We start from the raw sequence: 60,948 nt of genomic DNA, 5'->3' as shown, positions 1-60,948 counted from the left end.
ATAATAATAATTTTAATCTCTATGCAGTCTGCTTTTATCCTCTGAGATGACGGTTGGTAAGTGGGGAGAGGATTAAGGCTCTCTCTCTACTCTTCACGTACTGCACGTTATTAACTGGGCCATAGCAGTGATGCAGACAGAAGAAGAAAAAAATCATTCATACAGAAATTCAGCATAATTAGATTTCTCTAAGCATAGCCAACGATGTGCGTAGAACCAAGCTACGTCCCCCTTTTAAAGAAAGAACAAAACTGAAAAAAGAAACAGTCCTGATGGAGGTCTGACCTACTTTCAGAGTCTGAGACGGGAGTGTGTATGAGCGTGCCCTTTTTTATACAGATTGAGTATACAGTATTAACAAAAGAAACCAATTGAGAGACCTCATTAACGGACAGAGAAGAGACAACACAACACGTATGATGCGTTTTACAGCAGGGAATGGACAATAATATCAAGCACTGGTTCTAAACAGGAGGGTTCACAGATCTAAGCCCACGGTGCGTAATTGCAGTTTTTCTGCTGTGAAAAACATCCCACAGTTTATACACCACAGTGTGACTGGATCATAATATTCTATCACTTCATAATTTTATATACATTCATCATTTTAAGATTAGTTTCCTGGTGAGGCGTTGTATTTGTATTTTTTTTTTACTGAGTGCTTTGCTTAAAGGGAGTGACAGTGCTGTCTCTCCTGGGGTTCAGTCCCATGGTCTCCATGGTGCCGTGGTGCACAACGCCACGCAGAAAGCATGGCTGTAAACACATATCACACTAGAGCGTCCAATGCCAAGCTGCCACTGGATGATATGCATCCATCCTAAATAAATTATTTTTTTTAACAACTTGGAGGAAAACAGAAAAATTAGGTCAGTACAGCTCATCCTTGACAGAAAACAAACAACAGTTTCCTGAAGGCAAAGACCATCCCAGAGGTGGAATTTTGGAGAAAAAAAAATATATATATATAGACGATGTTGCCAAATAAGTTTTTTTGTGAGGTTTTATCATTTCAGTAATCTTAAATCTTTAGAAAATATCCGGACTTGTATCTTGTGCGTCCTTTGCTTATTGGAAAAGTGAAATCAGGTCTGCTTGTTTTGTAAAAATAAATAAATAAATGAATGAATGAATCTTTCGGCCAACAATGAACTATCGGGCTTTATAATCGACGGGCTTGAAATGACTGAAACAACAATTCTCCGGACAGATTATCAATTTTTCTCGAAAATAAATCATATTTGATACATCAAGCAAACCGATACACAGTATAATAATCGTAAACAGCGGTGCTTCGCGCATTAGTGAACTGGTGAAATTAAAAGGCCACAACACATTACCATTTGCATGCAAATAGTTGCCTAAATCATACAGAAACTAAAAAGTTTTTTTGGCAGAAACTGAGTTGCTGTGATCCTCTCTGTGTCAATCAATTGCAAATTCAAATAATCCGAATAGTTTTTTGTTGTGTAAAAAAAGAAGAAAAAGAAAAGTTATTTGGATTTATGAATTCAAAAGCAATTTTAAGAATAGTTCAACCTCAAAGGTACACGCACACACTCACTATAAGTGAACGGAGTGGTGGGGTTCTACAAGTTACATACAAATAGGCTACACGGCAACAAACAGGCTTCATAGTCTGCTATTATTCAATGAGCCTTTAATGAAAACAGTAATCGTGTGCGTTAGGATAATAAACCTGTGGCAGACTATACTCCTGTGTTTTATGCGACTAAATTTAACATTCATTCATCTTTGACATTGAAATCCCCTCCCCGTACGAACATCCCCGTGCAAGAGGAGTCTGCGGAACGGTCCGTCGTGTACCGTTACGCTGTTACTATGCATTTCTGTAAAACATAACTAAATAGTAAATAAAAAGCAAATAAAAAAGTTTTCTTTTTAATTAGCAAAAGCACCGCAAGTTGGCCCATTGTTTTTAATTTCTTTTTTCTTTTCTTTTTTTTTGTGGTAGACTATTTTTCGTTATACTGTAGTCAAACACTAATTCAATATGAAAAGTTAGTGGCCAGTTTATTAGATTAAGCAACGTTGCCTTTATGGTATATAAATATAGCCTACTAGTCTTCCCCAGAGATGCAGCTTGTCACTAAATTCATGTGACACGTGATGGCAACGTGAAGAATGTAATAGCGCAGACACTCCAAACCCATTCAACCCATCTCCGCAAAAACTGCCCTAATTTTTTTTCCTGCACCACAACCGCGCGATTTAATCGGATTACAACAGACATCGGAAATTCAAGACCGACGCGGAAGATCACGGTTACCCGTGGAGGCACTTCGCGAGTACTGTGACCAACGTAGACGGCACGATGCAGGACACGGAGTTCTTCACGCAATGAATCCGGCGAATGGGACTGACACTGAGGCGGAAACAGATGTCTACATTTTCGGCGCTGGCACTTACAAACTTCTTGCCTTCACTATCGGGACCATCGGGGTATTTGGTTTCTGCAACAACATCCTTGTCATTGCGCTGTACTACAGATTTAAGAGACTCCAGACGCCCACGAATTTGTTATTGGTCAACATAAGTATAAGCGACTTGCTAGTGTCTCTTTTTGGGATTAACTTTACCTTGGTTTCGTGCATCAAAGGAGGGTGGATATGGAATTCAGCAACATGCGTCTGGGATGGCTTCAGCAACAGTTTCTTCGGTTAGTATACCAGTTTTAGCTTTTAGTACCAATTAAGTTTTTGGCCATTCCTTGGTTCTTAGAATATTGTACATAGTTTATTCCGAAGGACACATGTTTAAGGGTGGCTGAATATTGTCATTTAATAGGCCACACGGTCGTCCTTAAATATTAAATTTTAGATTGTTTCTAAATGGCCTCTGTATGGTTTGTCTTCATAAACATGCAATTATACATGGATCTGATCTGACCACTTGACTTACCATATGGCACTGTAGTACAGACGGGCAGCCGCGAAGCCAGTCACTTTGTGTGCATCGTTCACCCTGTTCCCACTGTTCTACACAGTTTAAGTAGAGAATAACCTGTTTGGGTGTTTTATTATCTCGATGTACTGGTGAAGGTTATATACAAGTTATCAGCTGGGGCAGTAGGCAGCCGCCTCTAGGCGCCACAAAACGTGTGCGTAATTGGATCCGCTGGACCTTAAACAATTAGCCCCGTGGTTACCGAAACGCCAGGTGTTCTGTTTTCTCCAATCGCGCCTAGTATTAAAGGCACTGCCCTTCTGAATGACATCGGGCATTTACAAAAAAAAAAAAAAAAAAACTACTAAGGAGTGAAAAGAAAAGACTTATCGATAGGTAAAAGCAGTACTTTAGATCACTTAACCTGCACCTGCAAGTGTGTTGCGGGTAATTAGAACTGGACATAAGCACGGTTGTCATGGAGAAAATTTCCGCTTTTGTAGACAGAAAACATTTGGGATACGGGCTTGGGGTTATCCAGTTATGTCATGTATCTAGTATCTGGGCACTCGAACAAAATAAGTGTTGACTTTTTCAGTTGGTTACCTGAATACTTTGGATACAAAATTAATGTCATGAAGATGCTTTAACTCTGTATTTTTCTCAAAAATATTATTTAAAAATATGTGGGAAAATGGCCTGCTGACCACTATACTGCATGAGTCAAGCTTATCTTATTTCCATCTTTGAAGCAGTTTGAACAGGCTCTACTCTTTAACATAGGGGTGTCCAATCTTATCCGAAAAGGGCTGGTGTAGGTGCAGGATTTTGTTTTAGCCCAGCACTATAACTGATTTAACTGCTGGACTAATCTAGGTCTTCAATCAAGACCTTGATAAGTAGATTCAAGGGGTTTTAGCGCTGGGCTAAACAAAAACCTGCACCCAGACTGGTCCTTTTCGGGTAAGGCTGGACGCCCCTGGTTTGGCAGATAAATCATTTAACGCAGGGGTGCTTAATCCTGTTCCTGGAGGTCTGTCATTCTGTAGGTTTTCATGTCAACCATAGTTTTGCACACCTGATTCCACTAATTAGCAGCTCATTAAGATCTCGTACTCTGAGGTGGGCAATGAGGGCTGAATCTGTTCCTCATTTTCATGCCAGCTTCTGGTCTTAATTACATAAAATCCCTAAAATTTATGCCGTTTGACATTTTAGCTACATAGGCACATGAATGACGACCAAAGACTGTTCTTGTGTCCCTATGCAAAACGTTTTACTGTGATCTAATTTTTGAGTGGACCAGTGTATCCAGCCAGGGTAACTGGGGGAAACAAAAACCTGCATACACACTGGTCCCCCAGGACCAGAATTGCCCACATCTGCTTTAACCGTTGAATGAGGTGTGCTTTGTTAGGGCTGGAGTGAAAACCTGCAGGACAGTGGGTTTCTAAGAACAGGATTGGGCAGCCCTGATTTAATGCAATGATATTTAAATAAGTGATTCCGTTCAAGTTAAAAAGGTATTGTGAATCTGTGAAATATCCACTTTGTCCTTTTAAGAAGATTTTAGAGTTCTGTGGCTATACGTAGATGCAGTTATGTTTAACTCCTGTTCTGGGAACTGACCGGATTATTTAAAAAATGACCATATTGCTTTGTGCAGTAGGCTTCCAAACACACATGGTTAATTAATCAGTGATTATTGTACCAATGCACAATAGGGGTAGTATCTGCATGCTGCCTGTCAGTCTCCCTTTTACACTGTAGACTTGTTACCAGTGCATGAAAGAACTAATGAGCCCTATGAAAGTGGTTCTTAAACTCCGTTCTGGGTACCCCTGCGCATGCTGGTTTTCAGTCCAACCGCAATTTCAGCCCCAGGCTGGTATCAAGCTGTTCATTTTTCTTAATTAGAAGCATTTCAAGTTTTGAAGGATAATTTACCCTCTTAAAACCACTTTATGCCAGAAATAGCTATGCATACTATGAAGAATAAATAAAGACTCTTTAATCCCCCCCCCCCCCACCCCCCACCAGTGAACAGAGTATCGGGTGAGGGAAACAGTGCTACAGGTATTATGTAGAAATCCGAGATTACAGTGACAATGAACGTGGTGACCCAGAGGCTTGTCCTTAAATCTCAATCAAGCTTCTTTCAGAGATTTCTGCCCCTGCTTTGTTAATGGCACTCAGAGAAGTTCTTCTTTTAATCAGGCGACTCCATCTATGGGTGGATTTGAGGGGATGGCTGCATACTGATGCAAGCTCATTATTTATTTATTTGACAGAGTGCACTGTGTGTGTGTGTGTGTGTGTGTGCGCGCGCGTGTGGAGGAGGGACTCCTTTCAGCGAGGAGTAATTTAATCGCACTGGTGGTAGTCACTGAACCACAAATTGGACAGGCACTGAATAGCCTCTGTCTGATGGTTATCCTGAACCCGTCTGAGATTTCTTTAGCTCAATTAAGAAACTTATCTTCTTTGAATAAGGAACCCCAATTAGTGGCTGGTTCGTTATAGTTTCACTGTTGCTGAAGCTGTAGTTTTAGTTCATTTTGGTTTTAAGTATATACAAAACATTATCTGAAGATCAAAAGTAATTTATAACCAATTTTGTTACATTTAAAATGATTAATTGTGGACACATCTCTTGGTAAAAATACAGTTGTTTTCTGATTATATTAAGCACACATATACAATGACAGTGAAAGTGGTCAGCTGCCTAGGAATGATCCTTACTAAAGCTGGCAAGCTTGTTAGTCACTAAATAACTGCCCAGTTCTCAGTCTTAAGGCAGGTTCTGTGCACATTGTCACATGATGTTGGTTAATATTCTGTCAGGCTGCAGTGAGTAATCTTTCAGCAGCTGATCTTTTAAGTTAAAATAGAATATTTCCCCTGGTGTGAAATGCTGAGTCAGTCGCACGTGTGATGAGCTCATATCCTGTCCTGTCCTTCATCAGTACTGACCTGGAGCACACACACACACACACACACACACACACACACACACTAGAACCTTCCCTTCAGTACCAGAGTCTCATTATTAAGTCCTGCAGTAGCCATTTATCATAAGTATTTGTGTCTATCTGATTTGGTTCACTTGCGCAGTTGCTGAATTTGACCAGCTTTGCATTAAATATGGAATCAGTGTAATCATCTGCTCAGTTCTGTTGCCTATGGGTCCCTATATTATTCTCGCTTGCTAAATGCATAATGGCCTCATTAAGGCATTTTGGACACATTCCTCTGTGTGACATCACTAGACAGGGGGAGGTGGCTAGTCTGGGCTGATTATGAAGAGCAGGGTCAGAAATGTGTTGCAGTCTACAGTGTATTAAGGTATAGTTTATGGTATAGCTGTGCTTGAAATATCCTGTAAAATAGTCTGGGTGAAGTGTAGTGAAAGTCTACAGCTCAACCAATAGTAGCAGTAGTCGTAGTAGTAGCAGTCCTGGTATCAGTAGTAATAGCAGTCGCAGTCATAGTACTGGCAGCAGTAGCGGCAATGGTGCAGTAGTGGTAATAGGGAGTAATAATTATCAATACCAATTTTGTAACACCTCTTGCCTTGTGTACCCGCCTTACACAAACGCAGGTATTGTGTCCATTATGACGCTGTCCGCGCTGGCCTACGAACGCTACATCAGGGTGGTGCACGCCAAGGTGGTGGACTTCCCCTGGGCCTGGAGGGCCATCACGCACATCTGGCTCTACTCGCTGGCCTGGACGGGGGCCCCGCTGCTCGGGTGGAACCGCTACACCCTGGAGATCCACCGGCTGGGCTGCTCGCTGGACTGGTCCTCCAAGGACCCCAACGACGCCTCCTTCATCCTCCTCTTCTTCATGGGCTGCTTCTTCGTGCCGGTGGGGATGATGGTCTATTGCTACGGCAACATCCTCTACACCGTGCGGATGGTGAGGAGACCCGCGTACTCGTTCCCTGTGTTCTGGTCCTCGTTTTCCTCTTCTGCTCACCTCTCTACTCCACCATTTCTCTTCTATTCATCTTTTTACTCCTCCCTTTCTCTTCTGCTCATCTTTACATTTTTACCTTATTTTTCAGGTTTATTCATCTCGCTGTCCTTTATCCTTCTTCATGTCCTCTTATTTCTCCTTCTTTCCTCTTCTTCCTTACTGTGTGCTCCTTTTTCTGCTCCCCCTGTATTTCATTTTTCCTTTCGTCCTCTGTTATCTCCTTTCCCTTCGGAGCTTCACAGCTCGCAGGTCACTTCCTGCGATGGTCCTCGGTGACGCGCACTGAGACAGAACGAGGCGTGCTGTCTCCAGAGCGTCCACAGCCAGTCAAACGGCGCCCTGCAAGACGCCGCACATACACAGCTTCCTCTTTACCGGGCTGCGCCTGCGCTTCTTACCCTATCGCCCCCTCTGCAGGGGCTGATGGGAGTGCGCTCCCATCGGTGGCCCGTGAAGGCGTTTCACTGCAGATTCACAGAGTAATTTCACACCCAGGTGGGAGGGTCATTCAGTGTTCAGGCAGGTGGAGGAGAGCTGTCCCAGAAACTCTCACCATGTGCATGCGGTTATAACTAAACTACCAACATTTAAATCCCCTGAACACGACACGGACACCATCCCTCCACACCAAGATACGTTCTTCCCCACCCAGTGTGATTGCTGGGTTTCAGACATCCACACGTAAAAAAAGTATTAAAAATGTTTTAACTTTTAGATACTAATTTGGAAGTTACATTATATTACATTACAGGCATTTAGCAGACACTCTTATCCAGAAAAACTTGCACAACTTTTTATATAGCATTTACATTGCTGCATGCATTTATACAGCTGGATATATACTGAAGCAAGGCAGGTTAAGTACCTTGCTCAAGGGTACAACAGCAGTGTCCTACCTGGGAATCGAACCTATGACCTATGACCTTTCGGTTACAAGACCAGTTCCTTACTCGCTATGCTACACTGCCACCTAGAAGTCAGATATTATGTCTGAGGAACTAAACCCTAACCGTACAACCACTGCCACACTAGTCTTCTGTCCACCACCTCTGTCCAGAAAACCCACTGATAAAAGACCTGGGGAGGTAAATTCATAAACTTTTTTTTTTTTGCTGTGAATTGTTTAAATAATGAGAGAAAGGGGTTGAAAAATGACAAGTTGCAGTGTACGTGTATTTTTACAGATTTCCCTAATAACAAAGGAAATATGTGTGAGCAGGCAGTGTACAGTTGTGCTGGAATATGTGCTGTGTCTACTGTCTGTATGAGTTTGGGTTAAAGATGGCAGAAAGAGCAGAAACAGAAAAGATAACATTAGAAGAGAAATGCTTTGACTGAGAAGGTTAGTGAGACACATCCGTAAGAACACATAGGGATTTACGGTTGACACTGCAGAAGAAAATGGAGAAAAAAAGACAGTGAGACAATAGCCAACGTTATCCATAATATCCTGCCAGCAAGCAGTTCTAAGCATAGGCAACGTAGGCGAGCACCTAGGACCTCATCATGCTTGGGTAGGTTACGACTCAAAAGAAGATTTAGCCTCGGACCTCCAGTAGTTTGTGGCCAGTCCTGCCTGCCGGAATGGAACAGTCTCATGGGCATGTGTTTCTGTTACAGCTGCTCCAAGTGATAATGCAAGGGTGGAGCAGCAGTCAGGATGCTTAGTTATGTAACCAGGTGGTGGACAGTTAGAATCCTAGAAGCAAAAATACTGAACTTCAGCGATGTACCCACTGTATCCCATTGGACCTCGGCCCTGGTCCTGCAGAGCTACAGGGATTTGCTGGTTTTTGTTTTCACCTTAACATCAGCAACTAATTCAGTTTTGTGTAAAAAATGAAATGGAGCATATCCTGTGGCCTCTACAGTGCCTTTTTTTCCATCACAGTTCGACACCAAGTCAAACATCTCTAAAAAAATGTGGGTCTTACCAGGCAATATCAGGAACGTGATGTAACTGTACAGTTATGCAACTGTCACACTTAGAACCTATCATACATCAAAAAATTAGGTGTTTTTTTTTCTTTTCTTCTTTTCTAAACGCAGCTTCGGTCGATCGAAGACCTCCAGACAGTGCAGATCATTAAGATCCTTCGCTATGAGAAAAAGGTGGCGGTCATGTTCCTGTTGATGATTTCCTGTTTCCTGGTGTGCTGGACCCCGTACGCCGTGGTGTCCATGCTCGAGGCCTTCAGCAAGAACCGCGTCGTCACGCCCATGGTCGCCATCATACCCTCTTTTTTCGCGAAGTCCAGCACGGCCTACAACCCCATAATCTACATATTTATGAGCAGAAAGGTCAGTTTGTTTGAGTTTGTCTGATCATGAACCATAACGGACAGGTATTTATGACTATGACTGGAGGATGCTGGGTGAAGTAGTCTATAGTATAACTCCCCTGCTAGAGCCACTACAGGGAAAAAAGGTCAGCAAATGTAGTCTCTGCTAAGATGAACAATGCCTGTTTGTCAAACTAATAAGGCTCATCATGATTGAAAATGTTGCATTTATTGTCAAGTAAAGCAGTAAATTGTAGATAGGTGTTCATGAGCAGGAATGTGGTAAGAATAAAGTGGTAAAATAAAGATGAGCATTTAATCAATATTTGTCCTTACCATTGCCTTACCATTTCCGTGTTCATTTAATTTCTCAGCAAACACACTTTGGTTAGTTTAGCCTTGTAATGAAAAACTTTAATTTATTTGTAAGGCAAAATTTTGGACGAACGTTGTTTGAGTCCAGGACTCGTACGCTTTGTTGGCTAATAATATTGTCATCCACCTCCGCTCCTTCCTCCTCCTCATCCTCATCTCATCCAGTTCCGTCGATGTGTCCTGCAGCTGCTGTGCATCCGTCTGTCCCGACTGCAGCACAGCATTAAGGACCGCCCCCTGACCAGCGTCGAGCGCCCCATCCGCCCCATCGTCATGTCCCAGCGAGGCGCAGGGGACCGGCCCAAGAAGAGGGTGACCTTCAGCTCCTCCTCCATCGTCTTCATCATCGCCAGCAATGACGCCGAGCACCTGGACGTCACCTCCATGAACGACGCGTCCGAAGTCAACGTCATCCAGGTGCGACCGCTGTGACGGCCGCCCTCGGGACGCTTCGCAGTCACAGCAGACCTCGTTTCAAAATCTCTACCAGCCAAAGCAGCCAGGACAGGTGACTCCCCTCTGGGTTCTAAGACTTATGCAGGACACCTCCCTGCACTACTCTCTCCCCCCCTCCCCCTTCTGCCCAGGAAAAGTGTTCAACCAACCGTGTCAGGTGACCTGCGCACGCAAACGATTACCCGAATGTGTTCTAGGCATGCAGAACTTAACACAGTTCATCGGTCCTGTCAGGAAGGACTGCTTATCGTGTTGTAGTGATGTAGATCGGTTAGATTTTTTAAAATGACATCAGTGTGAGGCTGAAAGGTGTACCCGTTGGCGCTTTACATTGCAAGGGGACTTGACCTCACATCCTGTCCTGATCATGGACAGTCGGGGATTTCTGGAGAAGGTGAGTCACTGAAGGACTGAACCTGAGGGTCACAGCCCGAGCACAACCTGGTCTACTTGGTTTAAAAGCCCAAAAAACTGTGACCCTTTGCCCTCCGTAATACCTCACAAATCTTGTACAGGAACAATTAAACATATTTTAAGGTATTTATGCACCATTTGTATGTGCCTTCTTTGATTTTTTTTTTTATTATACAATAGACATTTGGTAATCCTAAAGGCTAAATGGCATATAAATTAGGTGTTAAGTGTTAAGTATTTTATGGTTTTATAAAATATTTTATATATTCTGGATGGTGAAGTAAATACTGACTGTATGCACTTTAACCTCATATTCAGTGTTTCACTTCAGATCCAATATGCTGGAATACAGGGCTAAAATACTGTGTACAGTGTCACTGCCCGAATAACGTATGGACTGCATTGTAAATAGTCAGTTCATTGCACAAAACGAGAACTATATATTTGTCTTAGCTCTAAGGAAGTATTTGCTGAGAAAAAATACCTAAACAAATAATATTGACCTGGCCATTATAATTGTAATTATTTTATTAATTCAATTTCAGATTTTGTCATTAAGAAACATTACTGACATTTATTTCAAATGTACATTTAGATCTCCACTCACTGCCTCCACCCCCATGCTGTCCTTTCAGTAATACCATTGCAAATGTGACATTTACCCTACATTTGGAGTACTATTTACATGGTAAAAAATAAAACTTTATTTAAATCACATCAGAAAGCATTGCCTAAGCATTAGGCTTACTCCCACAAACTGGACAGGCACATTGGATTTATGTAGATGTGACCCACTTGATGCTTAGGTACTGAATACATCTATGGTAAACCTGAGTCCTTCCAAGGTCAAGGCTGGTAACACTGACCTTGGCTGAAATTATCTGTCAATCACTAACTGATTAAGGGAGGGCTGTGGGTCAGGGATTTGACATGACCCAGGCCCTCAGGCAATCAAAATTCAAATTTTTTTAAACCTGATACTAATTAATAACTTGCCAGCAAACCATTCTCTGTTCGGTAGCCGGGTCAAGTCGACAGGACTGTACTCTCGTGGACAGGATTTGTCCTGTTTTTTGTCATCCCCGGTAGCGGGAACAGTATCAGTACCATCTGAGAGTATGGACCCGGCTCCACAGCTGGTCCACGGTGAGACTGGGGTGGCTCAGGGCGAATCGAATGGCCAGGTAGGTTCCTCCAGCCATGGACGCTACGCCACACAGACTCAGGCCCCGATTGATCACCTGGCACAGGAGTAATCACTTCATGAGCACCTGCCATTGCCTATTGCATTTTAACACTGAAACTTCCCATCTAGTTTTCTATGCAATGAATTTAAGATGGTCAGAATAACAATAACACTACTACTACTACTACTACTACTAATAATAATAATAATAATAATAATAATAATAATAATAATAATAATTGCTTTCTTCCACTGGCAGTTTCTTAAGCTGGAATAGTTTAATCAGCTCCATCACAGTGTGTCTGGCCTTACTGACAGGACAGAAAACGTCCACCGAAGGCTCCCCTCATATGACATATGAACATATGTAGTGTCATATGGATATGATTTTGGTTATGGTAATAATATCATACAGCAGCATGCAACTAAAACCATGAAGGCAGATGAAAACACACACACAAACGTACGCACGCACGCACGCGCACACACGCATGCATGCACACACGCAGAAAAACTTTTCTCTTGCCTTGTTCTGCCAGTGCCAGCGTTTTACAGCTTCGTGATACCTAGTCCTGGTAAATGTTACCTGCGGGAAGGAGAAAGAGAGAGATGGGAAGATATGAGAAGACGGCAGGTGTGAACGCTAGCTCCTTACAATCGGAGCCGTTCCGAACTTCTCCGTGTGTCTCACACAAAACACTTACTGGGCCAGGATTGATCACAAACAGGTTAATATCACAGCACAGACCAGCGCGGGGTACAATTAATCATATAAACACCACAAAATGTGGGTGGTACTGAGAGCTACTGATGAGCCCTGTTGATGTGCCCAAAACTGGACACAACAAACAGGAGACATGGGCTGTGGTAAAAAACAGTGAAAAACGTGTGGTTTTCAAAAAAAGTTTCATTCCTCGGTTGTGAACAAAATCGAGCACTGACAAAAAATAGATATAAATAGTATATCCAATATTGCTTATGCATGAAATGCGACTTATTGCCGAATCACTGCTGACTGCTTGAAATGTAATACCTCTTCCAGGAATTTATCAGGAAATTGCCTTTTTTCTGGTGACACAAATGCAGAGATAGTCAATGTAATCTTATTTTCCAGACTCTAAATGTGGAAGGGAACCTAGAGTTGTGACTAGACCTATTAATGTCCCTGTCAATAGAAAAACCTGCTCGAGGTATTAAGTGGATCATAACACAAACAACATTTATTTTACAGTGATAACCAGGGGCATAACACCTTCAATAACATGCCTGAAAAAGCAGGCCTGGATATTAAACTACATCGAGAAAGAGCATTCCTGGCTCACAATCTGGCCCGCCATATGCTAAAAAGATACAATCATGAGAGGTCCTGAAGAAAGACAATAGCTTCACTACATAAATGACTTACCATAGTGTACAGCGGTATGATTGTGTTTGGCATTATAAAATGAAGAAAATTGTCCAAGTATTTCCGGAAAAGGAACCATTTTGAATTGACGTGCGACCGCATCTTTAAAAAAAGCATAAAAATAAATATAAATATAAATAAATGAAACTCGCAGAAGAGGTGTTGAATTGAAATACAATCTCTTACATTCGTACATTCACAGGCATGTTTACCGGAAACAGCAAACAGTAGCATTTACTTGTGCTGATATTTTTAATCATACTCAAGTATTTTCATGTCTATAAACAAAAGAAAGTGTCCATTAGACACCATAATGTAGCCCATATCTCAGTTTCGCTTGTATTTATGGGAGGATTGATTAACTTACAGTCACATAGCCAGGTGTTCTAATGAAGACTCAGCAGGGTGCTTAATGCCTGTCATTTGATTCATTTATGAATAGTGGCACTGGTGTTCAATTTCATAGGGCCCTCATGAAGCATCCTATATAGCACAACATTGTTACACACACACACACACGCACACACACACACAACACGCAAACACATACATACACGCGCACACACACAAACACACACACACACACACTGTCATCAACCTCAACGTAGTTGTACATGGCGAGGTCAGCAATGGCGTGGTCATCAGGCACACGCACTCTGGTATACTCTGGAAGCACAACACCTGAAGACAGAACACAGATTGTCACTACTCTGACAAGGGCACACAACCAGGGGGTGCTGTTGAGCCAATAAAGCCTTCCTGACCAAATAAAACCAAACAGAATCAGAAAAAAAAATTATTCCTTTGGGAAAAACAAAGCTATTCTATTCCATTCTAAAATGTAGTGCCCTGGTACACTGACATGGGTTTGGTGCTGCAGAAGGTGCTATCCTTTAGGTGATATAAGCCAAGGCCCTGTGGTCATAAAAACAAAATCATCCTCCCTACACCTGATATGCTTTACACAATCCCCTATATTCCCTTCCTTCAGTGATTCTTTAGATCACTGCAAATAGTATTAGTAAATAGCAGTGAATAATAGAGTTCTCAGATTGCCAACGTATTTAAGAAAGTCAAAGGGAAAACATACAGAACCAATCACCTTTCACACAAACACAGCTAATTGTACACTTACATTCAATCGATTGCTCTGACAGATAGCACAGGCCAGTTTCTGTGTGACTGTCACTGTTGTCACAACAGAGCTTTGTTTCAATAAAGAGACTCACTGAAATCTTCATTGAATTGTTCCATTACTTCATCAAAAACAAGGCAGTCTTCAAAGCCCTATGAAAAAGGACAAAAAAGTTCTGTTGATGTTTCTTAAATATGAGACAATTACCTGCGACATATCAAGCGTGAGACGAATCACATGGAACGTCCCTACTTTGTGCTCAACGACTAATACCTCTTACAAATTTCTCTATATCTTGATCAACACGTACATGAAAATGGTGACTGACTAAGAACAAGGTAGAAATGAAACACATTTCCTGCTACATGCACCACATTCAATTTAACCTGCAAGCTGGAGATGTCCAAAATGGAGTGTGGCTACATAACAGCTTTCTATCCCATGATTGGATCAATTTCACTGCTTTCCCTAACTCTGCGACTGAGTTCACTGAGAGATTGCAATTTTCATTTCTCTCTTTTACCCTCTTGCTTTCTCCCTTCTACCTTTTTCCCAATTTCTATATTTCTCCCACTGCCTCATTCCAGCTCCACCTTCCACCTCATCTATAGCGCATGTGTGTGCGTGAGTGTGGGAGTGCACGTGTGTGTGTGAGTTCCCTTACCATTATGCCTTCTCACTCTCTCTTCCTCTTTGTCGCTCCCTCTCTTTCTGTCTCTCTCCCACACACACACACACACACACCCTCTTCCTCTTTCCCTTTTATTTTCTCTCCCTTTAATCCGTTGCTTTGGATAAAAGCATCTGCCAAATAAATGTAATGTAATGTAATCCCCTTTCTATATCTCACTTTCCATGCCCCCTCTCTTACCCTTCCTCTTTGTTCTCATTACCCTTTACCTCCCTCCCTTCTATCTTCCCCTCTATCTATCAGATTTTTCTCTCTCTCCCTCCCTCCTGACACCTCTCCATCACTCTCAGTGGCCCTCTTCCTGTCTCTTTTTTCTCTCTCTCCCTCTCTCTCTCTCTCTCTCTCTCTGTATCTCTACCTGTCTTTGATTCCCTCGGTCCTAAGACTTTCTGTCACTCATTGGACTCACCGCATTCATTCCCTGGCCATAGAAGGGGACCACTGCATGGGCGGCATCCCCCATCATCACACATTTGTCCCCCATGTGATACGGGGAGCACTTGACGGACACCATGGCTTGGGCCGGCAGGCGGAAGTAGTCCCTCTTTATAGCGACCCTAAAAGGGGAGGGGGGAGGGGGTGTTAACACAACGCTTAATAATCTTATATTGTTAAATTATAATATCACATTTCTGACAAACGCTTGCTTTTAACAATCTTTATCTTTATCACTTGAAATGCAACTCTACTGACTGTTGTGTACAGTATGGCTTAGTATGAACAAACCAAGCCTCAAGTCACCTCACGCATCTCAACAGAACTTGGCTAGCAACAGCTCTTTGCCATATTCGATGAAAGCATCAGTGAATAAGCGTCACTACAGGATGCCTGCTGTTATTTATATTGCTGTTGTTTCGAATAAATGAACTGGAGAAGATAGATGGGCAGGGAACGTCAACCTCTTATCTCCCCGGTACCCCCGCTGTACTGTACGGTACAAATTAAAACAACATCACTCTTCTTCTCCTGTCCTGGATCCTGTAATTTCACACTTCATGGACAGTGACTCTTAATGATGTTACACTGAGCTCTCTTTTGTCTGTGTGTGTGTGTATGTGTGTGTGTTTTGGGGGTGGGGCTTCATGAAAAAAAGAGTGATGGAGAAAGAGATAAAAGGAGAGATTGAAAGCAGGAAGGTGGACAGAAAGATGGGGGTAGAAATGCGAGAATAAAGAGAGAGATGTAGTGACAGGTTGGGGCAGGGCAAAAGAGGGGAAATAAAGAGGGAAGGAGAAAGGAGAAAGTTTATAAAGAAGAGATGGAAGCTACAGAGGAAGAGGTAGGAGTAGGAGAAAGGGTGGAAGAAGGGAGGGCTAGTGAAGAACAGAGAGCTTACTCTCCGATGAGAGGGATAGAATCTGGGAAATAGGTCTGGAAGAAGCCCATGACTTCTTCTTCTGTGGTGATTTTCTCAAAATCTTCAAATGGCATGAATAGAGTGCAGGTGAAGGTCTTGTCCTACAACAGATAGTGAGAAAGACACACACACGTCTTTCAGTTTACACAGCAAACATCATGAACTGTTAGTGAACAGGTCCATTACAAGACCATTTAAATGTATTACAAAGACATGCATGAAAGACAAACAAAAGGACGGTTCATCAAACAAGCCTGGTATAATATTAAGAAAGTCTCATTTTAGAATTCTGAAATATCTGATATTAGGTAAATATTATAACGATACAATGGCACAGTGTAGGTCACTCTTCAATACCTCATGTGTAAATATCACATAAATCTGTTACAAAAACTTGTAAGCAAGGTCACTCAGTGATACAGATACTTTATATTTTATATTTTTTGTAATGCACACCCCTAAGGAAATGTTGTAACTGCTGGAGTTCCTTCTGTACTAAACAGTATTTCTGTAATACAATAATGTATGTGAGCTGATGCATGCATATGTGACGTGTGTGTGTGTGTGTGTGTGTGTGTGTGCGTGTGTGTAATAATATACTTTACTTCCCATAGTAAAGTATATTATCTATTGCATTTCCTATGATACCCTATGGAGTGTGTTTGATAGGTCAGGGTGCGATGAATCGCTCAGCTACCATTTGACGCAGTTTATCATTGCCGACACCTTTCTCGAGGTTGTGTTTCACGAGTCATTGACGAACTGTATCACTGTTTGCCATTTAAAGTGTGATGATGCCGACGTACCCTTGAGCAATACCCTCCGTGTGCATGTTGTTCTCGTTTTCTCTGTCTCTCTGTGTCTCTCTCAGACAAAATGAGCATTTGCAACAAAAATTATTCAAATGTGAGTGGCAGATATGGATAGGTGAGGGGCGCACCCAGACAGGTTACCACAGGAGACGGACACAGCCAGAAAAAAAAAAAAGAGAAAAACTCACCTGGTTCGGCAGGGCAATCATCATGAATGTGTTCCGGGGCCATATATGAAGGTAGTTGGGCTCCATGGCAAACTGAGGAAGGCAGAGGAGCACTTATCAATGCAGCGCATATGTACGAATATGTAGAAATCGTAATAACATCATGCCCCAGCACCAGCACTTTACGAGGAGCGCACGGAGGAGAGAATGATAAAAGGAGGTATCGGGGAGGGGGCGGGCGGGACGGCACGCACGTCTCCGTTGTGAGGGGGCATGGTGAGCTCCATGTAGCCGTGGGGGATGTAGGTCTGGCTGTAGTTGAAGCGACTCTGCCGGAGGAACTGCTTCCTGATGGCGGAGAACGCGCCATCGCAGCCCACGATCAGGTCAGCTTTGATCTGCTCCTTCGCGCCGTCCGGCCTGATCAGAAAAGCCAGGCAGTTTTTTTAATGAGGCACAAGATAGGCACTCTCTTCCCTCCATACACACAAACACACACGCATACACACACACACACACACACACAAACACACACGCATACACACATACACACACACACACGCACACGCACACACACACACACACACAAACACACACACACAAATATACACATACACACACATACACATACATGCATACACACACACACACACACGCACATACACACACACATACACGCACACACACACACACGCGCACACACACACACACATACATGCACACGCACACACACATACACAAACATACACGTAAAAGTGTATTCACACACACACACACACACAGCCCATATATTACTGATATATATACAGCACAATCTCGGCGTAACTCACTCTGACTCTGTTACAAAAGCATGAGCATGACTTTTAGAGCTGTTTACCTGAGGAAGGTCATTGCTCCCGACTCGATGCTCCAGTCCAAAAGTTTGTGTCCAAAGTTTAGCTGTGCGTTTGGGTAATGCTCGGCCGCTTCGAGAACAGAACAGAGCCGTGCATTGACACTTTCACAGCACCACAATTTACACAAGATCATATAATGTTCCTAGACGACATTACGTGACACCGCAGAAAACCATTACAAGAAGACCCACTCGCTAACACATTTAAACCACACATCGCCTCTGCCTGAGTCACTGGAAATTAACAGAACCTGTCAGATGAGGTTCCTTTTCAAGTCTTTGAAGCATGCATACAAGTTCCCAAATAAATTGAACAAGAGCGATGTTGACAGCAAAGGAAAAGAAAATGACTAAGAACTTAATTACAAAGTTCACTTTTTTTTTTTTAAGAGACTTCACAAATACCATGTGGTTTAAAATGATGATCTGTATAAGCTTCTAAACAGCTGACATTATGTCACAGTCCCAATACACTAGACTCAGATGGCTGTGTTCTCAATTTTAAATATACATAGTTGACTTCTCTGTATAGACAGTTTTCTCAGGAAACTTTATTTTAATTGGACTCTATCTAAAAAGTCTCTCCATCTAATTTGTGGGGAAATTTTGTTTGGAGTACTAAATTTGTTTGTTTAGATTTGGGTACAATCAACGCTGGACCTAGCCTCCCTGTATACATAAGCTAATAACCAATACTTGCTTTTTGTCGTGTAGAGCCAAACATATAAACAAATAACTGTTAACATTCACTGTTTGTGAATATGAATTTGGAACTATGTGAAGGATGGAAGGTGGTTGGCCACAGCTTGACTTGTGTAGACACACACACACACACACACACACACACACACACACGCGCGCGCACACACACATACAGTAAAACATATATAGCCTTGTTAGAGAGCGCATCTTATATAAAACATTTTTCTGAACTTAGTTTAAAATAACCTACTTAGCAAGTGTGACAGCCAATAACGTTTGAAATAAGGAAATTAGCTAACATAGCAACAAGTAAGCTGCCAATAGGAACCAAAGGGAGCTGTTCAAACCATTGTATAACCATATAGGAGTCTTAAAGTAAACATGTATCATTGTATCTTTGAGAGACCAAAACTAATTGATAGGTATGAACTGTGATTTCTCTGAGTACTGTCCCAGAGCATGGATCGCGTTAATTTTTTTCGATGTTACCTGTTAGAAGCTCCTTGTTCAGGTTGGCTCGGTCCACAGACAGAATGTACTGGAAAGAAAACAGAAAAACTGAACATTATATTGTCAGACCATATGTCATACTTTTCAGATGTCCAGACACTCTCCTGAAGACTCAGAAAACCTTCCACATTTCTGATTGTCTGTGCTGGAATGTGTACATAAGCTACAAAAATGGTATGGACTGAAATTACACTGGTGTACAAAAAGTGAACTTTTGCTAGCACTTGCACTCCAGAGAACAACACCAAGGAAGCCACCCTTCATCATAAGCATAGTAAGCTCTCTCTCTCTCTCTCTCTCTCTAATTCTCAATGAAGGGATTAACCTACTGTTAACTGCCTGTGTTGATGCTGACTTTTATGTATCCCTTCTTCTCTCCCTCAAAATGAATGCATTAATAAATAATGTGGCTGAAGTTTTTTGTCTTAGCGCAGCATTAGGACACCTGACTCAACTAATTGCCTAATCATGGTCTTCAATCAAGCCCTCGATAAGTAGAATCAGGTGTCTTAGTGCTGGGCTAAAACAAAACCCTGCATCCACACCAGCCCTTTTTGGATAAGACTGGACACCCCTGGTTTAGAGAAACAAAAATCAGCAGGAGGGGGAAGCAATCAGTGCTCTACACAGACAGCTATGGAGGCAGGCAAGCCACTTCAAATATCTTATCTAATCAGGGGGAAGACCTTGGCTTGGATTTTTACACGAGAATAAACTTTGACCTGGGGGATACATTGCCTGAGTGTAAGGTAGTGTAAGCTAGCATATGGTAGAGGGCAATTAAATATTGTGTTCTTTTCTTGTGATTTTCTTACGTCAAGGCAATTTGATTGCGTCAAAAGGGCAGGCACCCTGTTTTCATGCCTTCCAACTTCCCCCCGATGTCTCCAAAGCCCTGAAAGCCAATCCTTTGAAGCTGCTAACTTGGGCCTTGTTAGGGCTATGAGGCCATGTCTCATTTTGGTCGGCAGTGTAGCACAGTGGGTAAGGAACTGGGCTTGTAACCGAAAGGTTACCGGGTAGGGCACTGCCGTTGTACCCTTGAGCAAGGTACTTAACCTGCATTGCTTCAGTATGTGTCCAGCTGTATAAATGCATACAATGTAAAATGCTATATAAAAGTTGTGTAAGTCGCTCTGGATAAGAGCGTCTGCTAAATGCATGTAATGCAACGTAATTTTGTAGAGGCAGACGGGGTAAAGCTCCTCACTCAGCACGCGTGACATTAAACCAACAGCACCGGTACCTGCTGGGTGGCGACATGCTTGCATGTTTGCAATCAAGGGTTATATTGATTCAGGAGCCACACGTGCACTGTCTGCGTACAAGTGTGCGTACAAATGACTTTGTAAAAAAAAAACGTGTGGTCCCCTCTTTCTCTGAGCTCAGATGGGTGGTACCTGGCCCTTCTTCCCGTACGGGATGGGAGATCGGGTCCCATTCAGGGCATGGATCATCCGGGCACGCATGGGGATGCCCTTGGACACGATCTGCAACCAAAACATTCAGCATCAGAAAAAATCTAGTATTGTTTCATGCATTTTCAGTGGGTGTAAGAAGAAAAAGGAACTTGATGAAAATTATGTTTATTTACAGGAACTGCAGTTTTCAGAAACACAGGAAATGTACTCTAGATTCAGCGGAGTTAATCTGAACCCCATTAGCAGGACTGAATGTCTTTAAATACCTTTTTCATACAATGCTTTCTTGGGTGGGAAACAGAAATAATATATGAATAATATATAATATGTGAATAATTCAAAATAATGTGATTTGATTTCAGTGTCTAAATCAACCAGTCTGTCCGTCAATAGGGGGTCTGATGTCCCAGTTCCCTAGCCAGGAAACAGTTTGTTGTGATGCTAATCAAGTCTCCATATAATTCTTTTATACAATAATAATCTTGTCACCCACTCCCAGCCGCTATTGCTATAATTGATTACTATAGTAATTAATTACTATGCTGATCTGTAGCAACGAGTTGTCGCTTATGCTTATAACCTGCATTGTTTTAATGATAATTTCACCCAAACTATCTGGGCAGCAGACAATGTGATGTGCTAGTTTTTGACGCTTGATAATCTTACAGTGGGGGGACAACTATTATCTTCCCTTTCATCATACTTCTGCAATTCATTTCAGGAGTTACAGAATCTTAATCCGACAACCCTGAGAAATAGCACACAAAAAGACAGAGCCTTCATAAGGAGGGAGTGATTCCTCCCCTAAGCCACTGTGGCTGTCCTTGAAGGTTTGAAAAATCTGAAAAATTTTGTTCAGCAAGATTAGGTCCACTGAACTTTAAAACTCACAGGAGTGTAAAATATGCTATGTGACATGGGGACCATTGGGGGTCTGCTAAGAGTGTAGGCCCCCAAATTGAAGCTCATTTCTGAGCCCTGATTCCATTATAAACCCACTAAGGAGAGGCCATCTGGGGCCAGACTGAGCTGCCCAAAAGGGCTCGACCACACATTAAATATTTAAAAACGTGTGATAAACAAAAACAAAACTCAAGCTTGTCGTGTCGTGGTCAGAGTGTATTCTTGGATCTCAAATGCTTTTTATAGAAGAAGTGCGCAGTTTAGAAGCATTAAAAGATAAAAAAAACTTGCCGTTTCCTCCATTCCGACATGTTTCAAAGCCTGTCGGCCTCTGTGAGACAAAGCCAAGTTAATGCTTCTGCCACGCACAACTTTGGCTTGTCGGATATCTAAACAGAAACCACATACATAATCAAAAGTATTTCAGAGAGATGATGAGTTTGATAAGGAGTTTGTGTGCAGCCCAAGAAATTCACATTTTAAGGTAAAAAAAATAATAATAATAATGTTTAAAAAATATGCATTATTTTCATTTTTACCTTCACGAGATTCAAAGAGCTCAACTGCAAAACCTCTTTTTGCAAAGTAGCAGGCATTCAGAGCTCCTACCTAATGGGAGAGAGTGGGCATGTCACAAAAGCTGAGGCTCTTTACAGCCATACTGAGAAAAGAAGCCCTGTTAATTCAGACTGAGGGTGCATAGTACTGTCAACCATTCTATGATGTTGCAGTGCCATATGATGACCAGGTGCCTAGAAACACATAGAATGGTTAAAAATCAAACATGGCAGAAGAATCGATTATCAAGCCAGTTTGAGAAACTGTGATATACCAGCGATTTGTTCATTTTTAAAGATGGAAATTCAATTCACCGTTAGAACACCTCAGAGTGTCTTATAGCTATGTTGTAACTGGCTAACTTACTATGACTATGCCTCCACTCACTTGAAAAGTTGGCATGGGATTCAAAAACATATTCAAAATTTCATGTGCATGTCCGTTGCAACTTATGAAAGCCTGCAACAGTGAACTAACGATGATCAATTAACTTCAGGATAATCGTGGCTTAAAAAAAAATAGTTAAAAAACTATTTGTATAAGCACATTTAGCTTGATTGGAAAATAACAACTATCAATTTGTAAAATAATAATAACAATAACAATAATAATAATAATAATAAATTATTGCCAGCTAAAATAAATCCAACTGCCGGCGCGCTGTGAATTCTAATGTCCCAGCGACAACCGGTTTGTCTCATGATAAAGGACTTCCGACTTTGTTGTGCTAGTAATTTCCCTTCAAACCGAGGGCAACTGTGATTAACCACATAGACACTTTCGTAAACATGAAAAAATTGCAGTGAGTTGTCATACCCCTAATAAATACCCCATAATGTTCCTGTATTCAAAACAAAATGACCGGTAACAATTAAATACATTTTTGTTTATTTTAGTAGTTTATTTTACGAAGCGCTTCCCATGTGCTGGAAGCGTTGGCGTAGTGTGAAATTACACGTGTAAACTTTGTTGACATAATAGGTTTAAGTCATACATGTCTATACAAGGCGAAGCATAGACAGTGTTAAATGAACCGTCTTAAATGAACCGCTGCTTGTTTCTTTTGCATACAAAAAACTGAAAATAACTAAATTAGTTTCAGTCCACGTCATCTTGCGCAATGCCCACTGCTGCTATACGGTACACATGAATAGTATACAGTAAACTGCATGTTACCCATACAGACTGTGTAAGTCGCACTGGAATAGTGTCTGCCAAGCAAATGAAAAATAATGCACACTCAATTTCTTACCAAGCCTCCTCCAACTACTGCGATTACTTTGCGCTTGTCTGATCTGTTCTCGCTAGGTGTAGAGTCCATCGCGGATATTGCCCTGGAGCTCGCCACGATTTTATTTGTGTTAATTTTGGAGGGGCTGACCACTTTATTCAACCAATTAAATTGGCTGTCCCTGAGTAGCATTTTGTAGTCGTTCTGTTTAGGGAGGAGCGAAAGCCCCCCCCCCCCCCCCTCCACTATCCCTTTGGTTCCTTATTTTGTTAAACAAACCACAACGCTAACAACGACGTGAGGAATTTCCGAACTTTGAAAAGCCAGAAACACATGCTACTGTATGTGAAAGGGCAAGCTACCGTCCAATCCGCAGCCGATGTATACGTAGAGCAACATTTACAATAGATTCCCCTTTTTTATCCAGGAAACGTGAAATCAGATGTGTAGCCTACAATAATATACCATTCAACATAATTTAATTTAATATCATTGATATATATTCTTAATGTTCATAAAATGGCAAAATAACATAAAGCTGGACCAGGCCACACACACACACACACGCACGCACACACACACGTATATAATTAATTTTCAGTTTTTATCTTGCTTTGTGCTGCCCTCTTGTGTTCATATTGTGGCACTCACAGGAAGGTAATTTCAGTGATGTGACTTAACTGCAAAAAAAGAAAATTGGTTGTTTTATTACGATTTGTTTTTACAGTTGTGTTTTATTTAACCAGACTTTAACCAGATAAGCTCATTGAGAACTTATTCTGAGGCATGAAATGTACATTAGAATGTGTGTATTAATTAACACTGCGTGTACGCATTGCTAACATAATTAGATTTAATTATTTTATGACATAGACCACAATGTCGAATCATACTTCCCCCAGGACAGCCTTTGTCATTCCCAGTCAGCTGGTCTCTTTCGACTTTTGGATTAGGTCTAGTCCACCCTGGTTCACCAGTCAACACGACACACATTATGACGGGACTACCATAGAATCAGCCCAGTTTTCATAATTATACAGCAAGATACTGCCTCACTTCAAAGACACATTATGATACCCATTAGTCAGACTTCTGGTCATAACGTGCTTAGCCAAATTGTTGATTGCAGATAATATCCCTCCTACTGCTACTCTTTGTGTTCTATCCTGTAGCCTGTTCCGATTCCACTCTGAAATACGTCTCTTCCCTAGTAAAACGCTCAACAAAATGACTATTTACGGCATCAGCAATATCTTTATTCTTAGAAAGCAATGGTCCTTCTTCATTCCTGATCCACTTGATATCCTCTTTGATTTCCCTTTTCCTAAAACAGTATTGAAAGAAATGTTTAGGACTACTTTTTGCACCCAGGGCAATTTGCCTCACTCAGTTCCTGCAGATTTTTCAGCCACACATTCAGGCTCAATCCTCCCTTTCCACCTCATTCCAAATGCGCTCTATTGGATATTAAGTAGTCCATTAAGTAGCCCAATGCGTACCAGGAAAGCATTCCTTAACGAGCACTTGTACCTAATCAAGTGGCCACTGGGTGTTTATATATGCAATTGTCTACGTGTGCCGTGATACTAGACCCAACAGAATTAGTTTCCAGCAGCCAAACTGTTGTTTTAACGTCCGTTTACAAGCATAGAGTGAAATCAAATACAAGTTACAAGTAGTCCAGTTGGCGTAATTAGGCTACGTATTGCCATGGTTGGGAAAAGTTGTCCAGCCACAAGCACGCCGGCTCAGCTCAGTCAGTGTTGCGTAACGCCAGGAATAATGGAATCAGTACATTTAATCGAGTGACTCGATCATCGAATGACTTGACATCAAACTGTTAATGACATTCCAGGGTTAATGTAACTTTGATATATAGAAATACTATAAAATCGTCATTTTGAGAGCAATAGTATTGATAAAGGTTGATAACTTCAACACAATCTTGTGTTTGATGTTGAGTGCAAAGGGATGGATGAATCTGTTGCTTCTGTCTTATAAAATCATGGCGTTGCAGGTTTTTTTGTTGTCGGGGGCAGAAGTATGCAGCAATGTGTTAGCCGACCGGCCCAGTTTACCAGGTATCTCCCTATTATCAGACAAAGTGCGTATTTTCACCAAGGATTGGGGTAAGTGACCTACCAGTTAAAAGACGTTTTGCGATATTTCTTATTTTTACATTTAATTGTACCGTTTTAGGTTTTGTTGGATATTTCTGGAGTTGAACGGTAGTCTAACATTAGCTACCAAGCTAGCTAACGAACCCAGCCAGAGACGTGTAGGCTAACCGGGGTCAATATTACTGTATCAGTAGTGGTCGCTAACTAGCCATAGCCAACTCATATTGCACTCTACAGCTAGCTGGTTAACTACACTTTTATTTAAACCTGGGAGTACGCCGCTGTTCTTGTTTGTTTGACGTAGACTACTTAGTTGAATGATGCAAACAATGTGTGCATAAGTAGACTAGCTAACGTTAAGTTTTCAGACTTTATTTCAGCCTCCGTCTCGTTCGCTAGAAAGCCGGTCATTTATGTTGACTAAGTTAATTTTCCTAGCAGATAGCGTTAGGTAATTAAATTAGTTTACCAGCAGCTGCATTTCCATGTAAAGCTATGATCAGATAATCGATTAAACCTTACTGGTAGGATCCGCAAACTGCCGGTATCCGGGATTGGTACTGACAAGGCCTCTCTTGCAAGTTTCATTTCTTGACAGCGGCGTATTATTTGTCTCTATTAATACTAGCGTTTAGCCGCGAGCTTCAGCTCAATTTCTTTCATTTTTCACTTGTTAACTAGCGCTATGTGATTCAAATACGAGACTTGTCTTGTGGGATCATTTTGAAAGGCCCGGTTCTGATTAGCTAACGTTAGATGTCTGTCAACAAGCATTCACGCAACGTTATTTTACTAGATAGCTAGCTGGATGGCAAAGTATGATATACTTAGAGGGCTCGTTCTGCGTTTACAGTACCAATGCCCCTTGTAACTGTAGCGTCGTTGAGGTCACCTGGCTAACCACCAAACTGAATTTTCACATTTACGATCTTCACTGAAGGAGAGAATACTTTATAAAAACAAGTTTGAAAAAAGTGAAGCAAATTGCCGTCAGCCCTGTTAAATGAGACATGCTAAAGGTTTATATTCATATTATTGGCGGTAGCAGTTACTCGTGTTCTGTAACTTAACCTTAGTTGTGTCACTGGAGAGCGATTTTGTTAGCTAGCTAGTTAACTGGTACGTTTTATAGGCGACCTATTTTTACGTGTTTGTTTTGAGTATATACAGTCGCTAGTTAGCAACGTAGCGGAACAGGTGAAAAGTTCAACATAACGCATTATTGATTTTCTGTTGGCACATTTTACAGCCAGAAAGCTGAAATTGTAGTAGATTTTTTGTAACCTACTACTTCAGAGTGTATGGTCCGATGTTGCCATTGTTATAATCCGGTGCTGTTGTAATATGGCGAGCCAGTCTATATTTATATTTTAGGAACTGTAAAGTGTTAGAGCAATTCGTTGGGAAGGATTGACAATGCATTGTTGTGCTGAGCTATTTTCGAGGGAAGAATATGAAAGTACTAGAAATTGATTTTATCCTGAGATCTTTGGGCATCCCTGTCTTTGATGTGAGAAATCACATTTCAAAGGCTTTGTCAAGGCAAGGCGAAGGAATATGGGGCAGGTAGATGAATGCACAAGGACACGTGGGGAAGCTTAGCGGTGGAATGACTCTTGTCTGTTTTTAGACATGGGTCGGTGTATTTTTTTGGAATAGTGTTGATGTTAATCATTTGGTATGCTGACTGACCTTTGTAAGTATCTCTAAAGAGGCTTCTGATTCATGTAAGCAGGGTATGCAGGTAAATTACATTTTAGTGTTGGGAATGTATGTTTTTTTTTTTAGATTTACTGTAGGGAGTAAGATGCACAATATTGAGAAAACAATCTGCCAGTTTAGTGACCTTGTTCTGTACACTGTTGTATACTGTACAAATTATGTAATTTTATATTTTGCCACAGATTAAATTAAGTTGGGCTGTGTAAAATTTTGAGTCCTGTGTCAAATCATGAATCAGCAAACCACCAGTAAACTGTCATTCTTCTTAATATGTTCCCTCTGTGATGTCCAGAAAAGAGAGTAAAACACGAGGATGACTTTTGGTGTGGTATGAATTGTGGTTCCTATAGAATATGAAGGTAGAATGCACAGCTTATTTAAAATGTTGGCCTTGTAGACCAGGGATGTCAAACTCCAGTCCTGGAGGGCCTCGGTGTCTGCAGGTTTAACTCCAGTCCTGGAGGGCTGCAGTGTCTGCAGGTGTTTGTGGTTTCCTTTCAGTCAGCGGCCAATGAAGGCAGTGAGAACAAGGCATGCCGACGCTTTAGCCAATCAGTGACTTAAATTAATAAATTATGCAGAAACACACAAAATAACCAACAGACATCACAGCCCCCCCCCCCCCCCCCCAGGACTGGAATTTGACAACCATGTTGTAGTCTGCCATATTACATTGAAGGTGTGATTAGTGAGATCACTTGTAGCTGAATTGGTTTAGCGTGTAACTCACAAGTGAAACCTGAGGACAGCATCAGTTGGTTAGCACTGGTGTCTCCTTTCACCTTGGGCGTTGGAGGAAATCAGCATTATTATGTTATGAAAATAAGCATGTCATAAACCATGTCATGAACGGCAGTAAGACCAAAAGCAAAAGTTAATGTGAAGTCCAGACTTTGCATATATCATAAAGGTTGAAAATCATTGCATTTTAAATGCAGCATTCAGTTTATCACTTTGGATTGTCCTTTTATTACTTTTTAGACTCCTCTGCCTGGAATACTGTCAGACAGTTGGCCAAGGATAAAGTATTCCCCGGAGGAAAACTAGGCTATATGGTATCTTACCACTGTTCTACTTTCCATGTTTTATGTCCCTGTTTTTTAGAGCCAAAAGGCAGGCTTGGAAAAAGACTGTGGTCTTAAGTTAGCTGTTTGGCCAGGCCAGTGCAAGCCATGCTGAGCTGGCCTGGTTCAGTACAACAATAAAACAAAACAAAAAGAAAACCCCATAGAGGGAGAATGTGATGGCAAGATCATTCCCATAATTCCTCACTTGCCTACACGTCGTGAACTTTGTAGGGGGTATTTGCAGTGCAGCTCATGTGTACTCACTGTTGACGGCTGCTTGGACTCTGCGTTTGCCCGTCTTGGTACCCGGAGACCCGGATCGCCAGGGGGGCCTTGAGAGTGGCTTCTCTGGAAGTGGATTGCTGTTGACTTAAGGAGATTCTGTCATCCAGAATGGCAAACAGTGTCTCAGTGTAAGGGGGGTGGGGGTCTTAGTCTTATGGAGTGATCTTTTTAACTGGCTCACCCACTGGGTCATTATTTCACACTCTTCCTTTGCGATGACGGTGAAATGCGCTTAACAGAAGTGGCAAAGGTCAGAGGAGTGCGGTTAACACATCAGCGCATTTAACAGTTTATTGTCTGCGGCCCTTATTTTGATTTCAGGAAGCTGTCATGATGAGTGCCTCTCGTTTGAGTGGCTGTTCTCGGGGAGCGGTTACGGAACTGGCTCCAGAGCCCAGCATGCTGAAGACATGACTACTAGCTGTGCATAGCTGGTCATAAATTGCTCTCTCAGATACTTTCTGGTTTTTTGAAAATGGGTTTTTCATTCAGTGTGAATTTTGAACACTAATATTGTTGGCTAAGCTAAACTGCAAAGAAAAAATTTTTCTTTCGGGGAATGTGATTTAAGAGCCCTCGAAGTCATGTCTCACCTTGTTTTCAAAGGTTGTTTGCCCGCTTTGTTTGGTTATGACGCAAGGCTTCTGGCTGGGAGTCTGACGTTATGGCACGGAGCCAAGTATCTGACAGAGTACAGCACAGCTATTTCAGCTCTGCATTGTGTGCGGTACTGACGGCGGTAATGTAAGCCCTCTGCATAAGCTTGGCTTAGGGTGTCTGTTGGGTATCGCTGCCATTAAGGTGATTAGCTCTTTGGCCTGCCCGCTGTTTTCTGCTGACTGGGACTCTGACTCTGACTCTCGCGGTGTGTCGCAGACTCGCGACGGCCCGGCACCTCAGCATGACCGACCCCGCAGTGAAGAGGGTGGTGAGTGACATCATCCGCTCCCCGGAGGACAAGAGGCTGTACCGGGGGCTGGAGTTCACCAACGGCCTGAAGGCCGTCCTCGTCAGCGACCCGACCACGGACAAGTCCTCCGCAGCGCTCGACGTCCACATAGGTACACCCCCCCTCCTCCCCCACAGCATCGCCTGTTCCCTTTCTTCATGTTCTCTCTTCCCCCTCTTTTCTTCTCTGTACTCTGTGTTTTTTCTCTCTCCCATCTCCCCCCTCTCATGCTCTCTCTGCTCTTATCTCATTCCTTTTGGGCTCCACCCTCTTCAGTTTAATTTCAGTTCAGTATAACTTTATTAATCTCCCTGTGCGGAATTTGAACAGGACAGCGATGGGTAGGCCCAAACGCATGCTCGCACTGTTAACCCTTCGAGCCGCCTCACCGCTCTCCCCTTCCCTCCACTTGTCCCTTTCTCCTGTTCCCACTCGCTCCATCCATCTTCCTCTCACTGTCTCCTTCTCCTCCTCCTCCCTCTCTCTCCCCCAGCAGGCACTCAGCAGCGCCCTTTGCAGCTCAGGCTGTGGTAAATCTGCTAAAAAAAAAGATTTTTTAGTGCCGCACTGCAGAGGTTGGGACTTTAAATAATTTACTTTCTTTTTGGGCAAAAGCGAGAGATCCCTAAAGTGTAATGGGATCATAGAAGCCCTGGGCGTGTGCTCAATTTTATTTTGAGGGCAGACGGCCCCAGGGGGATGGCCTGGCTCTGCCGAATATGAGACTCAACGGTCCAAGGGAACGCAGGTCCTGCTGATACAGGCAGTGTTCAGTGGTGTGAGGTGGAACTCCGATAAAAATGTTTAATCTAAGATGTGCGGTGCCTTTCTGTGTCATGTTGGAATTGATTTTAGCTGAGCACTATCTTTATTTTTTTCTTTCTATCTTTCCCTGTCCTAACATTATATGCTGCAGTTTTCAAGCACTTGCATCAAACTTTGCCCCAGTTATGAATGGTCAGTGTAAATGCGGAAAAAAATATAACCTGATTTTATTGGGTACTGAGTGTCTGTAAATGATTACCAAGGCTGTTGAACGACTTGCTTTACATGTGAACGATGTAGCTGAAGCTGTAATGGTTCTTTCTGCTGCATGGTCAAATAGCATGTGCATAGCAGAGTGCTGTTTTTCATGACAGTCTTGTTCATCGCTGGATAAAAACACCCACCAAATAACGGTCTGTACAGAGGATCGTGATGCCGGTCGTGATTTCATCGCTGTCGATGGCAACGGCGATGACGCTGCTGACGCTCCTCCTCCTCCGTCGCTCAGGTTCCCTCTCGGACCCGCCGAACATCTCGGGCCTGGCGCACTTCTGCGAGCACATGCTGTTCCTGGGCACGGAGAAGTACCCGAAGGAGAACGAGTACAGCCAGTTCCTGAGCGAGCACGCGGGCAGCTCCAACGCCTTCACCAGCGGCGAGCACACCAACTACTACTTCGACGTGTCCCACGAGCACCTGCAGGGGGCGCTGGACAGGTCAGAGCGCCGCCGCCACGCACGACGTCCGCCGGGGGGAGCCGGTGTCAGTGTGGGGCCCGCTCGCCTCCGCGATTAGCTCAGCGTCTGTGCCTGTTTCTGTTGCACAGTAACGTATTGTGACATGACATGCTACACTTGTGGTCAGGTGTGGGCTGTACGTTCCCGGCCCAAGATGTTCAAAATACGCAGTCGCCTCTGAAAGCGAAAAGCACAGCACAAGTTCCGAGTCTTAGCAAATTTAAATACTGGACTGTGACCCCTATATCTGAGACATCAGGTACCCTCGTTCTCAATTGTGCAATATGATTTTCCCTATGGAGCGTGTGTCTTATTCTCTGTGATCTTAATGTGCAGTGCCAGTCACAATAAAAGTGTGCCTCTGATTGGGGGGCCTGGAATTTTCTGTACAGGTGGAATTGTGAGGACACTTAAGCTGTATGAGAGGTGTGGATTTCCATTTTGGGAGTAGTTCAGGTTTCACCTCTTCTAGTGTTTGCGGTGGAATAGAGTGCAGGTTTGTTTGCTCCCACACACGACAGAGAAGGTGTTGCATATTTCATCACTAACAGATGTGTCACATGGCCAATAGCATCGTGTGGACAGCCGATTGGTTAGAGGTATATTGACTAGGGGTGGAGTCACTCTATCTAGGGATGGAGATACTGTGCCTTGGGGCGGTGTTGGGTTGGCAACGGCTATTGTTTTTGCTCATTCACCATATATTCATGCAGGTAATTAGACTGTAACACTGTAACTGCGCATCTTGCTAGACTGGACTGGACAGGTAACCGAACCAGTGTGACCCGCTTGCCATCTGGATACAGTCCAGGTGGCCTACAGGAAGGCCTCAGTATGAATCGGGCCCCTGTGACTGCATGTTGGAGTCTGTTTGATATTTGCATTGCACTTGCCCGTATTTGAGACTATTCAAATGAGCCGTGTTTACCTCACTGTTTCGTGCATCTGACTTTGGATTGGTGTAATTGAGGTGAAGTGACTGACTCATCTGAACACCTGTCGTGTTTCCCTCAGGACTGTCTTTGAAATGATCAGTAATTTACCCAGTCAGTACAGAAATGTTATTGGGTAGACACACCAAGCCCACAAAGTAATTCCCTCCACAAAACCTTATTTAGCTTAGTCAAATGTTGTGCCGCGAAAAAGTATTTGCCCTCTTCCTGATAATGGTTTCAAATCTTTGGACAAAGGGAAACAGAAATCACATTTTGAAATGATTTAATTTGTTTAATTCAAAAAATGTATCAAACATTCCATATCACCCATGTGAAAAAGTAATTGCTCCCTTAGTTACGCAGTCAGCCAATAAATAATTAGATTCAGATGATTTGGCACTGCCAGACTTAATAGGGAAGGGAAGAGGGAAGTAGTCACTGCAAAGTTTCCATAAGCATACTATGCCATGATCAAAGGGAAATTCCAGAAGAGATGGAAAAAAAATTTTGTTGAAATGTATCATTCTGGAAAGGGATACAGAGCCATTTCTGAGGCTCTGGGACTACTGAAGCTCAGTGAGAGCCATTATCTCCAAACGGAGAACGCTTTTAACAGTGGTGAATCTTCCCCAGAGTGGCCGGCCAACATTTCTCCAATGACAAAGTGACAACTCATCCACAAAGTCACAGAGGATCCCAGCAGATACAAATAACTGTAGGCCTCTAGCTTCAGCTAAGGTCAACAATGGGAGAGTACCAAGGCAGAAACCGCTGCTGACCAAGACAAACAGCAATGTTTGTGTCACATTTACAAAATAGCCCCTGGACTATCCCCAAGCCTTTTGGGATAATGTTCTATGGAGAGATGAGTCGAGAGTGGAACCTTTTGGACGACACAGGTCCCATTATGTCTGAAATAAAGCAAATACAGTAAGTACTAACAGTAATACCAACAGTCAAACGGTGGTAGTGTGATGGTGTGGAGATGCTTTGCTGCTTTGGGACCAGGGCCATTTGCCTGTATTGACGCAACCATGAATTCTGCTCTGTACCAGAAAATTCTTAAGGAGAATGTTCGTTCATCTGTCCATGTGCTGAAGCTGAGGTGTAATTGGGTTATGAAGCAAGACAAAGATCCGAACACAAAAGCAAGTTCACATCCGAATGGCTGAAAAGAAACAAAATCTCTGTGACTAGTGGCCTAGCCAGTGTCCTGACTTGAACCCAATACAGATGCCGTGGCAGGACCTGAAACAAGCAGTTCTTGCTTGAAAGCATACCTGTTTGTCTGAATGAAAGCAGTTCTGCAAAGAAGAGTGGGATAAAAATTCCTCCACAGCAATGTGAAAAACTGATATTAAATTATAGGAAAGGTGGTGCAACCAGATATTAAGTTCAAAGGTGCAATTGTATTTCACTTGGGTGATATGGGTGTTATGATATCTTTTTTCATTAAATAAACTGTCTCACGTTTACTCAGGTTCCCTTAGTCTAATATAAAATTTTGTTATGAGTTTTGAAACCATTCAGTCTAACAAACATGCACTAGTCGAGGAAAGCAGGAAGGGAGCGAATACTTTTTCACGGCACTGTAGAAACAGCCCCCCCCCCCCTTGTATTGACACTAAATGTGCAAACAGGAGTGTAAATACGACCGTGCTTTGTGTGGCTGACAGGTTTTCCCAGTTCTTCCTCTGCCCGCTGTTCGATGAGAGCTGCAAGGACCGGGAGGTGAACGCGGTCGACTCGGAGCACGAGAAGAACCTGATGAACGACGCCTGGAGGCTGTTCCAGCTGGAGAAGGCCACCGGAAACCCCAACCACCCCTTCAGCAAGTTTGGGACAGGTAGGAAGTGACGCTGGCATCTCTCGCGGGCGTGGCTGGGGCAGGACAAGGGGCTGGGGAATCGTGGTGGGGACGGGGGTTTGTAGCTGTGCAGGGGGCAGGGCATGGAGTGGGGTGGGCATGTGAGAGTTGGTCTGAAGCCGCTCGTCCTCTGACCTCAGACGAGATCACCTGCTGTCGCTCTCGCCTCCCACGATCGGCCACTTGTGGGCGTGTTTTCTATTTTTAAAACGCTATTTTTTAAATGCATATCAATCGTAATTCATAAGTTAGGGTTAGACAAAAGATTCCATGTATGTATGTGAAGGTTCTGCAAAAGTTTTAGGAAACCTGTACACTTAGAGCTTCGCCCTCTTCTATATGTGCTTATGTGGGTGTTAAAAGCAGGATTTGGTCTTCCTTAGTATTTTTTCCCTTCATGGCATGCCACCTGCTCATGGCTTGGTTCACAATGGCCAGCAGGTGGCAGCATTACAGCTTGTAACTGTCTGGTGTCATCTAAAGATAGGCCAGGTCTTTGCAAAGTATTTTTAATTAACCGTTTTACTTGTCCTCGATGGTGGAATTTTGATGTGCCCAGAGGCAGGCGCCTACTTAAAACTCCTCTTGAAATATTCAAATATTTAATTTTGCAGAATGATTTTTGTGGTGCTTATACCGCTCTTCTTCTGGGGAAACTCTTTTTTTAAAAGATGTCTGGCTTGTTTTGATAAGTGACCAGGGTGTCCTCACAGGCCCCCCACCACTCTGCCTGACACTCCCTTTGAAGAACAGAGTGGATTTCTGTCTTAGTGAAAGAAGCTTGCTGTAGAGAGGCCTGTAATCTGATTGACTAAAATAACAAGCCTGCTGTAACACGATTGTCTGAGATCTCTGGGCATTTTTATTTGATTTGGAGGAAACAAAACCTGTTTCTGAAGATCATTCATGCTTTCTGAAGTGTCCATTCATAATATATTTTAAAAAATGAATTAGAATTTTTTTTATGTCATGTCTTTTCTGATCTTTTTAAAAACAATTTTGCCATTGTTAACAAGCTATATTCTTTCAGTCAGAAGCATTCTACTGGAGACCTGAATGTCCAGAGAATCGGGCTTTGAGTAGTCATGGCCCGAGAGATGAGGAGTGTGTCTGACCTGAATCTTGTCTTCTGTGTGTTTTCCAGGGAACAAGCTGACATTAGAGACCAGGCCAACCAAAGATGGGATTGATGTCCGTCAGGAGCTGCTCAAATTCCACTCCACATACTACTCCTCAAACCTGATGGGACTGTGTGTCCTGGGCAGAGGTGTGTGTGTGTGTGTGTGTATGTGATTTAGCTGTGCTGGTTTGAGCATAGGGGCAGGATTTAGCAGTGCTGATTTGAGCATAGGGGCAGGATTTAGCAGTGCTGGTTTGAGCATAGGGGCAGGATTTAGCATCGTTAGCTTGAGAGAGGCGTTGGTCTCAAGGTGCAGGGACCGGATGATATTGGAAAAGCAGTTAAGGTCAGTCTGAAGGTACAGGACGTCCACTGGAATGCTGAGGCACATTAAAACTCCCAGCATCCTTTGCATGAAGTAATTACTCTCCTCACGGCATTTACAAAGCTGTGCACGTCATTCCTTTCAGCACAAACGGGTCCTTGGATCCGGTACCGAGTGGCGTTCAATCTCAGGCTTTTATTTATTTATTTTTTTTTAGAAACCTCTCCCTGTGAAAGAGACCCGTGTTTTCCACGCAGCCTCTTGGGTCGGTTTCCCGTGCTAAAGCGGTGTTTTGGTGACGCAGCGGTGCGGGGTTGCCAGGTGCAGCGGTGCGTTTGTGTAACAGCGCGCACCGTGGGCAGGAGAGAGGAGCCCGTTCAGCAGCTGCATTTACGACGCAGTGACCTCATAATTGATGCCTTTCACAGCTCCACAGTCATTATGCCCTGGGGTAGGCTGTTTACGCCAGACATTCACCAGCACTGGCACCGCTGTGTGTCCCCACCACCCAATTAAGCAAACACACTGTTTTTTTTTTTTTTTTCTAAGTTCGTAATCTCTGTTTCTTGCAAACCTCGTGTTTCCACCCCGTTTGTGTGTAAAATATGAAACCAGACGCACGGAGGAAGAGAGTGTTTGTTTTCTGTTCAGCTGCTAGACGTGCGTGCGTAAGTCTGTCTTAATGTGGCTGCTGACGGATTGTCGTGACTGTTCTCTCTCCTTCCTCCGTCCTTCAGAGTCCCTGGACGAGCTGACCGACATGGTGGTCAAGCTGTTCGCCGAGGTGGAGAATAAGAATGTCCCACTCCCAGAATTCCCTGAGCATCCTTTCCAAGAAGAGCATCTCAGGGTGGGTGGATGACATCACCCGTCTCCCGGTTGCAGTGTCTGTATGAAGGGCCCCTGACGTGTTCATGTTCACAGGGGTTTAGATTCTGCCTGTCTCTATATTTAGAAAAAGGAAAGAAAACAAACTTTACCTCTGCTCTTGTTCCTGTATTTGTAAATTGTGGTGATTTGCTCATATGGAATCGTGCAGGAGTCAGTGAACACTGTGAAGTGTGGTTGTGCGCGTGTGCATTTGTATGTGTATTGTGCTAAAATAATAGGTGTGTAAATTAATTTCTCCTCAACCTTTCAGCAATTTTACAAGGTGGTGCCCATAAAGGACATCAGAAATCTATACGTCACCTTCCCCATCCCAGACCTGCAGAAGTATTACAAGTGCAACCCAGGCCACTATCTGGGCCACCTGATTGGACACGAAGGCCCGGGAAGCCTGCTGTCCGAGCTGAAGGCCAAAGGTGAGTGCGTGAACGATGGAAAAAGCTGTTTGTTTTCTGTAGATGGTTGTGGTCAGTAAAATATATTCATTAGCGAGTGGAGTCGTAGGACAGCGGCAATAGAGAAATACAGGTTACAGATCAGTTACAGGCATGCAAAGCTTTTTGCTGCCTGTGTGTAGAGTGTTGAGAGGATTTTGAATGTGAAATCTTTATTGGCACACAGGCTGGGTGAACACACTGGTGGGAGGTCAGAAGGAAGGAGCTCGAGGCTTCATGTTCTTCATCATCAATGTGGACCTGACTGAGGAAGGGCTCTGTAAGACTTGCTGCGTGTGTGTGTGTGTGTGTGTGTGTGTGTGTGTGTGTGTGTGCATGCATGTACACAAGATGAAGCAGTTGGCTGCTCTATTCTGTGTGAGTTTGTGTGTTAGGTGACTCATGTTTCTGAAAGAGCCTCTTGTCTCCGGCCTTAGTGCACGTTGAGGACATCATCTTCCACATGTTCCAGTACATCCAGAAACTGCGCACTGAAGGACCCCAGGAGTGGGTCTTTCAGGAGTGCAAGGTGAGTCTGGCAAAGCCGCGCAAACGCTATATCTGAAACCACATACAAACAAGCAAAGGGGGGGGGGGGGGGGGGGGGGGGGGGGGGGCGGGGCGGCGGGCAGCGTAGCATAATGATTGGGGAACTGGGCCTGTGATTCCAAGGCTGTGGGTTCGATTTCCAGCTGGAGTGCTGCGGCAGCGTCCTTCAGCAAGGTGCCTATCTTGAATCGATTCAGTAAAAATATCCAGCTGTGTAAATGTGTATAAACTGCTCTGGATAAGGGCGTCTGCTGAAAGGCCAAGTACAGTGCAGAGTAATGCTTCATCACTAGAAGTAGCTCAGCATTCTGTACCGTCTTACCGTTCCTTATTTGTGTGTTAGATCTGAATTCCATCTGGGATGTGGATTCGGGAAAAGAAACAACATTGTGCTGTGTTCCTTCCTGTAGTTCTGTGTCCATGGCTTCCCTCGGTAGATATGAGTCCGCCTAGCCTCCGACTCAAGCGTTCTTGTGTTAAATTTGTATGGGAGTGTAGGGCGTGCAGATGTGCTCTTCCCTGGTGTTTCTGGGAAAGTGCTGTTTGTGGGAGACTTCACAGTGTTGGGTGACTGCGATCTCCCTCTCTGCAGGACTTGAATACCGTGGCCTTCAGGTTCAAGGACAAGGAGCGACCTCGCGGATACACCTCCAAAGTGGCCGGTTTACTGCACGTAGGTCTATTCTCTGTCTCCATGGCGATGCCTCGTTTACCCTCGCTCTTTTGTTCAGACGTTGTCCCCTGAGTGCTAGGCGGGGGTGTGCATTATTGGGGCCTCGTTCCCTGTACAGCAGACATCCTTGTTACAATGCAGTATGGGTTAAGTGTTTCCCCCCTGTTGTGATGGTGAATGCCAGCCCCCTGTGTTACTATAAAAGGGGTTCCCACTGGTGTTGCGCTGAATGCTGTCCCCCTGTGTTTCAGTACTACCCGCTGGAGGAGGTGTTGGCAGCTGAGTATCTTCTGGAAGACTTCAGGCCGGATTTGATAGAAATGGTGCTGGACAAACTGAGGCCGGAGCACGTGAGGTGTGACGGCTCGTTCCTGCGTTTCACCGCTCGGGAAAAACCCATAACCCGTAATCGCAGCCTTAGGAATGATGTTCTGTTCTTTTACTCAGAGCGTTCAAGGCCACGAACACCCTTTGCCCGAGGAACCCTGCATCATTTATCACGGTTTCCTTCTGATTCTTTGTCTAACGCGCACTGCTGGCTGCAGTGCAGCGTCTAGCTAGTGTGTGAAAGGGTATTTTATTACGGCATGATGTTCTACATGACTACATATACTATTACCTATACTCCCAAGGATGTGTAATTAAAACACTGTTCTCTGAAATGGTTAATTATGTCATTTATGGAATGTACACTGAGTATTCTTTAAAGGGCTAGCTCTGGAGTCGATGGCTGCAGAACGCTTCCTGCAGACAGAGCTGCTCCGTCTCCCTGGCGACGGCCTGCAGAGCTGAGATCTGCAGGGCAGGCCCGCGTTTGCATGTCAGGCGTGACCGTGCGCGCCCGTCGAAGCGCGGGGCGGCTATGGGCGTGGCTGACCCGGCCAGCCTTCTCCGTTCGGCGCCACGCCCCGCAGTGAGAGGGGTCTGCTGCTGCTGCGCATCGGCCCGCAGTTTTCTGCTTTTCATTCAGTCATTCCTGAGCTGCTTTGAGCAGACAGGGGCCTTCTGTCGAGGGCTTTGATTCGGGAGCTTCTGTCGCCCTGCGTACGAGTCGGCTGAACAGCTGAAGTGCGCAGGGAAAATGGCTGCCGTGCACCTGCCCTTCCCGCCCCTTGTTCTCCATCGATCCCTCCTGCAGTTAGGCTGGGGTTCGGGTTTCCTGCCTGATGCAGAGGCCGGTGCCTGGCTTGCCAGCTAAAAGACGTCAGACACTGCGAACACAGTGACGAGCGCAGGGAGAGGAGCCATCGGGCCGAGATTCGGCTCGTTCCGCTCTGGCCCTTCCACCTCGGTTCTCGCGGATCGATTACTCCGCGCAAGCTGTCTGCGGGACGCAGACGTCGGGAGAATAATGCGTCCGGAGTCCTGCTGGAAGCGGCAGTTCTGCAGTCTAAATTCAGCACATTGACCCGGTGTGCTGTATTACCGGAGGGCAGGGCTTTGCTCTAAATTTAGCTCATTCAAAGGCATTGGCCTGTGAGAAGTTTGACATCTTATAAATCATTCATGGTGTGAGAAATGAAGGCGCTGTTTCACGGACAGCGGGGATGTGGCCGGAGCACTTGCTGTATTTTATGCTATAGGTGATATGCGTGCCAAAAAATAGTTGTGCGTGGCTGCAGGATGAGAGCAGGGCGTGGCTGCAGGGTAAAAGTTGGGCGTGGCTGCTGGAGAAGAGCTGGGCGTGGCTGCAGGGTAAAAGTTGGGCGTGGCTGCTGGAGAAGAGCTGGGCGTGGCTGTAGGGTAAAAGTTGGGCGTGGCTGCTGGAGAAGAGCTGGGCGTGGCTGCAGGGTAAAAGTTGGGCGTGGCTGCTGGAGGTGAGCTGGGCGTGGCTGCAGGGTAAAAGTTGGGCGTGGCTGCTGGAGGTGAGCTGGGCGTGGCTGCAGGGTAAAAGTTGGGCGTGGCTGCTGGAGAAGAGCTGGGCGTGGCTGCAGGGTAAAAGTTGGGCGTGGCTGCTGGAGAAGAGCTGGGCGTGGCTGCAGGGTAAAGTTGGGCGTGGCTGCTGGAGAAGAGCTGGGCGTGGCTGCAGGGTAAAAGCTGCGTGCGTGCGTGCGTGCGTGCGTGCGTGCGTGCGTGCGTGCGTGCGTGCGTGCGTGCGCGCGCATGAGATGCGACGCTGACTGCACCTCTCCCCCTCCACCCCCCATGCAGAGTTGCGGTCGTTTCAAAGTCGTTCGAAGGGCAGACTGATCGGGTTGAAGAGTGGTACAGCACGCAGTACAAACAGGAGGCCATTTCTGACGAGGTCATCAAGGTGAGACGTGCGTTGCTGCCGCTGCGCCGGTACCTGCACCCCCCCCCCCCCCCCCCCCCTCAGTGGGGCGGTCCCTCTGGCGTCCTCGCTGTCCCACCGCCATGCAGTACGAGCTCTGCATCAGCCGCACCCCCCCTCCCCCCTCCCCCAGCGCTCAGCTTAAAAATATCACCAGAGCCTCTGCAGCAGGCTCGTTCAGCGACGGAACATTCCGGAAGGAGGGGCTTGCAGTGTGCGGCAGGTCTTCAGTCTGGACCTGTGCGCTAGAGGGAGGGGGGGGAAGGAGGGAGGAGGAAAAACTGTCTCTCCATCCTCGCTCCCCATTAACTTGGCACAGCGGCCCTTTCTTTAATTACCACATTACAGTACTCGGGTAACAGTATTGTGCTTAAACCTCTGCATGTTCCGGTCCTGATATTCCTCGTATGTCCTGTCTAATAATGCAAGTGATTGGTTACCTGGAGTACAGGCCTACCCTCCTATTGGCTATAAGGTGTCATAGGCCATGAGGTGCTGTAAGGAAATTTGGAACTGGAGCCAAAGGGGATTCTTGTCAGGGTTAATGCTGCAGCAGGTATCAGGAGTGGAGGGTGTGCTGGAGGAATGCATGTTCATCTGTCATTAGGGGTGGCTTCTTTTAACATGACTTTTTATTTTTCTGAGAAGCCCTTCTCTGTTGTGGCCTGACACACCTTTCTTTGCCAAGTTAAGTCTTCAGGATGTCACTGAAATCATGCTCACTGACTGCCATTGGAAAGAGATTTCAGAAGCATGTGTTCACAGGAATAAAATATTTTTTTGTTTTTCAGAAATGGGAGAATGCAGACCTGAACGGCAAGTTTAAACTCCCGATGAGAAACGAGTTCATCCCGGCCAACTTTGAGATCTACCCTCTGGAGAAAGACTCCCCGTCCTTCCCCTCCCTGATAAAGGTACGGCTCGAAGACGAAGAGAAATTTAAATCCGGATTTAAAAAATAGAGCTTCGTTTATTTTTGTCAGCACGTGCATTTGCAGAAGGATTTCCTGTATTTCTAAAGAGCCTTCCTGTGTCACTCTGACATGGCGCTGATGTGTGTGTGTCACAGTGCCGCAGTGTGGTGCCGTTACTGAGTTAAACCTCTGGCGTCTCTCTCATCCTTCGGCTGGTGCTGTTAGCAGAAAGCCGTGATGTCATCAGCGCACACCACCCTGCGTTTAACATCTCCTGTTCCGACGCTCTTTCTGTTCGGTGAATCCCAGCCGTTTGTGTTCTCCCCCAGGACACGGCCATGAGCAAAGTGTGGTTCAAACAGGACGACAAGTTCTTCCTTCCCAAGGCCTGCCTGAACTTCGAGTTCTTCAGGTGCGTACCCGACGCCGCGATCTCGCGGAGAGAGCGCCCCGCTCTGCTTCACAGATCCCAGCGTGCATCGCGTCTGTCAACGCGTCAGAAGGCGGGCAGAGAGTGCTGCAGAGCAGTATGCTCGTGGGAATTCTAATTAATCGTGAAGCCCTGTTCCCTGCTAACGGTAAAAGGTACTGATTCTGTCCGTGGAGTGTAAATTGGAGCTGCCCCGGGCTTAAGCCTTGAAGGAAGCGTGTAATCGCTTTCAGAGACTGGGTTTGGCTCCAGATCATTTCTCAGAGAATATGTCCACTGGCTCGCTGCAGTCCTTTGATAACGTTCTTACGAAGCAGGGCAAAGCAGGAGCATTTGCTCTTGCTCATCCAGACTGCTTTACCACTGGCCTGTCAGGACTGCTACTGCATTTCTGGAGTCATCATACATGGTGAGCTCCATCATCTTTTGGGACAAAGATGTTTTTCTCCTTGATTCGGCTCAGTACTCCACAATTTTAGATTGATGATCAAACAATTATTTACTTTTAATGCATTAAACTTCTTGTAAGCATGGTCACAATGCTGTAGTCTGTACACATTAAGATGTTTTAAGTCAATTTAAATACCTATAAAGGATGTTGATTTTTCATGTTTGTTCTCGAGCGAGCTTTGTATTAAGCTAACAACCCATGTTTTTTCTGTGGAAGTCTGTTTGCATTATGAAAATATTTTTTTTTATCTTTTACGTGGGCTCTGTTTCCCATCTAAGCGTGGGGGGCGGGGCGGGGCGGGGCGGGGGGAGGGGGGGCAGCCGTACTGAGGGCTTGGCGTGTTTTAGGAGTGTGACGTTCTTTGTTTACCACCCTCTTTTATCCACAGCCCCTTTGCGTACGTGGACCCATTGCATTGTAACATGGCTTATTTATATCTTGAGCTGCTCAAGGACTCCCTGAACGAGTATGCATATGCAGCCGAGCTAGCCGGCTTGAACTATGACCTGCAAAATACCATCTATGGGATGTATGTAAGTACCCAAATTCCCACCCTCCCGTTCACCGCTTCCGTTCCCACCCTCCCGAGCCATGATCCGACCATCCTCAGCCGATCCTCAGCGTCGGCCCCGCCCTCCTCCTCCTCCTCCTCCTCCTCTTCCTCCATCCTCCTGCCTCCGCCAGCTCCCCCCGGAGCTCAGCCGCGGAGGAGAGGCGTGTCTGTTTCCCTTTGGGGTGGAGAGGGCCCTCGTCTCCCCCCCCCCCCCCCCCCGGGGGACGACTGGCTTCGGCTGGGTTTGTCGTGCCGATTGGACACGAGGCTTCCCGAAAACAAATAATGGGCGGAGCTTCGGTACGCTAGCCGTGACTCGCTGGTCTGAACCAGCTGTTGCGTTGGCCTCGGAGAGCACAACGTTTTCATTGGTTTGCACAAGTGTCGATTGGCAGCTGAAACCCGCCCTTTGCGGTTCATGAAACCCCACTCTCCGATCGCTAGTTTTCAGCGGTGAGAAAAGCTCCTTTAAATGTGGGGGGGGAAAAAAACGATTATTGGTGTCCGAACCGTAGCCGCGAGCCTGAAAAGTAAAATTTGAAACCTCTCGCCTTTCAAAATGAAACAGACCGGCCCTGCTGCCTTCTGTTAGGTACCGCACGGCGTCAGACTGCCCCCCCCTCCTCCCCTCCGCCCGCCATTGTTGAGCGGAAAGCTGGTCAAGGCTGGCTGCATATACATACTCTTACTATCAGTCTCCACCCCCCTGTTCCCTGTAGCCCCGCCCCCTCCCGCTCCCCACTGTCTGTTTTGGAGTTTGCCCCTCCCCCAACAAACCTGTCTCTTTTTTTTTTTTTTGTCTTCTTTTTTGTCAGTCGCTACCTATACGCTGACCCCCTCCACTGCAACATGACCTACCTGTTGCTCAGGTTATTGAAGGATGATTTAAAAGAGTACGCATATGCAGCCCGGCTGGCCGGGTTGGTGTATGCCATAGCTTCAGGGATGAATGCCATACTCGTAAGTACGGCAGCACAGAGGACAGGGGGGCGGAGCTTGAGGCTTGAGAGTGCGCGCGGGGCCTGGCCTTGTCTCTCTTATTTTTTTCCCCCGCTGTCTGTCTGTCTGTGTGTCCGTCCGTCCGTCCGTCCGTCCGTCTGTCGGGAGGGCACGGTGCCTCCTCCTGTCCTCCTGGCGCTCCTCTTCTGCAGAGGGGAGACCTCAATAATCTCAGACCTGGCTGGTTGTTTTGCAGATCTTGTCAAAAGGAAAAAAAAAAAACGAAACCCTGAAATAGTGAGAAACAGTCTCATGCGCACGCACACACAATAGGTGATTGTTCGGAATGGGTAGCTCTGTTCTGTTCTGATGCCCAGCACGTAGCAGCTGATCCCAGATCAGCCTCAGGAAATGCAGCGTTGGGATTAGGCTGTATTAATGGCACAGGCTGACTGTGACTCAACTGCTGAGATTCCACAGCGCTCAGTCTGCACCCAATGTGTGTAGACCTCCTTCAAATGTCCACCAATCAGAGTTGAGGGGTGATCTGTGAAACAACGAGCAACACCACACAAATGATGGAAAGGGACCCATCTCTCATCTGTCTCTCTATTGCCCATCTCTCCTCTCTCAATGTCTGTCTCTCTCCATCTCTTGCTTTCTTTTCTCCCTGTCTCTCTTTTCTCTCTTCTTTTCTTCCCGTGTCTCTCCCTCTCTTGTTCCCTCTCTCCGGGTTTGCTGTGATGGTGGTTTTCCTCTGTTCTGACCTTCACTAACTACCGTTTCTGGCCTGTCCGTTCAGTCACATTCATGTTTAACTCCACAGCATGTGTGAGTCACCAGTACAGTGGTAGAGGAACTTCAGTTTCACAAGTGCTAATAGTAATAGTAACGCTTTAGAAAACCCCGATCCATGCTGGTGTGTGTCTTGGGTGTTTTTTGTAATTTGTATCTTTTTTTCTGAAGCAACATAACTGGATAAGCACTCTGATACCTCTAGTGGATTAACTGTCATTTATGTTTCTTTTTCCATTCTTTAAAATAATTACTCTTGGTGATGAAACAGCATACTTTTCCACACGGATGGTTAGCTGTGTAAGAGTGTAATGAGCTCTTAGTGTTGTAATCCTGGACTGCACAGCTTTGTGGCTTGTGTCTGTAAGGGTTCTGCGGTGTGCTGGCTCTGGTCTGTCTCAACATGCTCGCTGCCCTGACGCCATCTTGGTGTCATGGTGTTGGATGGCTTGGGGGCCTGCTGCACGTAATGCTGTTATCGGCCACCGGGGGGCAGCGTCTGTGTTTGTGCTCGCTCCTGAGGGGGAGCTGGCCTTGGGAAGGGCAGTGTGGTTGCTTGGATGATGATGTGGCAGAAGTGCTGCTATAAATAACCTTTCCGCGCTCCTCGCACAGGTGAACTAAGAGATGATGTGAACCTCACGGACGCACGCATGCGCACACACGTACAAACTCAGCCTGGTCACAGAAGGAATCAAACTGGAAATTTTAAATCCTGCCTGATATCTCTTATCTTTGTTGAAAGTGTCTCTTTAGTCAAACACTAAACTAACTAGTGCTGCTGTAGCAGTAGCATTGGTTAGCATTGAACGCTTCCTGCTCAGATTGAGAGGGAAGGCGATGCAGTCAGCTGTTGATTGAGCAGACTAGCCCCACCCCTTTTTAGTGCACTGCATGGGCACTGCCAGAGGAACAGAGAGTGCTGAGTGGCTGAAGACTGCTGTGTGTCCAGCATTTTAAATTCCTTCTGTGACTAGAGCTGGCATTTTGCTGAGCGAAATAATGACTTTTCTGAGAATGTGCCAAAGCCTCGAGCAAGGAGAGAGGCGGGGATGGGGGGGGCAAATGCTGACGATCAACTCATGATTGAACAGTACTGTATTTTACACACACACACATGCACACACATATATACAAACTAGCTCACACAAATTTGTGTTCACAGTCACGATGCACATACTAATTCACGCATGCAGATGCACGCTCGTGTGCAACTCGCACAAGCGTTCAGGCACATTCACAAGCGCGCACTCAGCACTACGGTTTCCCAGCATGCTTTGCTCACGCAGCTCTCCCTTCCCCCCCCCCATCTACGCACAGCTGTCCGTGAAGGGCTATAATGACAAGCAGCACATTCTGCTGAAGAAGATCATTGAGAAGATGGCCACCTTCGAGATTGATGAAAAACGCTTCGACATCATCAAAGAAGCGGTAAGCCCCGCCCTCTGGGTGCTGACCTCCAATAGGGAGACTCCACCTCTGTTTCTGCTTGCTGCGTTTTTAAAGTCAGGTTCAAATCCATTTTATTGGCATCACAAATGGGTGTTATGCTGCCAGAATGCATAAAGCAGTCATCAGATAACTGCAGTAAGAATCACAATGTGGGGGCATTCGTGAAGAACGTAAACCCATATGAATGATAAGTGATTACTGTATGAACAGGCTTTTCTTAGGGGCAGTGTGAGGCTCTAGTCTCTATGCAGGCACCACTGACTGCATAGAGAGTAGAGCCTCACACTCTAACACAGAAGTCATATCATTGAATATGGGGACTGAAACTGCATTCTTATAAAAATACTTCTCCTTTTGAGTGTTTTCCGCAGTAGAATAAATTCTAGTTACCTGAGACACTTCTGTCTCTGCTGCTATTGTGTGTGTATATGTGAGTGTTGGTATGTGTATGTGCATGTGTGATTGTTGGTATGTGTGTGTGTGTGTTGGCATATGTAAGTTCTGGCATATAGCCTGTGCTCACTGTGTTTTTGTCCTCTAGTATATGAGGTCTCTGAATAACTTCAGAGCAGAGCAGCCTCACCAGCACGCCATGTACTACCTGCGGCTCCTCATGACTGAGGTGGCCTGGACTAAAGACGAGCTCAAGGAAGCACTGGAAGGTGAGAGACGCATACATTCACTCACTCACTCACTCACTAGCACAGACTCCCTCACGCGATCAAATCCAGTCACTCAAACTCACTTACGCAAGCTCACTCACTCCCTAACTCACTCAAACTCACTTAACTCGCTGGACCGTGGGTTCTGCCTGCAGCTCGGGACGGGGCACACGGTTCCGATTCTGATCTGCCCTTGCCACTGTGAGAACAGCTCTGTGATTGATTCTGCTGTCTGAATCTGTGTTGCAGATGTCACACTCCCTCGCCTCAAGGCCTTTATACCTCAGCTGTTGTCACGGTTACACATTGAAGCCCTTATCCACGGCAATATCACCAAACAGGTCAGTCTGTAGTCTTACGTTGGATACAAATGTTGGAAGGATCAGTGTGTGTGTGTGTGGGTGTGGGCTGTGATTAACAAATGTGTGCCCTGTGTGGGTGTGTGTGTGGAGTGTTTGTAGGGATGTTTCTCCTCTTCAGCTGCTTTTGTCTGTTTGGTGGGAATGTCAGACAGGGTGCAAACTGAGGATCTGTGATAACATCAGATCCTCACAGCACAGTTTATATAAGATCCCAGCTGTGATGGTCTCTGCTCAGCCTGGCCAATGACGACCGTGTCACAGAGAGGGGAGGGGATTAAATGTAGGAGCAGAGGTGACTTTCATTCTCAGGCATTGTGCTTACCATAGCTCATTTCTCTTACATCATGCCCCATACTGACTCTTATGTCAGCAGCGCACACCATAGAGACTCTGTACCTCTACAGCACACGCTATAGAGACTCTGTACCTCTACAGCACACACCATAGAGACTCTGTACCTCTACAGCACACACCATAGAGACTCTGTACCTCTACAGCACACACCATAGAGACTCTGTACCTCTACAGCATACACCAAGGACCGTACCTCTGTAGGACACACCATAGAGACTGTTGCTGTACCATACTCACAGCGCATATCAGAGATCCACTGACTCTACTGCATTAACGGCTTTCTGTGGGCAGACTGCGTCAGCATAAATGACTTGACAGGGTGTCTGGCTCTCTCTCCTCCTCTCCCTCTGTCTCTCCCCTATTCTTCCTCCCTTCCCTCTCCCTCACCCCTCTGTCACCGTATTGGTCTGAGAGTATACAAAGGCTGTTGTACGATTTCCAGTTGTGTAAGCGGCATGATGCTGTTAACCGTTGATCCCTTACCTTGTGTGTGTGTGTGTGTGTGTGTGTGTGTGTGTGTGTGTGTGTCCCTCCCCCCCTTCCCCCATCCAGTCCGCCCTGGGCATGATGCAGATGGTCGAGGACACGCTCATCGAGCACGCTCACACCAAGCCCCTCCTCCCGAGCCAGCTCATTCGCTACAGGGAGGTGCAGGTTCCTGATGGTAAGTGGCAATTCCCCCCACCCCTGTTCCTTCAGCTATAGACTCTAGCTGCCCCAAATCACCCCCTGCACCTCACGATATGGCTGTGGGGGGGGGGGGGGGGGGGGGGTGTTCACAGACGACGGGACACGAGCAAGGGCACGCCGTGTTTGGCCAATCGCCTCCTGGCGATGGACACGTGTATCTACTGGGTTCCTTGTGTCTACCTCTAGCGTAACGGAGGTTATCAGACTGTCTGATTTGGGACAGGGGAAGACGTGCTGAATTCATCTGAACCACATCTTTGTTTCCTTGACTTTGGAAAAGGAAAGCCGTTCTGTTATTAAGGCAAGGCCAATGGTCTCACTGGTTGTCGGAAAGACATCTTTATATTAGGGGCGTGGCTCAACTCCTCAACACCACTGCTGTCTGATGGGGTGAGCGGAGACGGCTGCTATGGTAACAGTTCAGATGAGCCAGTCAGGGTATCCCAGTAGGCAACTGCATAACAAGAAGTGAGCTCAAACAGAAGCTCATGTTTTTCCCTGATTGGAGTGAATGTGTCAGTGTGTTTGAGGATTTGTCTTTCTTCTCTGCTCTGGTTTATTCATGGCATGGCCTCTTGTCAGGTCTCTGTATCCATCAAACGAATTACGTTTACTTTTTTGTCTGTTTACAAGCTCAGTGTTGCTGTAGTCCTTTGGTCGCCTGCATATTTTATTTTATTTTATTTTACCTTTAACCAGGATGTCCCATGAGAGAAATCTGTTCACGGTAGATGTGGCCTAGATAGCAGCTTTAAAATACAGTGGGAAACAAAGTACTCTTCTACAAAGTCAATTCATGCAACCCAGCCTCCTACAATCAAAGGAAATTACACTCATCAGACACAGGGCTGTGAACAAGAGATTTCAAATGACCCAAAGGTGCTAGTGCCTCCATTTTCAATCTTTTGTTAGTTATTCCATCACGTCCAGGGAGCATAATGAGTGCAGAATTTTCCGGAAATGATGAATATCTCTGGAGCATTGTGGCGTTAAATGAAGGTGAGCTCTGTCTCTCTGGTGTGCAGGGGGCTGGTACGTTTACCAGCAGAGGAACGAGGTTCACAACAACTGCGGCATCGAGATCTACTACCAGACCGACATGCAGAACACCCACAACAACATGCTGCTGGAGCTCTTCTGTCAGATCATATCTGAGCCCTGCTTCAACACCCTGCGCACCAAGGAGCAGCTGGGTGAGGCCTACATCCACCTACCCCACACTCACCCCAATACACCCTCCTTCCTCACGCTTGTCCTAATAACCATAATATTCCTCCACCCTACTATGACTCACTCATCTGTCTGCACCCAAAAGTCCTGTCACTGTCCCTTCTGTTAGCTGCAGTGCACAGATTAACAGGACAGCACACATACACCCGTGCGCGCACACACACACACACACACGCGCGCGCGCGCACACACACACACACACACACACACACACACACCGAGCCTTTGCTTGTTAAACTGGGTCTCCCAGTTAAAATAGAAGGGCTTTTCAGGGGCTCGGACACTGAAGGCCGGCTGTTCCTTTCCCAGGGTACATTGTGTTCAGCGGGCCGCGGCGAGCCAATGGCGTGCAGGGCCTGCGCTTCATCATCCAATCGGAGAAGGCGCCGCACTACCTGGAGTGCCGGGTGGAGGCCTTCCTGTGGACGATGGAGAAGTGCGTGGAGGAGATGGCGGAGGAGGCCTTCCAGAAGCACGTCCAGGCCCTGGCCATCCGCCGCCTGGACAAGCCCAAGAAGCTGGCCGCAGAGTGCGCCAAGTACTGGGGCGAGATCATCTCCCAGCAGTACAACTTCGACAGAGGTGAGGTCCTCCCCCTCAGCCTCCGAGCATCCACACCTTTCTCCTTCGCATCCCTAATAGGTTGATCACTTCCTGATTGCTAATAGGTTGATCGTATTCAGATTGTTGATAGTTTGATTAGCTTTTTTCAAATTTTACCTGCCTCTCTGCTCCCTAAATACAGGCTCGGGGTCCTACAGAAGTATTTGGGAACGAACGACCAGGGCTGTTATTCAGCCTGGTCATTTATATGGATTATCCTCAGATATTCCCTGCAGCTGTTTTTCTGTGGTGTGGAATATTACTGTGTGTAATTGGGTTATGGGATGCTAATCTGGTCCTCCCGTCCCTTTGGAGAGGTGACACCGGCTCTCCGGGGCAGTACCCGACCGGACGAGAGGAGCGAGGACGCGTCTTTTTCCCCCCCCGCGGTGACGCGAGCGGGGCGCTAACGATGACGAACATTTGAGCGGGAGCGCGCGGCCTCGCTAATGGACTCCGCTCTGATTAGTTTACCGCGGGGCGGGCTGCGCGCGGGATGTCTGGCTCCTCCTGGGCGGCTGAGTCGCTGCCCGTCAGGAAACGGCGGGGGCTCTTTATGAAACGCGTGTGCCGGGTTCTATCTGTGATCTCGCTGGCTAAGAGAGAGGCGTGGTTTTCTCCACGTAGCGCGTCCCGCTGTTGCTTATTTGTTTTCTTTGAGAATGTGGTTCCCTTTCATCTGCGTGGAGTATTTTGTCACCTGATGTCATCGAGCTTTACACTTGCGATTGTTTAATCTTCCTCATTCTAAACCATGCATTCTCTCTGTTTCAGATAACATTGAAGTAGCATATCTGAAGACGTTGACAAAGGAAAACGTAATGCAGTTCTACAGGGTAGGTACTCTAACATCCTCTACTGGTGTAATGTTTCAGGTATATGTGAGGTAATGTAAACCCCCCCCCCCCCCCCCCCCAAAAAAAAAAAAAAAATCACCTTGGGAATCTTTGTCAGCTTTAACACCACCCTCTGTAATGACACTTCTGTCCCTGGGATGTGTCCTCTCCCTGGGGGAGCATGACATCTGCCCCCCCCCGCCCTTCCCCAGTCTCCTTGGTGTGCAAGCCTTGTGTGGTAATCCACTCCTCTCCCTCAGTCGTCTGCACTTCCGCTGTTACTGTCTGTCTATTCATAGCAGCAGAGGTGACTCTTCACGAGCACGATATCCCAATAACAACTGTGTGTGCGTGTGTGTGTGTGCACAAGCACAATAACCTGATAACAACTGTGTGTGTGCGCATGCGTGTGTGCTTGTGTCAGTAAGCAGGGTTGTTGTTTAGCAGGCTTCATGTTTAGCATCTCCCTCTCACTGTCTTAGCTCAGGGGAGCTCTGAATTGACGTGTTCCCCTAAATGAGCGTGAATGAAACAGGAATGGTAGAGGGATTTTCGGATTCACCCTCCCCATGCCCCCTCTGTCTCCTGCAGGACCTGCTGGCTGTAGAGGCTCCTAAGAGGCACAAGGTGTCGGTCCACGTGCTGTCCCGCGAGATGGACTCCTGTGAGTGCCCCGCCCAAGAATTGGGGGGGGGAGTGGGCGGGGGGGCAGTGCATGAGTGTTCTTCTTGAACTTGAAAAATTTTCTTAAATTCTCTCACTAACATAAGTCTACATGACATTCAAACCCCACAGTAAGGAGTAAGTGATATTTTTGATATGGTTTTGATTTGGAAAAATAGGTATAATCCTGACTTTAGTGTGGTCTTTTGACAGTATTGTAAATTCTCACAGGATTATTATTCTATTTTCAAATGTCTAGAGATGAACTGATACATTTTTGAAAGAATAGATAGGTCATTTATTTAATCCATTATTGATGCCGGTATTATATTCCTACTTTAAGGACTTTTCTCATTTCCCCCAGTAATGTAATCCACGCTGGGGTTTAGACTAGGGTCAGGTCCTGCAAATTGCCTGGACGGTTAGCATTTCTTATAGAGAGCCACTCCTCGTCCACCACCTCAGCTTCTGGATTACCATCTCTACCCAAGTCTATAATGCACACTGCGTAAAAACCTCCATTTAACACAAAGGTCTCCTGTGTCAAAAACGTCCTTCCAGTAGCTCTGGAAATTGGACAGTGACACCTTTTACATTATTATCCGTATTAATCCTCTCTCCGCGCACAAGATTAGGCAGTGTGTGAGAAGCGAGCTACGCTCGATATCTGCTATCTGTGCATTCTGCGTTTCCTGACCTTTAACCCCATTCGGTTTCCCCGCCCCATAATCCCCTGGTTTAATTGGGGCTCAGTTACTCTGTGAATGTGGGCCGCGTGCCTGGTCGTCCTCTCTGGGTTCAGGTGTGCCCGTGCGGCACGTCTGTTCCCAGGCCCTGTGCTGCACGCGTCTGTAATACAGAGAGAATGAGCTCCAGAGGAAATGGCACTTCCCAGAATCACATAGCCTCAGAGCACGCACAGCCTCAGTGATGGATGTAATCTGCGTGTAATCTCTTTATAGCGAGGTATATTTGAACTTACTGTTACCTTGCTTTTTTTTACCCGTGTCTTTATTTGTTCTCTTCATTGTCTGCTTTTCTGAGATCTTTTTTTGGACAGGGCTTTGCCTGCACGGATTGAAAAGCCCTGAATGAAGAGTAATGACTGTAATTGGTGTTTAGCATAGCTGCTTATTATTCCTGAATGCCAGGATCAGGATCACCGTTTCTGCGTGAATGGCTTTGTTTATATCTCAGAGGCTACACTGGGGCCAGTGCTTCAGGTTTTATTTGAGTGTTTTTTTTTGTTTTTTTTGTTCATTTCTTGTCATTTGTTCACTGCAGGCCCCGTGGTCGGGGAGTTCCCGTGCCAAAATGATGTCAACCTCGCCCCCACCCCCTCCCTGCCTCAGGTACTGCATCTCATTCACACCATACACTGCCTTACCTTACAGGGTAACTCAATCCCCTTACGCCCTTGGTACTGTATTAGGGTGAGCCTGTGGTAGGAGGGTGGGTGTGGGGTAGAAGGGTGTATTGGGGTGGGGTAGGAGGGCGTGTGTGTGGTGGTTTTGGCAGAGGTTAAAGGTAATTGTCTGATATATTGGTCTGTGTGCTCCCTTCAGCCGACAGTGGTGCAGGACATGACTGAGTTTAAGAGGAGCCTGCCTCTCTTCCCATTGGCCAAGCCACACATCAACTTCATGGCTGCCAAACTGTGAGAGGCGGAGCCTGGGATACAAGGCCCCGCCCCTCTGCAACTGGAACCACGAGGAGTCCCGTGTGTGTGTGTGTGAGGGGGGTGTGCATGTGTGGGTGGGGCTTGTGTGTGCACGTGTGGATTGGGGGGTGGGTGTGGGGGGGGGGAGGGCTGGTGGAGGGTGGACGATTTCAGGGGGACGTTCTACAAACACGTGATTCTTAGCTAGCCGTGCTCATGGTCATAGCTCAGACTGTAGAAGTCCCACCGACATTTCATTTTTAGGATTTTTAGGAATTCTGGTTTAAAAAAAAAAAAAAAGAAAAGAAAAAAACAATTTAGGGTGCTGCAGTAGCAAACATGGGCACCAGCACTGCTCTCCTGTAAGTGGCAGAAACCTGTAGGAACCTGTTGGTGTGGTCTGGTGCTGGATTTGTGCCACCAGTCGGTCAGGTTTAGGAGGCGGGGCTAGTGGATGGGGGAGGTACTTCTTTAAAGTCAGAGACCCTGGGCGGATCCATCTTCTTGTGTTGCTGTGACAGGGAGAATAAGGCAAGGTGCATTTCAGTATTCTCACCTGAAGTCTCATCAAGTTAAAAAAATAAATAAATAATAAAAAAATGTTCCCGCAGCAACACAGGCAGGAGAGAGAATATTTCTGCACTAACGGAGACATTAATTAGCCTTACGGAAAATTATATTGAGTTTTAATGTCTGAACACATTTTGAAATCATTTTTATTTAAACTAGTAAAATGTTGGTGGCCTTCTGAACAGCTGGTTTTAAAACAAAGGAAAACGATAATGGTGTCAAAATGCGATCTCCCTTTTATGCAGTGTTTTCTGCCATCTTGTATTCATGCGTCTTCTCAGGGCTACTGGAATTTGGATTTCATTTTATTTGAGAATAATAAAAAAAAAACATTTTAAAGGTTAGTCATTCTTTTAGTTCATTTTGTAATTTTAACAGCATTTCATTTGTTGATATGGCTTTTCTGTGATTGGACAGGGGTGCTGGAGTCCTTTTAAACCTCAGTTTAAACGTTAAAACACGGCAATGAAAAAAGTTACGGACGCACTCAGTGCTGAGGTGCGCGCATAGCCCTCCTCGTCTCTGACGTCAGTGTTCTCCCGCCAAACTCGTGAATCCCCACCCCAATCAACCCCCCCCTCCACCCCCCCACTTCAGTTACAGTACCCTGGAAGTGCCCTTAAAAAAAGGGCCATGATTGGACATGCTCATACAAATCGGATTGGCTGCTTTTGCCTGAAGGGGGCGGGGTCTGTCTAGCGGAACGTGCCACGGCCCAATTCGCAGGAGGTGCGTGCAGTCCCTCCCTGAGGAGAGGAGGAGGGGGGTGTCCCTGTGACGGGGAGCCTGAGGTGACGGGCCGGGCGCAAGGGATTATGGGACGCTGTCGCCGCTGCAGTTTTCTAAAGCTGCTGCCGTCACCGCGCCGACCTCGTCAGCAGAGTTGTGCGACATCCACTTAGATTTCAGCTTCGTTTTTTTTTTCTTCCCCGCCCCCCCCTTGTCGTGTGACCCTTTAACTGTTCTGTCATTCAAAGGTCAGGCAAACGGGTGGAACAGGGAAGAGACACAGGAGAGAGGAGCCTTTCGAATGTCAGCACTGTGCTTGTAAATATGCACTTCTCATACTAAGCAATAAAACTGTAGATTGCGTTAGCCGCGAACGCTCAGCAGAGTGGTCTCGTGTTGGGAGGTTTGGATGGTTGCATGATGCACTTTTTCCAAGTTACAGGGTTTGGACGCGTGGTCCATCCCCACCTCACCTTTTTCTGTTTTCATACAGCCCGTAGCGGCAGGTCAGCCGCTCGAAGGAAGGGTACGGCTATTTCCTGAGGTGCGCGTCGAAATTAAAACCCCGCCACAAATCGCTGTTTTCATCTCTCAGGGCTCAATGATTATGAGGCTGGCCAAGCCAAGTCGCCCAAAATAGCCGCCTTTTGTACCACAAAATCGACTTCGTTTGATCTCCTGCTAGTTCTCAGGCTCCTCGGTAAAACAAAGTTATGCTGCATTTTCTACCAGTGGAAGAATTTAATCTATGTATACTCTGAAATGTTTATTTTTTAGAATGGCATCCTTTTCACTATTGAATAAGGAAAGTTCTCACTAAACCAAGTGTTTACAACAGAACAGAAAGCTTAGCCAATGGTTTTCCAGCATTTTACTATGTTTAACCACTATGAAGTAGAAACTCAGGCATTTCAATTGATACATTGTTTTCTACAAATCCAAAGGTGTCATCTAAGTAGTAACACTGTTGTATTTCCTACACTTCTCTGGCTCCCGGTGTCAGTATATCTGATGTCTCATCCGCGTTCAGTCATGGCATGGCAAACTCTGGCCAGAGATTGGTCGAGCTGTAGGGAGGACCGGTAGAATTTTGAATGCAACCGTGGTCTTTTGTAAACAATTCACATTTATTGCTTATGAATTAATATCCTTGTAAACAAAACAATTTGTTTACACGAGCAGAGCTTCCAAGGGAATTATCCAGTTGGCTCAAGACATCCACATCAGGATGAAAATAAAACCTCTTCACTTTCCATCACTTGTAAACCCAAAAGAAACTGTATATATGTTCACCCATGAATGCTGGCCAGGTGCTTGAGCCAAAATGGACTCCAGTGGAATCTCCGCATTTTTTTTTTTTGACTGGTTGTGGCAGACAGTGCATGACACAGTTGCACTGCAGATGTGAAGTGACTTTTCTTTCTGTTTACAATAAATAACATATGAAATTATTTCCAAGATTGGACCATCATTTTTCAATTCAAATAGTGCATTTCAAAAATATGTCCCAGTTGTGGCAGGATGAAACCTTGTGACAATTTTTGTTTAAAGGAAGGGGCCAAAAAACTATGAAGGCCCAGATCTGGCTATTTAAGCTTTCACTGACCCAGTGGTGATAAAAACCTGCAGTTTCCCTCATTTCAAACAATTCTTTGGATTATTCACAAATGGAATTAGAAACAATACTTCATGCACTACCATCCACATTCTTAGCAACACATTAACTACGACAATGTATTCTTGAGCCAGCAAAGTAATACATAAGCGTGCAAAGCTGTGGCTAAGTTTATTAGCTTATATGCACACAGTATGGATGCAGAAACACAATTCCAAACCCACAAAAAACTATTCTGGCATATAAGCCTGTAAATCTTCCTTTGGTGAAGAAATGGCCGGGGGGTATATCTATATTAATTAGATGCAGAAAACCTGAGACCATTTTGCACACTGAAATCTGTATAAAACAGGTTTCTCTAGCCGAGGGGACGGGGGTAGGAATGAATTGTGGCAGTTCCTGAAATGAAAGCCGGCCTCGTCTGCACGCTCCTCAGCTGAAATGCTTATCAGCAAACGCAGGTACTGCAGACTTAACGAGGCGGGCCTGACGCACAGCTGGTTGCCGTGGCAGCCGCAGATTGGCCTGGACCTTCATTTCTGGCCACAATCCCTCTTTCCTGAGAATCTATTTTGAAACATGTCAATGCTGGCCTGTTCCCCTCCTTCTCCCCCCCCCCCCCCCCAAAAAAAACAAAAAACAAAACCAAGATGATGTTAAAATATCATTAAGAGCCAGTGGAAATTTGCAGCTAGTTTTTTGCACATTTTAAATGTCACACAAATGTGTTATCCACAGGACAAACCACCATCTCAGCTTACAGAATTAATTATGCTGTAACTCAGGTACAGCAGTGGTAACCAACCCTGCTCCTAGAGATCTATCCTGTAGATTTTCATTCCAACCCTAACAAAGCGCAATTCATTTAACAGCAGGAGGTCTTGTTGAGCTGCTAATTAGTAGAGTCAGGTGTGCCGAATTAGGGTTGAAATGAAAACCAACAGGACGGCAGATCTCCAGGAACAGGGTTGGTTACCACTGCACTACAGCAACATCACAGACTCGAGCACAATCTGCAACACCAGAAGTCAAGCTGTGGAAAAATACATTTATTCACAATTATCAACCATTAAACTATAAATTCAGAAGCAATATAACTGTACAAAGCATACATTTATACAACAATATTCTGCTTTTGGCTTTTTTTTTTTAAACAATAAAACACATTTTATTTGTAGTTTATTCAAGAGCCCCATGCAATCCTGGAAAGTAGTTCTCCATTTTTCACACTAATGGGGAAATTATTTTTCAGAGAAAAAAAAAGACAAAAAATATATACTACCTGTCGATTACTTATCTAAAATATGGTGTCGTGTTCGGTGTCTGAGCCAGCCCCTGAACCAAACCAGACTACTCATCCTAGGCTTGTCTCTCGCGCTGTGATGGATTTGTTTAGAGTGGGACTCAACCTCTTCAAATGAATGGTTATTTTATGCTTTTAATGGGGTCAAGAAACCTAAGCAGCTAAGCTCACAAAATAATTAAACTGTCATATAGATCAGCATTTTACACTGGAGGAAGAGTGTGTGTGTGTGTGTGTGTGTGTGCGCACACGCATATGTATGAGTGAGAATCTGTGTGGAACAGGGAAAATGCTGAAATGAGGCGCACGCTTAAGTCACCTCACCAACTGGGCGTAGGAGGTGTACGTTTGAAGATTGGGGGGGGGGGGGGGGGATCAAGACACTAAATAATCTACATCAATGAGGAGACTTAACATCCAGCTCAGGGACTAAATCAATGACCCGTTTGAACACCCTGGTGAAACAGAAGGAATGGAGAGCACAGGCCACGCCGTCCCTGCAGCGATCGTCACTCAGCTCTACAGCAAACATCACCCATTAGTGCCGAGTGCAGTGGGACCACCCTACACCTCCACCTCCACCTGCCGCCACCTCCGCCTGCCGCCGCTCACCCACCCGCCCTGCCTACGTGAACAGGCGGCTGGAAGCGCCTCACAAACCTCAACAGTGCAGAGATCTCATCTCACTGGCAGCTGGCAAAGCGTAATTTTGAAATCAAGCTCGCTGCACAGGGGCTGTGGAAGAGACCTCCGCCCCGCTGGATATCCCAGGAGGCAGCGGGGCCGAGCCCCAGGCTGAACCCCCGGGTCATGCGCGTGAAAGGACGAGGCCTGAAACATCTGAGCGTTTTGTTTCGGTAACTAATTCTAATCACAAGCCACTTAATACGACCCTCAAAGGCTAATATAAATATACTGATAGTGCTAACTCCTGGAAAACGCTAAACTAGTAGTGTCTATGGCCTTCTCTGGCTGTAAGTCTCCTGGGGGTTTTTCACAGATCTGTTCAGCAGGGAGTGAAATGCTTCAACAGCAGCATGACTTGCAAAGCTACAACCAGAACCCGGACGGATCTGGAGGCACAAAATGGCACAGTTTCAGTCCTGGTTGCCTTCATTTCCCTCTTTAAATGTGAAAGAGAACCTCCAACCTCCAAAGGGCTCGACTCAGGCCTAGACCCTCAAACTTCACATACAACTTCACGTAGCTTGCATTTTACACAACTGAGTGAAGCAGCTCAAGTAAGTACATAAGAGGTTTCAAACCTGCACCCTTGTGGGGCCAAGTTCAGCTCTCCCGTTGGTTGTCATGCGACGTGTCTGAGCCAATCAGAGATCAAATCAACAGTTTGTTGAGTAGGAAGTTCTCTCAGCATTGAAGCTTGAGCATGCGTCCAGAAGAATGCTCGGGTGTCCAGCTTTGCTCCGGGACCAGGTTTCCGGAGATTTGTGGCAGAAAAATCAAGCTAAATCACTAAAATCTTTGTACATATAAAACAACAGGCTGAACATTAACACTTCAGGGTATACAATGTGTAAAAGACCACTTTGGCCAACAACTTAACTGTACACCTAAACCTAAACACACTCTAAACATGAAATCAATAACTAACATTAATAAGTTAGTATGTATCGTGGGATCGTTAGCTAGTGTTGTACAGCGTTGCGCCAAGATTATGAGCAAGTGTTGTGCGGTGAAAAATAATAAAGCTCAGAAATGAAAGCCTTAAGTCTCAGTCACAGTCGGTCACTATTTAAAAAGAATAGCACAGGGATATTTCTTCATTGGCCAGCATTAATGCGGTTTAATGAGTTTAGTCTTTATGCCTACTCCATGACGACAGGTGCAATGGCTCCCTTTCTGATATCTGCGATGGTCTTTCAGGTCAGTCTGGTCACCAGACAGGGAAACACTGTGATGTCCTGCAACAGCTCCAAGGGCAGGGGAAATGCACAAGCAGAGGCTGTGTGGCATTCAACCTGTGGCCTTTCCACCAAAACCTCTGAATCACAGTACCAGTGGGGAGCAGGGGATTGTAGTCCAGGCCAAAAGATTGCTAGGTGTGTTTAAACTGGCCCTGAACTTCATCTCCCAGCACCACCTGGAACTCAGCTAAGAATTTCGCTGAGTGCCTTGTTCCTGTCTTCTGACTGGCCTTCTGTCGACTCTGCCCTGAATCGAAATAATCACCCTTTCACAACAAAAAATCAGAGGGGGAGTTAATGCTACTAAAGCATAGCAGTTTGTGCCATTCCATTTCTTACTGGAAGTAGGCAAGTGTTGATGGATTCCACCAATGTTCTAGAAGCCCTAAGACATCTGTGCCAAGAGTACCATTTGCATCCTTGAAAATGTGATTAAAACAACAGACGTTTATATCGACTTAAGGCGGAAGAAAAATCATCTTGCAAAATGAATTTAAAAATATATATGATAAAGATTGCTATCCGGAATATTCTGAGGTCCCAACCAATTTTCCACATGCGTACCAAAAAAGGGAATATTTATAATTCAGCTCCAGAACTGAGATCACTGCAAAAATACAACATAAAACAATTATTTATAATTATAAAATTGTCCTGTATGATTACATATGCCCCATACTCGGTATCCCCTTGCAAAATACTACATGTGCTGGTTATGCAGTTAAAAAAATTCTTCCTCTTACGAGTCTCTTTCAGAAGCACTAACCTGCCACAAGAGTTACGAAATAAAGTCACATTTCTGGGAAAACGGTTGTGTGTGTGTGTGTGTGTGTGTGTGCGTGCGTGTGCACATACGCATGTCCACTTAAGATTTTAAAATATTATCCAAACAATAAGAATCATGATAGTGATGTACTAGCAGTATACAACGAAGTCCACAAGACAGAGGAGAGCGGTGGGGCTGTCGGGAGGGGTGGGCGTGGCCCACCCTCAGGCCTCCTCTTGCTCAGGAAAGTTGAGTATCTTGCGGTGGGCTTGGCGCAGGTACTGCTGCTGTTTGAAGTAGACCTTAAAAGCTCCTTTGATGGCCACGAATGCAATTCCCCCCTGTAGCAGGATAAGACGAGGAACAATTAGTCTGTCTGTCTCACACACACACACACACACAGCAACACCCGGTCTGTCACACACACACACTCACACAGCAACACCAGCTCTGTCACACACACACACACTCACACAGCAACACCAGCTCTGTCACACACACACACACTCACACAGCATCCCATGTCACATGGGTTCAGAATATCGCTGATGGTCAGTGATGTCACAGGAGATCAGCATATCACTGATGGTCAGTGATGTCACAGGGGGGTCAGTGATGTCACAGGAGGAGTGATGTCACGGGGGTCGGGCGAGCAGGACGCACCAGGATAGTCCGCTGCAGGTTGGAGTTGACGCTGCTGAACATGAGCTTGCCCACGATGGTGGCGATGGTGGGGAAGACCAGCGCGCCACACAGGATGCGCGTGGCCGAAACGTGGTCCGCTAGCGGGCTAGCCTCCGCCGGGATCCGCGGGACAGGACAGCCAATCCCTGCACACGATCCAGGAGGGGGCAGTCAGAATTGAAGGTGCGTGTTTGCATGTGTGGGTCTGTGTGTGTGTATTTGTGCATGTGTGTGTGTGCGCTCGTGTGTGTGTGTGTGCGTGCGTGCATGCTTGCGTGAGGCAATTCGTGAGCTTGTGTGCTTGAGCGTGTAACTCAACACCCCCGCTGGCACAGACAGCCCCCCCCGCACCAGCAGGAGGGTTTTGGCCCCCCACACCTGCAAGCTCAGCCGGCTCTGGAAAAGGTCATGCTGATCAGGGGGGGTCCGCTTTCCCCTGATGACTGATGAGGTCAGCGGAAACTGCCAAAACCATGTTGTCCGACCAGCCAACAGAAACAGCAGGGTGGTCAAAATCCGAAAGGAAAAAGCATAGGATTCAACAAAGCTCCCCTGCACAGACATGAGTCAAAGGAGGACTGAAACCCAAACAGGCACATTGGGGGGGGGGCTTCTGAAACCAAGCATGGATCAAGTAATGTATTCAAATGGAAGTACCAGTAATTT

General features: G+C 45.4%; 4 protein-coding genes across 5 annotated transcripts in view; 2 read left to right on the top strand and 2 right to left on the bottom strand.

The window, feature by feature from the left end:
- Positions 1-956: 956 nt before the first annotated feature.
- On the top strand, positions 957-10,506 carry opn3 (opsin 3). Its single transcript, XM_035399654.1, has 4 exons — positions 957-2,680; positions 6,509-6,828; positions 8,938-9,189; positions 9,711-10,506. Exons 1-4 carry the CDS (start codon positions 2,362-2,364, stop codon positions 9,975-9,977), a joined length of 1,158 nt encoding a protein of 385 aa, XP_035255545.1. The 5' UTR covers positions 957-2,361; the 3' UTR covers positions 9,978-10,506.
- A 589-nt stretch (positions 10,507-11,095) lies between these two features.
- On the bottom strand, positions 11,096-23,591 carry LOC118217675 (kynurenine 3-monooxygenase). Its single transcript, XM_035399626.1, has 15 exons — positions 23,410-23,591; positions 22,139-22,208; positions 21,891-21,988; positions 20,676-20,765; positions 19,255-19,303; positions 18,046-18,133; positions 17,423-17,588; positions 17,190-17,261; positions 16,169-16,290; positions 15,242-15,389; positions 14,236-14,293; positions 13,605-13,687; positions 13,007-13,108; positions 12,128-12,187; positions 11,096-11,656 (listed from the first exon to the last, which is right to left on the bottom strand). The coding sequence occupies exons 1-15, from the start codon at positions 23,578-23,580 to the stop codon at positions 11,516-11,518; spliced, it is 1,518 nt and encodes a 505-aa protein (XP_035255517.1). The 5' UTR covers positions 23,581-23,591; the 3' UTR covers positions 11,096-11,515.
- A 1,705-nt stretch (positions 23,592-25,296) lies between these two features.
- On the top strand, positions 25,297-52,817 carry ide (insulin-degrading enzyme). 2 transcript variants are annotated; one of them, XM_035400138.1, is made up of 25 exons: positions 25,297-25,517; positions 29,459-29,643; positions 30,805-31,012; positions 33,645-33,814; positions 34,980-35,102; positions 36,018-36,130; positions 36,422-36,584; positions 36,790-36,882; positions 37,040-37,131; positions 37,744-37,824; positions 38,076-38,179; positions 39,976-40,078; positions 40,888-41,010; positions 41,340-41,422; positions 43,260-43,404; positions 45,499-45,609; positions 46,172-46,292; positions 46,542-46,633; positions 47,561-47,672; positions 48,724-48,891; positions 49,238-49,510; positions 50,306-50,367; positions 50,959-51,031; positions 52,315-52,382; positions 52,596-52,691. In XM_035400138.1, the coding sequence occupies exons 1-25, from the start codon at positions 25,432-25,434 to the stop codon at positions 52,689-52,691; spliced, it is 3,048 nt and encodes a 1,015-aa protein (XP_035256029.1). In that variant the 5' UTR covers positions 25,297-25,431. The 2 variants fall into 2 exon arrangements, with proteins under 2 accessions (XP_035256029.1, XP_035256028.1); XM_035400137.1 differs by lacking the exon at positions 43,260-43,404 and adding an exon at positions 42,280-42,424 and having other exon boundaries at positions 25,304-25,517; positions 52,596-52,817.
- Positions 52,818-56,632: 3,815 nt separating this feature from the next.
- Positions 56,633-60,948, bottom strand: part of march5 (membrane-associated ring finger (C3HC4) 5) — a 30,620-nt gene continuing 26,304 nt past the window's right edge. Inside the window, exons 5-6 of the mRNA XM_035400144.1 lie at positions 60,262-60,428; positions 56,633-59,939 (exon numbers count right to left, since the gene is read on the bottom strand). Of these exons, the coding sequence (XP_035256035.1) occupies positions 59,823-59,939; positions 60,262-60,428 (284 nt within the window). The 3' untranslated portion in view covers positions 56,633-59,822. The remainder of the gene's footprint in view (positions 59,940-60,261; positions 60,429-60,948) is intronic.

The sequence above is a fragment of the Anguilla anguilla genome, chromosome 18 (genome assembly GCF_013347855.1).
Source record: "Anguilla anguilla isolate fAngAng1 chromosome 18, fAngAng1.pri, whole genome shotgun sequence".
Lineage (NCBI taxonomy): Eukaryota > Metazoa > Chordata > Actinopteri > Anguilliformes > Anguillidae > Anguilla > Anguilla anguilla.
This window is presented reverse-complemented; position numbering and strand designations above follow the sequence as displayed.

Coding starts and splice junctions, on each gene's coding strand:
- opn3 (XM_035399654.1), top strand. CDS start 2,362: ATGAATCCGGCGAATGGGACTGACACTGAGGCGGAAACAGATGTCTAC. Junction 2,681..6,508: donor CTTCAGCAACAGTTTCTTCG/GTTAGTATACCA, acceptor ACACAAACGCAG/GTATTGTGTCCATTATGACG. Junction 6,829..8,937: donor TCCTCTACACCGTGCGGATG/GTGAGGAGACCC, acceptor TTCTAAACGCAG/CTTCGGTCGATCGAAGACCT.
- LOC118217675 (XM_035399626.1), bottom strand. CDS start 23,580: ATGCTACTCAGGGACAGCCAATTTAATTGGTTGAATAAAGTGGTCAGC. Junction 16,291..17,189: donor TGATTGCCCTGCCGAACCAG/GTGAGTTTTTCT, acceptor TATCTGTTGTAG/GACAAGACCTTCACCTGCAC. Junction 11,657..12,127: donor GCTGGCACTGGCAGAACAAG/GCAAGAGAAAAG, acceptor CTCCTGTGCCAG/GTGATCAATCGGGGCCTGAG.
- ide (XM_035400137.1), top strand. CDS start 25,432: ATGCAGCAATGTGTTAGCCGACCGGCCCAGTTTACCAGGTATCTCCCT. Junction 36,585..36,789: donor GTCCGAGCTGAAGGCCAAAG/GTGAGTGCGTGA, acceptor ATTGGCACACAG/GCTGGGTGAACACACTGGTG. Junction 49,511..50,305: donor GCAGTACAACTTCGACAGAG/GTGAGGTCCTCC, acceptor TCTCTGTTTCAG/ATAACATTGAAGTAGCATAT.